Source organism: Vigna unguiculata, chromosome 8, assembly GCF_037176805.1.
Source record: "Vigna unguiculata cultivar grain cowpea cultivar isolate G323 ecotype 2 chromosome 8, ASM3717680v1, whole genome shotgun sequence".
Lineage (NCBI taxonomy): Eukaryota > Viridiplantae > Streptophyta > Magnoliopsida > Fabales > Fabaceae > Vigna > Vigna unguiculata.
In genome coordinates, this window is record NC_140799.1 from 3,439,661 (window position 1) to 3,500,608 (window position 60,948).

At 32.3% G+C, this 60,948-nt stretch overlaps 5 protein-coding genes across 8 annotated transcripts; 2 read left to right on the forward strand and 3 right to left on the reverse strand.

Annotated features, from left to right (window-relative positions):
- Nucleotides 1–3,244: 3,244 nt before the first annotated feature.
- On the reverse strand, nt 3,245–9,033 carry LOC114194443 (endo-1,4-beta-xylanase 1-like). Of its 3 annotated transcripts, XM_028084656.2 has the most exons (8): nt 8,834–9,033; nt 7,930–8,120; nt 6,950–7,317; nt 6,705–6,861; nt 6,125–6,477; nt 5,760–5,937; nt 5,059–5,595; nt 3,245–4,547 (listed from the first exon to the last, which is right to left on the reverse strand). In XM_028084656.2, the coding sequence occupies exons 2-8, from the start codon at nt 8,011–8,013 to the stop codon at nt 3,432–3,434; spliced, it is 2,793 nt and encodes a 930-aa protein (XP_027940457.1). In that variant the 5' UTR covers nt 8,014–8,120; nt 8,834–9,033; the 3' UTR covers nt 3,245–3,431. The 3 variants fall into 3 exon arrangements, with proteins under 3 accessions (XP_027940457.1, XP_027940459.1, XP_085521957.1); XM_028084658.2 differs by lacking the exon at nt 7,930–8,120 and having other exon boundaries at nt 8,834–9,015; XM_085665831.1 differs by lacking the exon at nt 8,834–9,033 and having other exon boundaries at nt 7,930–8,537.
- A 739-nt stretch (nt 9,034–9,772) lies between these two features.
- LOC114193486 (Pseudouridine synthase family protein) lies at nt 9,773–14,979 on the reverse strand. The gene is made up of 10 exons (XM_028083312.2): nt 14,694–14,979; nt 13,503–13,832; nt 12,104–12,175; nt 11,780–11,938; nt 11,610–11,657; nt 11,445–11,525; nt 11,018–11,134; nt 10,787–10,888; nt 10,518–10,676; nt 9,773–10,322 (listed from the first exon to the last, which is right to left on the reverse strand). The coding sequence occupies exons 1-10, from the start codon at nt 14,733–14,735 to the stop codon at nt 9,948–9,950; spliced, it is 1,485 nt and encodes a 494-aa protein (XP_027939113.1). The 5' UTR covers nt 14,736–14,979; the 3' UTR covers nt 9,773–9,947.
- A 3,147-nt stretch (nt 14,980–18,126) lies between these two features.
- On the forward strand, nt 18,127–21,107 carry LOC114193705 (transcription factor RAX1-like). The gene is made up of 3 exons (XM_028083601.2): nt 18,127–18,351; nt 18,977–19,106; nt 20,154–21,107. The coding sequence occupies exons 1-3, from the start codon at nt 18,216–18,218 to the stop codon at nt 20,794–20,796; spliced, it is 909 nt and encodes a 302-aa protein (XP_027939402.1). The 5' UTR covers nt 18,127–18,215; the 3' UTR covers nt 20,797–21,107.
- A 16,271-nt stretch (nt 21,108–37,378) lies between these two features.
- On the forward strand, nt 37,379–45,247 carry LOC114194379 (ENTH/VHS family protein). 2 transcript variants are annotated; one of them, XM_028084561.2, is made up of 11 exons: nt 37,379–37,628; nt 37,786–37,837; nt 38,181–38,260; nt 38,378–38,456; nt 38,588–38,671; nt 38,784–38,929; nt 39,047–39,289; nt 40,391–40,539; nt 43,456–43,604; nt 43,944–44,331; nt 44,655–45,247. In XM_028084561.2, exons 1-11 carry the CDS (start codon nt 37,588–37,590, stop codon nt 44,897–44,899), a joined length of 1,656 nt encoding a protein of 551 aa, XP_027940362.2. In that variant the 5' UTR covers nt 37,379–37,587; the 3' UTR covers nt 44,900–45,247. The 2 variants fall into 2 exon arrangements, with proteins under 2 accessions (XP_027940362.2, XP_027940361.2); XM_028084560.2 differs by having other exon boundaries at nt 37,381–37,628; nt 43,411–43,604.
- A 777-nt stretch (nt 45,248–46,024) lies between these two features.
- On the reverse strand, nt 46,025–52,862 carry LOC114195694 (3'-5' exonuclease domain-containing protein / K homology domain-containing protein / KH domain-containing protein). Its single transcript, XM_028086244.2, has 10 exons — nt 52,665–52,862; nt 52,239–52,408; nt 51,577–51,708; nt 51,343–51,393; nt 48,365–48,461; nt 48,174–48,220; nt 47,665–47,881; nt 47,077–47,206; nt 46,525–46,567; nt 46,025–46,320 (listed from the first exon to the last, which is right to left on the reverse strand). The coding sequence occupies exons 1-10, from the start codon at nt 52,756–52,758 to the stop codon at nt 46,246–46,248; spliced, it is 1,056 nt and encodes a 351-aa protein (XP_027942045.1). The 5' UTR covers nt 52,759–52,862; the 3' UTR covers nt 46,025–46,245.
- Between the last annotated feature and the right edge of the window lie 8,086 nt (nt 52,863–60,948).

A 60,948-nucleotide genomic window follows, 5' to 3' on the forward strand; every position in this document is an offset into this window, starting at 1 on the left:
CATGGTATATGTCCTTTTTGGATGGTCGTTCATGGGTGATGGATCCTAGTTGGGTCAGTTATATATATGTGTTGGTATATGTGTATACAAGGCTTGACCCTAGATGAGTGACTTTAACCGGATGGTTAGCATGATCCTTAAGTGATATAGGGATACTTAAGTAGTATTGCACCTTGAGTGGTGATAATATATTCAATTAAATTTTCATGAATTCTCAATATTTCTAATATATATATATATATATATATATATAATATAATATAATTTAAAAAAATTTAAAATAAAATACATAGTTTATTTTATTTTTAAATAAAATACATAACTAAAAAAATTTCATAAAAAATTAGGGGCCATGCCCCGCATACTCCTATTAAAATCTACCGTTGTTATTAAGTATAAGCACAATAAAAAAAATACTATGAATTTATTAGTATTCATATATGTAATCTTGATATGAGCACAATAAAAAAATATTATTGTTTGTGATGGATACTTATATATTAATATGCTTTATTTTATATTGATTCACCTTTACATTCTTGTATGTGTATTCCTCCAATGGTCATATTTAATACAGAAACAAAATTTATTATAAGTGAGAGTGAAAACACACATACTTCAAAATGATAATTCATTATTATTGTTCTTATGTTGTATATTCTTACAAGAACCTTTAAATGTAGAAGATGTTTATAATTCTGATAACTAATATAATAATTTTATTTCATAAAAGCGTTACACTAGTTTAAAAAAACATATATGAAAAAGGTTTGAAAAAAAATCCAACTACAAGATTATATATATATATATATATATATATATATATATATATATATATATATATATATATATATATATATATTATTGTAGGTGACATCAATTGTTTCATAGGAGAGACCAAATGGTCTAAGTCACAATTGAATCATGGTAATTGGACGGTTACGCTCATAAATAAAAAAAGTTATGTCCTGACTAATAGCTACAGTTTTTTGCTTAGTGTTAAACGTTCCATCAAACAATTGGTACTCTTAAAGTAAAAAGAGATGTTGCCTGACTAATAATTATAGTTTTTTGTCTGGTGATAAATGTTCAATCCAATCTATATTAATTACCGTGTTTCTTTTACCAAAGATTAGACGAACTCTAAACACTGATACCAATAAATAAGAGTAAGAATGATGAAAATGAAAAATTTATGTACCTAAATATTTTCTATACATAGTAATGTATATTTTTTTCTTAGAAAAAAAAAAAGAGAAGAGTTAATTTAAGTAAATTCTTATAGAAATAAGAAGAAAAATTAAAATGTTTTTTTTTATAAGCTAAGGGTGGTTGATATACAAATTAAAAACATAAATTTTGAAAGATTATATAAAAAACTAATTGAAATTCTTTTTTTTTTCTCTCTACCTTATTGAACACTTTGTTAAAACAATATTTTTAAAGTAGGAAGAAGAATACATAAATTCATAACAACAATAATGCTTTTTAGTGATTTTAGTCTCCAAAAATTTAATTACACATTTAATATTTTAGTTATCAAAAGGATAAATAGATCAAAATCTAAATTTTATTGTGGTTTATATTGTTAAAGGAAAAATTACTTAAGTGTTAATCCACTCTTCTAGTAATGTTCCTTTTATATAAGCCATTTCATGAAATTGGTTTAGGGATTCGGTCTACTTGTGTTATTAATAGAGGTGTTGGGGGTTGGAATAGTTGGTTAGATTGTTTGGGACATTACACCTTCTTAGCATTGATATTATTACGGACAAATATCATATAAATCTGAAATTTTTAAAAAATTATACTTTGCCACTAATATTTTCTCTTACTTCCTTTTATTAATAAAGTATTATATTTAACAAAATAAAGACAAATGTAAACAAATTTTCCCATTAAAATAATCATATTTGTCAAAGAGTAGAAATAAATGATAGTGTGTCAAACTATCATGCTCCTTTAATAATATCCAAACCTACCTAACTCAAGTTGCATATAACACAATAATGCTAATGTAAACTTGCTTTTAATAACAATATTTATTAGAGCATCAAAATAAATTTATGTTGATAGACGAGCTTGATAAACTAACCTAATTAATTCGATGAACAAGTTGAGTTGTTAAAGTGTGAATATTTTTATCAAAACTTATTTTGGTTACACTTAATTGGACGCAATTTTATTAGTTTGGAGGGGATTGGTCATGGAAGGTATATTTTATTATTTGTATTTTATATAATTGACAAATCATAAAAAATAAGTTTAATATATATACTGTTAATTTCAATTTTAAGGTTAATATTTTATGGATATTGGTTTCTTTATGAACTTAGCTATTGTTATAACTTATACAAATTATTTTATTTCTATAATTGACACACTTCGTTATATTTACTTTATAACTATCAAAAACATTTTATTAATATGTTATACTATACTAAATTATTTTGTCATTTTTTAATTTTTTAAATATTTAAAAATTGCAGACGACCACTCATAGCTCGATAAAGACGGGCTGGACTAGAAAATTTTGAATTTAGATTGTTTCTTTTTACACCCGCAATTTTCTTAGGATACCTCTCATATTTAAATTCAAGAGAGTCTTATTCAAAGTGTCTGGAGGTGTTAAAAAATCATGGGGTGTAGGAAGTTAGAATCTTGAATAGGTATCAAATTGGCTCGGCACAAAAAGTATTGGCCCATTATAGATTAAATTGAGGCAGCTTCGTTTTGCACCACCACACATTACAACGTGCATCCCATCCGGTAGTGAAATAACGTATTTATCCTCATCTTTTTCATTTCATCTTCATTTTGCTACTTCTGTCGCCCACCCTTCTCTCGTGCTCTTCTTCTTTTATGCTTTTTTGTTTCAGACCCATTGTAATGAATTGTATTTGTTTCCATTCTCACTATTCTGATTACAAATTTTGTATTCTAGATAAGGAATACATCCAGAATCCCAATTCGAAATATAAAATATATTTTAAATTATGCATTTTGGAATATAAAAATTGTACGATTAAGAATGTATTTTTATTTTGTATTTTGGAATGTACTATCCGAAATACAAAAATACAAACATGTGGATTATAAATTGAAATTTTCAAGTGTGTGGGGGTGTAGGTTAAAATTATGTAGGTGCAAGAAGAAGATGCCCTAACCCGAATTCACATGTAAAATGTTTGAAATGAAAAGCAACTAATAATAGAATGAGCCACAGGAATAGGATTGTATGCAGTTTATTAGTTCAAACCAGTATCATTTTCATTTATTTTTCACTTCTTTCTTACAAGTATATATATAAAATGGCGAAACAGTATTCTTTTTGTTGAGATTTTGTGAAGTTGTGAAATCCACAACAATAAACCAACAACATTCTTCATCCAACCCAAGGATATAAAAAAGACACCAACATCATAGTATGCTTATAAATCAACGGATACCACCAGTGGCGTGTCACCTTTGTCAAGAACAAATGTCTTAGAAATTTTCTTTGATGGGGTCACAACTTGCACATTGTACGTTCCATGAAAGCCTCTGAAGTTGTATTGGCCTTGTTCATCAACATGGCCACGGCTGTGAGAGAGCCACTCTTGTTTCAGAGCCAGGAACCTTTTCCCTGCCTCATTGATGTCACCTTCTGCATTTACCAAGTGTGCATTGTCCCTACTCATAAACAGCTCCCAAAAACCCCACAGCATTATGCCTTCTACTGCAGGATGAGCCATGGCTTCACGCAGCATAACTTCAAGATCATCTGCTCTCACATATTCATTGATGGAAGACACATCAAGCTCAGTGAACCATATAGGGAGACCAAGAATACCCAACTTGTCAAGGGAAGAACTCACAATAGGCCCTATTGGACTATCTATGTGACCTTGAATTCCAATTCCTCCAACTGGGGCACCTTGCTCTTGCAAATCAAGAATGTGATGGATGTACTTATCAGGACATGATCTTGTGTCACATCCATCCTCCACATGGTAATCATTCACAAAGAGTGTAGCAGAAGGGTCTAGTTGGTTTGCAGTTTTGAACATGTTAGCCCTTATATCCTTGCCTAGCCTATCTTGAAAGAATGAACCATGCAGCATTTCATTGTTGACATCATAGTGACTGAACTTGCCCTTGTAACGAGTTAGAAGCCCGTTTAGGCGGTTCTGGATCGCCGTCATCAAATCGTTTTGGTTCAGTGATTTGATCCACTGCTGAACCACTCCATCCACTTCCCAGAAGATACAATGGCCACGAGTTTGTATATTGTGCTTCTGACACAGGCTTAACAGATCATCAGCATCCTTGTAATTGAAGTTCCCTTGTTGTGGCTCTGTCCAATACCACTTTAACTCGTTTCCAAACACAGCCCAGTTAAAATGCTTCACCATGAAGTCAACAAAGTCCTCATTGTCAATGTTTGATCTACTGATGCATGTTCCAATTGGGAAATCATTCTGTGTTTGTCTAACTTGCACTGAGGTGTTAGCGTAGCTGCCAGAGTCCAGCCCAGAGAATTTCAGTACAACATCACGTTTGCGTATCTGCAGTGCACCAAGTCAGTATAAATTAAAATGCATACAAAAATAATGCAGAGCATCACTTGTCTTATCAATGAAGAAAGGATAATTGAGGTGATGATAAAGTATTACAGTCTGAAATACATATAACATTTATTTCTAGAATTGAAAATTTTGTTTTGTTTATAATGAAAAATATTAGATATGTTTTTAGTTCCTAAACTTGGATATGAAATTGAAATTTGTCGCTGCCTATAACTTACATACATTTTGGTCTCCAGACTTTAAAAATAAATGAATATAGTACTTTTAACCTAATAATGTTAATCTTTTTGGGCTTGTTAAACGGCGTTTCAGGCCGATATTGGAGCGAGAACATGTAAAACGATGTAAACAACTCAAATGTTAGCTTGAAACGCATTTAACACGTCAAAAAAATTTAACTAAATTGGGTTAAAAATACTATTCCATATGTTTATGAAGTTATTCTCTACGAGACAAATAATGTGAGATGTGGAAGGAAACTTGATCTCACCTTATCTGTTTGGATCTTTAAATATCTAAATCTTGCATGTCTATCCACAGGAAAAATTTGAAGTCCAGCCACCATCAAGTCCACACCAGCAGCAGGACCTTGGACATAAACCATAACCTTTGATGGCTGTTTTTCAATTCTAAAGGACCCTCCAATTTCATGCCACGTGTCATCAGAAACCTCAGTTTGTCCTCCATTGACCCACTGGTTGTCAACACCAAGAGCAACATTCACATTCTGTGGCCCTGATGATCCTGAGCCAATCCGGACCCAAGCAGACACTTGATAAGTCGAAAAGAGTTTCACTTTATCAGTGATGATCTGGGCAGGACCCATCCATGTTTGTGTTCGATTAGTTACTAGGATGTACCTCCCACTCAGGAGTTCATGAGGACCAAGAGAATCTCTTGCCATTGGTGGAATTATATGTGGTGAACCACTTTTAACACTTAAAGTGCAATTGCCAAGGGGAAACCATCCATTGGTGCCATCAGCTAGATTGCTGTTTTGAATTATATTAACCCCAAAAGTAACATTCTGCAAAGCAAAATCAACTTTTAGGTGCTTGGAACATAGAATTGAAAGCACAACCAAATTATATAAGTTGATATCAAAGCAATGCTTGTGCAGAATGTTCAGAAAACACTAGCATTAATGTTATCAAAGTAATTTACAAAATAAGAATGCTGCAAATGTACAACCTTTACATCTGGTGGGGTTGAAGGAGGTGTTTTAGCTGCATGCTTTAAGACCAAATTATTGAGAAGAATGTCAGTGCCTGGAGGGGGTCCCTCTAAATAAAGGACCACTTTTGATGGAGAACCATTTAGAAGGAATTTTCCCTGCAGAGTAACCCAATCTTTATCTGTTGCCTGCAAACTTCAGAACAAACCAAATTTCTTTAGAAAACTTCAGAACAAACCCAATGCTAATGTTATTATATCACTAAAACATACTATAGCAAGTTTCTTTCTGTTTTGTTTATAATTCAAGAATAATAAACAGCCATGTTATGCATCAGATTCTATGTGAAATACAGTGACAGAAAAATAAGACAGATACTAACTTTGCAATGCCTATATACTGTTCTTTAAGATCTGGTGCTTGGACCCACAAAGTTGCACGTACATCAGCAGTAGAGACATTGTTTCCAAAAATTCTTACTAAAGCAGTGACCTCATAGGCCAGCTTGCGCTGCACGCGTCCAGTGATATCTTGCTGAATTCCATTCCAGTTCTGTGTGCGTTCTGTTGCAGATGCAAAGAATTTCCCAGATTTTGGAACAATTTTCCCATCATTCATGGAATCATGCAACACAATCTTGCAGCCTCTTCCAGACCAGTTATTCAGACCATCATCAAATTGCGGGTTGATGATGATGTTGTCATCTCCCGCTGAAACACATGCTGTGGTTGTGATCTATTAAAATAAGAAGAAAAAGGTACACTTAGTAAGTTAAAAACACGCAGATTCCACAAGACTTATTACACTGACATATATTTAGTGCAATTTCAATCTGATCATAGAAGAAGTAATAACCAATGCACAAGCATGAGCTTGATATTTATCAGAGTATTAGACTATGTCAATATGCAGAATTGCACAGAGAAATAACATTTCCATGAATTCATAACTTCATAACCTACATTATTATTCGGAGTGGAACAGTTTATTTCTACTGATCGAATGAGCAGATCAACTCCAGGAGCAGGTCCTTCCAAGTAAAATACAACCCGATCAGGCATAGTTGATAATGAGAATTTCCCTTCCAACTTCTCCCAACTATCCTTATTAACAGAAGTTCTGCAGAAAATCATGGTAACGTAAGGGAGTTTTCCAGAATTTCTTTAATACAAGGAAGAACATACAATGAAATCACAAAAATTCATACCTTCCAATGAACAAGTAACTAGTAGCCGAATCATGATATTCGAGTTTCAAAGTAGCTAGAACATCACTAGGTCCCTGAGAAAGATTGGATACTCCCACACAAGCCAAAACTGTGTAAGTGTAACCAGTGGAAATTCTTTCTGTGATGTCTTGCTCAAGGCCTTGCCAGCATTCCTTTCTGTCAGTGATAACAGCATAATTAGCACCCAACTCCCTCGGAATTCCTCCTTGAGCACCCGATTCAGCTGAAATTACATAGCCAGTGCAGGAATTGAGATGCCAAGAGTTCAGCCCTCTGGAAAAGTCATGATTAAGTAAAATATTTGCACCCTTGCTCCCACTTGGATCAGACATGTTTCCTGCCATGATCTGTCAAAGAAAACAATATCAGAGAAAACAGCCAAGAAAGAACTCTGTGCATGATTTATACAGGTTTTATATGTTTAGCATATTGGAAAGAACTCTCCTAAGTCTCAAATGTGACCTTCCATAACTTTTGAACTGTGTGTATTGTTTTATCTGCTGGCTAATTATGTTTTGTTTTATTTTGCCATAACAAAACTTAAGAATGTTTCATATACTTCCACTTTCTTATACTAGGTTGTATTTAATTGGTTGCAACAATAGTCCTTGTAAGCCTGCAACTTACATGTATCTAACAATTATAGTTTGTATAGTTTTACACATTGATTGAATCCAACACGAGAAGAAGCTAAATTCGGCAATGAAGCTTGTAATGGACATCTGAGAGGCATGATCTCAGACTCCATCCCTTGTGAAGCTACCAAATTAGGCAATGTGGTTAATGCAGGATAACCTTCGTTAATAAAAGGAATAAGCTAACTAATCAATGGGTGCTGAAGCAGAAATACCACAGGCATAAACAATTCATAATTAAAGAAACAAGAATCATTAAGCAAAGACAATGTGAAAGATTTTAAGTTTTGACACAGAAAAAAACTACCCTCAGTTGTAGGATACCTGAGATTGAGATTGGTTATGCTTCCTGTGAGAGTGAAACTTAGAGATTCTGCTTGTGAAGCAGCAGGCAGAGAACCTCTTCATTATATACCCACTTGCTCAGCAAATTTGTGAGTGAAGGCTACGGATAACACTGGACCCAACCAGAAAACTTGATCCTTCATTTGGATATATTATTATCCAACCAAACCCTTTGGGATCAAATGAATTTAACAATCAATCAACATTAACAAACCCTTTCAAATAAATCAAATACCAAAAAGATTAAAAAAATTAAAAGTAGCTTTCTTGAATTTCCTTTTATTCTGCCTCTTCTCTTGCCTCACTAGTGCTTTTTGCTTTATCGTGCAGATTAGTGATGCTTGAATTGGAATGGAAGCCTAAGTAAGGATGAAGGGTAGGAAGTTAAGGATGAGTTCTTTGTTTCCTTAATGGAATATTAAAAATCCGATCCAATTGGATGAGTCTTAGATTACAAGATTTTGCATTGTTAGGTGGAAATGACTTTTCTATCCGTACTTATAGCACAATGGATCCAAATCCAATTTACTACGTATATATATGAACATACAAACTTGAATGGAATTGCAGATATCCAACAACACTACTGCTACTGTAATACAATCTCTATAGCACCTTGCAACATTCAAATTCCAACAAAACCAAAATCCTAAACCCTATGTTTATGTCCTCGTACTAAACCTTTAAGTCACGTTGCTCTTATTCTTACAAGTAAAACCATGTTTACAAGGCTTATTATTTGTATTATAAGTTTACAGTAACAGCTCGCAAGTTTGTGAATATTTGAAATCATGCAATTGAAATAAAATAATAAATGATGGAATATGAATTTTTTTAATAGGAAAATTATGGAATATGATATGACGCAGTGAGTGGGTGTTACCTAAATCAAAATGAAGTAGTTGTTGTTTGTGTCTCCGGTTCGGTCCAACAAGAAAAGGAGCGGTTCGTGCGATTAAGAGGTGGTGCTGCTGTGAGAAACGCTGCGTTTCATGGTTTCGGGAGATTCTGATTTTGGAGGACCAGACAGCCAGAGTGGACCGAAGACAAGTTAACTTACGTGAGAAGTATGTGCCGTCTAACAGTGTTTTTCAAATTTTAAACGAAGACATAATGTTTAAGATTTAAGATTCAAAGTCTTGATTCTTCAATAAGACCGTTAAGTATAAAAAAATCAATTAGCTACTTTTTCTTAAGCAGTTTAGAGACATTGTCATTATATATTTTAATAATGTTTTGTCGAGATATAAAAGTAAAAATGCATTTCTTCATTTGTCATAAATGCATTTTCATTGTTCAATTCCACAAAGTTTATAGGAATATAGAACGAAAGCTTTTAGACGATCTGGTGACCAATAATAAAAATACATTTTCATGAGATAACAGACATTTTTTGTAGTTATTTTGATTGATATTTTTTAAAATGTTGTGAATGTATTTTCGTTCCATATTTTGACATACACAGCATAAACGTATTATCAAAGAGTACTTTTGTCAAAAACAATTACAAAGTTGAGAGCTGATTAGAAATCAAGGGTGTAAGAATAGCAAGGCCAAGGATACTCAAACGCCCAAAACTTTTATAAAAGAACCTCACTATAGGTAATGATTACACGACAATGATTTGAATATTTCTTTCAATACTCTAAGTCTTCTTCATCTACCCCCTTTCATTCTGAAATGGATCGTCTCAAATCAGAAAAAGAAAAAAAAAAACTTTGAAAGAGTATATATGTATGTAACTCTTCTTATTTAATACGAAGTATATAACTCGGCATTCGTTATAAAAGTCTCCAGAATATGAACAAATTAAAAACATGAGTACACTGAAGCAGATATATTCAACTCATCAAAAAGAGAACATCGACAAATCAGAGAAGTTTCAGTATGTTACTTCAATGTACTTGGACTCCAACCTATGCCTAAACTATTAAATACTAGTGAACACTATTTATTTTCCCTTAAGTTAATTAACAAAATGCATCATGCAATTAAGTTCAGACTAAATACGAGGACATAAGATTCCAACTAATTCTCATATGGGATGGCATTGTTGCCACAAATCGAAGAACATCAGGCTGCTGGCTAAGTGAACCGTGTAGTTCTTCTGAACTATTGTTCAAAACTTGTAGAAACTTGGCGATGTTGGGGAGCACAAGTTCTCTGCAGTGAAGATGCAATAGAGGAACCTTCGATAAAACACTTCCCTTCTGAACATCAAGGCCTTCTGGCCTACGCAACTTGTATGGTTTTCCAGTTGTTGGCTCGATATCGATTCGCGGCATTTGTTTCCATCGGCTGTGCACAAACCAGCCATACTTGTAGTCACCCACTATTGGTGTGCCAAGTGCTTCAGCGCAATGGACACGCAACTGGAAAATGGGAACAGAAATCACATGAACTCTCTAGCTAAAACGTTACTTGGCAAGACAGAAATATATTAAAACAGGGAATTATTTCAAAAATTAACTGATACCTTAAACGTACCACATTTTTACAATACAGAATCCATCATGCAGTAAACACAGAGACAGAGAGAGAGAGAGTAGAAATTGATACCAATATACCTGATGCTTCCTGTAAGTAAGAGGACGTAGCTCCACCCACGAGCATCCATTTATCTTAGGACCAAGCACCCGATACTCAGTTACAGCCTCTTGGCGTGGTTCTACACTTGAATGGTGAGCTAGTATTATCCTCTCAGTCTTCCCATCATTTAGAAGCACCTGGAATAAGAAGGCATACAATCAACACATTAGAAGGTAGCAGCCACCTAAAACATGTTATCACTGAATGCATTATAGAGAAGAGAATAAAAATGAAAGAGATCATAAACCTTAGAAAGAGGAGCATGGATGACGCCTTCCTTCTCCTTGGGAGTCCCTATGACCAATGCCCAATACCTCTGATACGTAGCTTCACATGCATCATTCCAAGCCTAAAATAGCCAATTAATGTTAAAATTCAAATGAAAATATCAATCAGTTGTTCAAAGTGTTTTCAAAGATTCACCAACTAAACAAGACGTACAGAAAATAGGATTCATTATTTCTTGTATGTAAGGCACCTTACAAGAAGATTTGGCATTGTTGATGTTAGTGAACAACCATTGGAGATGAGATGCACTATCTTTAGTTCTACCCAGTAAAAGGATGCCACTGGTCTCTCTGTCAAGACGGTGAACCTGAAAAGGCCAACAAAATAATTATATTATCTTGTATTTTTAATATGAATCAACCATTTGTAATGAACAACTTCACAATCCAAAACAGATTAATAGAGTAGAAGAGCTGAAAATTGACTACACCATTTGACATATTATGAAGAAAACAATCAGGAATTCAGGTTAGTTAAGAAACATTAAGCAAAAATCTTCAAATTTTAAAAGCTTTACATTGGTGAATGAATAAATGAATAAATATCCATTTGTTAGATGATGAAGTATATGCCAAATCGTTCCACTGTAATGATGAACAAGAGTTAAAGTAGTTTACTAGTTTAGGGCCCTCATCATAATCATAGGACAGTGCAGCAGCTGCCAATGCGTCCATGCTATTATGAACTGGTAAACTCCCCTAACAAAGTATAAGCAGGAAATTAAAATCACATAATAAACTCAAAGTGAATTACTGTAAATGTGAAAGAATAGAAATTTGAACCTTAACCGGCAACTTTGGAGGTTTATTAAGCACAATAATAGCCGAGTCCTGAAAGTAAAACATTTGATTACGCAATAAATAAAATTTATTTTAATGGAATTGAATAATAAGAATAGCAACAAAAAACTGTAAGAAATAAAATAAATTTGATATTGAACGAAAGGGTATACCTTGTAAATCACAAGCCTTTGCAGATACTTAATTTCGTCAGCATTTGGATATAGTGTTCCACAAGGAATAGCATCATATCTTTTGGAAATCCTAGTCTCAGCAATTGAAACAGGAACGTGAACTCTGGCACCATGTTCCATCACTTCATTAGGTCTAATCTGCATTTAAGCTGTACAGTTGTAGTATTATTAAACCTAAAACAAATCTAAAGCAATTGACTAAAATCTGTTGTTGAAAAACTGATACAGAGACAAAGAGGAAATTACCCAGTGGTTTTTTCATAGAAAATAGTGAATTAACAGGATAGATATAGACATGAATACCTTTCGCATGGGTTTCATCAGAGTTTCTTTCTGAGTGTAAGAGTCAGCACCAACTACGCCCTCCATTTGCACCTAGAATATGAAATTAGCAACAAGGCCCGTAAGTACACTTATCTATTATTTTATATCTGACCATTAAACATAAACTAAATAATATTTAATACAGAAATGTAGATGCTAATATCTTGTTAGTTGTTTAAATTTGCAAAGTAAATAGAGTTTTGCAAGAATATCCCTTCAAGTGTAATAGTTGATGTCATCATAAATAGGAAGGAATTACTTTCAAACTATGGATGAAGATTAAAAGAGGGAGGCAAGAGTAAAAGTTCTACTAAGTTAGGAAACTTTTAAAGAAAATAGGCAATAGTTATCATGAAATAAAACCTTTGTTTGGGTATGAAGTTTGCAAGGAAACAAGATAAGACTTCTTAGTAACCTTGCATTTGGTTACATGTATAAGAGAAGGAGTATTTGGCCTCCTTCTCTTCCCTCGTGCCTCCTATGCAAGGAATTCCTTAGACTATTTTGTAAAGACTTGTACTTTGGAAAGAAAAGTCATTTATATGCAAAAGCCTTATGTGCTTGTGAGAAGTGGAGAACTTCTCTCTTTTAGATTCTTATCTTCAGAACTGTCTCAAGTAGACCAACTTGCTTATCTCACCGAGTTTGACTGGCACAAGATTTTTCTAATTTTTAGCTTGTAAGTCATAATCTTGGTTAGCTTATAGAGCACTGGTTATATTATTTATTCCTACTTTTTTGTTTCTTTTATTGAAGGTGAAAGCACCAAGTTCTGTTTGTGGAAGACGGGTGGGTAGGTATCTGCGTAAAGAATTGAACCTACAATGTTATCACATGCTAACCCTTACAGATTTGGCTCTTAATGGTAATTCTTACCGTATGATGTAACTTCAATGTTCCCTCAAGGATATGGAGACTCAACCTCTCACCAATTCTTCCAGAAAAAGGTCCCAACAAAGATTGTACAACCAATTTAAGGCAATGACGACAAGTATATAATAGATTAGGCATCTCATTAATGTTATCAATTTTGGGTTGCAGAAAATAGAGGAAGTCCAATAATAAGCTATATCATATAGCGGAAGTCACATGACAGTTGAAATATATGATATATCAATTCTGTGTGTATATAAAAATAAGCCGTCCGCAAATAAAAATTGGGATTGCATTAACTCAAAAGTTCAATTGGCAGAAGAATTATCAGACATGACAAGACGAAGCAAACCGCATGCTGCAACTATAACAATGATAATCAACGCAAAAGGAGTTGCAATTTGGAGTCAAGAAATTTCACTATGCGATAGCATTATAGCACCTATTTAACAACATTGCAGCAGCTAAAATAAAGTGTAAATACAATAAAGTAGTAGACACTTACAAGACCCTCTCTGAAATGGGATTCAATGACAGAACCCCATGTACCCTTGAAGTAATACTTAATCCAATTGACAGCAGTAACATAATCACGCTGTCCAGGACCACTATTTGAGCTCTTGGCAGGCAAAGGGTGGCCAGGAAAAGGAGGCAATGATAACAACTGTCTGGGTTTTGGACCTTCTTTAGGAGCATCCAGGCGAGCAATATTGTTAGATACCCTGATTACCGGTTCAACAGAAACAGGCCTTGGGGGTTGAATTCTAGAGTAGTGCCTCACTACGAACAACAGCCATGTGCAGCTATTGTTATTATTACTCACATGATTCAACATCTGTAGCCAACAAAGCAAAACACCAGTTCAAGAGTAATCACATTCACAGGTACAAACAGTAAAAAGGTAAAAGTTTAACTAGAAAAATTGCAAAAAAGGCAGGACAAATGTTGTTTAAGGATCGTGTTCCCACTCTCTTTTCATTTATTAGTAGTTACTAAAAATTGGGTTTTCATCGTGCATGTCATGTGACTTTTTTGTCAAGGTACTAAAGATAACTACTAAACAGATTATCCAAACAATCAAAGTTGTGAAGCGTTAGATTGCCTTAACATACTAAAATTTACACGATGCCTGGATAAACCTTCATCCAACACCAACATGAAACCTTAGCTTTGAAAAAAAAAACATGCTTGGTAGTTGGTTAAACTCAGAGGAAATCACTAAATTTGTCCTTCACAGTGTGAGGCATTGATAAGTTAATCTTGAGAGAAAAAATAATTGTAAAGAGATTTCTGAAAACGCATTCTTCGGACAAATTCATTCTTCCATTAGCTTGTTTTGAAGAAAAAAAAATTGTACAAGTCATCTCTATCCTCTGCCTCCTCCTCCTCGTCCCTTCTCTTCTTTAAGTTTGTCCAACTGCCATCATTCGCCAAAAGAAGAGTAATCTGCTTCATCAGAAAACTCACTTATCTCATGTTACTCAGCCTCGATAAACAGCTTATGGCCAAACTGATTCAGATACAGCTGGCCATGAAGAATCCAACCCCTTCTTCCAAACAAAACCACCCCTCCCTCCCAATCACTAGCTCAACTTCAATGGCCCCAAATCCACATTCCAAATCAACTTCAATTTGAGACATTATGTGGTTTGTACAACAATGAAGAAGCATTATTTAGTGGTTAGGAATGGGTTACCTGAATTGAAAGCTTCAGAGCGGCCTTACAATAGTGTTTCATTGGGAGCTTTGTCTGAGCCTTTGTTGGGGACGACAATAGGGCTTCGTCGGCCACAATAGGGTTTCGCCGGCGCCAGGAGATTGGTTTCAATGACAGCGACAAGGGTATCGCCGCCGGCGACGAGAGCTCTGCCGGAAAAAGGGAATTCACGACGGTGTGAGAGAAGGGAACTCGCAGTGTTTTGAGTGAGAGATGAGAGTGTGAGAAGGGAACTCCCTGGCTTCTTTTTTCTGACCGATTTTGAAAGGAAAATAAAGACCTGTTATTCAAATCTTAAAATTTTTTATTTGGTAAAATATGTATTCTTCTACAGTATGTTTAATATGGGATACATTTTTTTATTTCTAGTAATTTGAAGTTGAGAAAATTCTTTAATTTTTTATTAATTTTCTGAAAATGTTGTTTATCGGAAATATTTTTTAATTATATTTCTTACATTTTTTTAGAGTGTGTTGGAAAGGTGTGTAACACTTATTAAATCTTTAATATAGTATACTAAATATTAAAGTCTGTAGAAAAATTCTATTAAAATTAAATTTAAAATTTGATCATGGTCATAGTACATATATATAAAAAATCATGGTTATCACAACTTGAAAAATGAAAACTATTATACATTTATATAAAAAAATTTGCAAATTTTCAAATGAAAATTATATTAAAACATATTTTCCAATGTTGGTTGTCACTATTATACATGTATTTGGTTACTAAAGAAGTTGTAATGACTCTTTAAAGTTCGGCGATTTACTTATAAGATATTTTTATTTATGGAGTGATTATTCATCATTACATTTTAGATACCTCACACCATAATCCTACTGTGTAAGCTCTTTTGAAAGAGTTCGACTAAGAAATATAACTCAGCTAAACTTTTCTCATCATTTCTCTTACACTAAAAAAAATCCCTAACTTTCATACTTATTTACGCATTAAAGAGTTTTTTGCAGGTAAATATTCCCCATTTCAGACTAATCTGCCTCATAAATATACTCCTAAGATCTTATCATGTGTCTTACAGATACCTAGTCTCCAACCTGACAATAACATTTGACTTCCACCATGGGATCCTGGTAAAGTTATCCTCAGCCTCAATCATTCATGCCTACAACTAAATTGAAAAATCTCAGACAACACAAAAGAATGGATCCCAACCCTATGAACACCATCCAAAACCAAATTCAAATGCTACTACCAAAACGAGCAACTTAGGAGGAAACACCAGACATACCTACAAGCTATGTGAGAATAGACTGAGGCTCTGCTAAAAACTCAGACTAAAACTCAAACTCAATAGTTGCGTCAACAACATCATGTTGATCTTCAAGCATTGCACTCCAAATTGGACAATTTGGAAAGGGAAAATTTGTTACGACCAATCCATTCCCGTGAACAAACACCCATAGTTGAGATGTACCACTCCTCGACAAGTGAAAGCAACCCGCTAAGGACAATTAGAGATCAACAGCCAACCCCAAGAAGCAGAAGTCAGCCATCAAGACGACCTAGTAAACATCAAAGTGAATTCGTGGTTTTACTTGTAACATGTCTTTATATGATATAGTTGTTGAGGTCTATCATTTATGGGATTATTATTCGTCATTACACCTCAAAAACATCACACAATGTCTCTATTATGCAAGCCCTTTATAAAGAGCTCAATCAAGAAGTACAACTCACTTAAGCTTTTCTCATACTTTCTTTACATTCAAAAAAAATCCTTATCTCTCATACCTACTTAAGCATCAGAGAGTCTTTTGTAGTTGTATCTTCCTCTATCCAAACCGACCTGTCTCACAATGATACTCCTAGGATCTTACTAAGTGTTTTACAGATACATAGTATCCAACCCAGTAAGAACAATTATTAATTTGAATTTTTGTTTTCATGCATATGTCAACTTAGGATATGGGATTTCTAATTCATCTCATTATGCTGAAACTAGATATTTAATATTAGTACAATAGCAAGTGGTATAATATGTCCAACACACTTTGCTAGAATATTACATTTGGATAAGTGAATTTAAGTTTGAGTCATCCTCTTAAATGTTTGCACAAACCTGACTCGTAAAATAAACATTACTTTAACTTATATACTATTTAGTTATAGGCTTAATTAGTAATTTAGTTAGATTAAGGGTTTATGATTCACTTTGGTTTCTATATTTTTTTTACTCAATTGAGTCATAATATTTTTAAAATAGAGTTAATATGATATTTTTCATTAAATTAATAGTAACTCTTTTTGAAAAGTGGCACGTGCCAAAATATGAAATGTGTTGGAAATTTTTTATTATAATTTAAAAAATAAATAATTAAAATAAAAAAACTTACTGTTACCCATGTTTTTATAGACCTTTAATTTACGGGTTAATGGTTTTTATAGCTAACGGTTATATTTTTATTACTATTTACTCCTTTGTCTCCTTTTGCTACCTATAAATACCACCTAGGTGCATGGGGAAGAATACAACAACAGAGTTCTCTAAAAAGTTTTCTTCTTTTCTTTTTTATATTATCTTTAAGACAGTGGTGTTCATAAGGTTTGGAGATCTTTCACTGCATTGGATCAATCTGACGGCTTGTTGTATCTTGGGAGAGAAACATATATGATTTGAAACACATATGATTGTGTATTTGTTTAGCCCAGGAGAGGCGTGCCTCAACCTAAGATATTTCTACTCCGTACCTTTTATTTTTTATTTGTTATTATTATTATAATTGTTGATTTCTGATTAATATTCATTATTTATATATATGTTTCAATATTATTATCGCTCTAATTATTATTATTATATTATTTTCATATTTTTATTATTAATAGTATTATTTGAGTAATCATTTTCTAACAAAATGTCTCACATGTCAAATAAGAGAAATCCCAAAATAAAGAAAGTTCAAATTTTGATAATAACATCTTTCAAATGACGTTAAAATCAATTATAACAAATATTTTATTTAAAAAACTATATATATATATATATATATAAATCAAAAACCTAAATATAAAAACTAAATTACTAATTAAACTTTAATTTCATATACGATGAGACAGTGAACATTTTGCTCTCTTTGTTTATATTTTTGAATTATAAATTATATAACAAAATACAAATTTTAAAAACATCTTAACAGTTATATATTGCTAAGAGAGTAACAGTTAGAACAAGAAAAAGAAAAAAACGTATAAAGAAGAATAGTGGAGAAACACCCATTTTTGAAGCAACACCAAACAGGCCTAGAATTTGAACCCAGATTGGGTTTGTACAAACTTGTAACAGTCTCAAAATATGGTCTCATCTTATCGTATTAATTATTACAACTTAATACAATGTTTTGTCTAGTAGCTGGCTGGGTCCCCCCTGCCTCAGATGACACCAACTTTATAACACCTTCACCAGAAAACAAAGACTCTCAAAGTCTCACAGTTTTGTTCTTTCTGTGATCATTGGAGTTTCTGTGAGACAGTGTTGTGGCCATGGGAAGAGCCCCTTGCTGTGACAAAGCCAATGTCAAAAGAGGACCATGGTCCCCTGAAGAAGATGCAACACTCAAAGCCTATGTGGAGTCTCATGGAACTGGTGGAAATTGGATTGCATTGCCCAAAAAAGCTGGTTTTTCTCTCTTCTCTCCCAACACCATTTTCACATTTTTTTCAAACACTTTCTTGTTCATCCTTTTTGCTCCTTGCTTTTTCTCTCCAATTCAAGAACAAATCAAACTTTTCTCGAGATCTTTTCTGATTATCCATTCACTTTGTTTTGTTTCGACATGGAGTTTTGTGTTATGATGCATTTTTTTAACTTGAATTCCAGTTTCGTTTTGTTTATCAAAAGTTTGTTTTTTTCTTAAGCATCGAATTCGCAAACTGCATGTTTAAAGAACCATAATTGTATAGAAACTCATCTCACTATATGAATTTTGAGTTACAAATACATTGACAAATGCAACTGTTTTCTCAGTTTTCTCAGTGTTTGTTCAATTTCCAAGTCCACTAGTAGACACAGTTTTTCCCCATATAACATTATTTCTTTTGAATCCTTTTGGTCAAAATCATAAATAGCTTCTGCAGTTTACAAGGCATGAAACAAGGAATGGGAGTTTCTACTGTTATATTATACTCTTAATAATTAATCTCTCCATTTGTAACTTTTTTTTTAATTATTTTAATTCATTTTCATTATATTTATAAACTTTATTTTTTCTTTATTATTATAATTATTATTATTTAATATGCAGGCCTTAGACGGTGTGGGAAGAGTTGCCGTCTACGGTGGCTGAATTATCTGAGACCAGACATCAAACATGGAGGCTTCACTGAAGAAGAAGACAACATCATTTGCAATCTCTATGGCCAGATGGGAAGCAGGCAAGTTTTATTATTTTCAAATTATTTCAATTTCACACTATAATATTCACCATCCATTAAAAAAATAATCAACAACAGATATATAATTAAATACATCCATAAGAGATTATTCTAATTGTAATTTAGCCAATGCTTATATGATTATGTTTCTATTCACTATTATTAACTTACAATTATAATAAAATTTTCATTTTACAAAAATATATTAGCTTGGACCACATCATGTGGTACGGACCAATTTTTATATAACATGACATTTTTTTTTATTAATTAATGATGAAAAGTTTCAAGACAGTGTTGTAGATTTAAGCTTTATATTATAACCAAACAAAATTATAAACCGTGAGTTTATTATAATTATGTGTTGGAAAAATTCATGTCACGCGGTTTCGTTTAATTTACATATAACACATACATACACGTTATAGTTTTTTTTTTTTAATAGTTTGAATAATATTTTATATTTAAATTTTAATGACGATAATTAGTATGATATAATTACGAATAAGAAAAATCTTTTTCAGCACAAATTATTGTATAATTTGCGATCCCATCACACGGTTTCGACCAAATTCCATATAATTGTTTCATTTTTATTTAGTGATAAAAAGTTTTGAAACAACATTTTAAATTTAAATTTCATAACTTTTTAGTATCGGAGAAACCCATTTTAGAATAATTTTTTCTATAGACAGGGACCACACAGTTTCGATCAATTTTTATACAATATGTTTGCTTTGTAAAGATGAAATATTAAAAAAAAAAAAGATTTAAATTCAAATGTTATTAGTCATTGTATACATTCATAATTTTTCTAATGAAATCTTTAACAAATCAAAACAATATATTTTAAAGTCAATAGTGGCCTAATTAATTGTTAGACCTATATGAAAAGGAAACACATGTTTACACCACACATAATATATATATATATATATATATATATATATATATATATATATATATATATATATATATATATATATATATATATATATATATATATATATATATATACTGATAAAACTTGTATTCTTGCTTGTTCAGATGGTCTGCCATAGCCTCTAAGCTTCCTGGCAGAACCGACAATGATGTGAAAAACTACTGGAACACGAAACTGAAGAAGAAGATAATGGTGGCAGGAAAAGTTAGTCTCAAAACATTGACTGAAAATGACACTCTTCTTTCAACTTCAACCCCATTACCAACCAACCAAAAAAATTCACCTTTCAATGCTTCACTAAATCAGCTACCCTTGGTGCTACCGATCTTAGAAACAAATGATAGCAATGCATTCACCATTAATCAAAAAAACATCATTAGTTTTGACCAAACAAAGCATCATGGGTTGATGCATGGTATCTCACAAATTGGTGCAAGTTCAAGGTTCAAAAACAACACCAATGAAAGTAACAGTAACAGTCACATGGTTTCACTGTCTCAAGAAGGTTCAAGCAGCATTTCGGATTCATCTTCAATTGCAGTGAATTACAACAAGTGTGTTGTGTCACAGCCTCAACAACAAGAACAACATCAACAACAACATGTTATTGATGAATCTATGGAAATGTTGATGGATTTTGGCTTTGGATTTCCCTATGATTTTTCTAACTGCCATTATGAGAGAGTTGGTGAAACTTTTGCTCCAGAGTGGGTTGATTTTAGCTATGCTGACATTAAGCCACATTGACCAAATCAAAGTGTGTGTTAGCTAACTAGTTATTTTATTCATACAATGTATAACCAATGGGATATTTGTGTAAGAAAAAAAAAATGCAACAACTTATGTGAAGTGTGAAGTGAAGACTTAATTAGGTGACATTTAGTTTTCTAGTTTGTTGATGATAAAGTTTAGTATATTAATGTGTAGTTCATAGATAAGAACTATACATAGTTTAATTAGGTCAAAGTTTGAATTAAGCAAATAAAAATGCTAAAGATTATTGACTAGATGCTCTTTGTGTTATATTTGTTATTAAATTATGAGGTTCATGCATTGCATTGGGTGTGGGGCCAATGAATATGGTTATTTATTTGCTTTTTGTTTGATATAAGGATTTCTTTTTTTATGTACATGTGTGTTGATGACACAAGCATGTTGGTCACGAAAGTTGCATGGAGGGGTGACTAGTTCAAACCCTAGAATTGAATAATTTGTCTTTCTTCTTGCATTGTTCATCAACCATAAAAGATTCTCTGTCTTTTTCTCTCTCTCTCTGCTCGCACCTCTCGTGATGCACTTTCATCAACAGTCATATTGTAAATAAATGATCATTCTGAACCCTGAAATATTAATTGGAAAAAGTTAAACCTACTTGTCAATTTTGAGATGCATGAGATGGGATAAAAGATGTGAGAGAGAAAAATTAATAGATGTGATAAATGATGCAATAAATATTTCATTATGAAAAAATGAAATGAAAATTGAATAAAGAACAGTAAATGGAAATGGATGTAAAAAATATAAAAATTATATTAGTATATGGCAGAAATTTTCAAATGCTTACTTATTATAAATTTTATTTTAGTTTAGTTACTAACTTGTTAGGTTCTTGATTTTCTTTGTCTTTATATGTGTTTTTTTTACTCAATATTGTAATTTTAATATTTTGAAAAAGACTCAATTGAGTTCTCGATTTTTGAAAAAATATTTAATGTGATCTCTTTTATTAAATTGATAGTAATGCAGTTTGAAAGTATTACCCGTCAAAAGTTTGGATTATCTTTTATTTTTAAGATGTCATGTGTCAAAATAAATAAAAAAAGAAAACAAGATTTCTAAGAAAAAAAAATGTGTTAGATTTTGACACATAACAAACATAAATTTTAACACTTTTAAATGATTTTAAATGATGTTAATAGAATAAGTCATATTGATATTTTAGAAAATAGAAACTTGATTGAGTAAAAAACAAATATAACGATTAAAACGAATCAAAGACCTAAATATAAAAACTTAGTTATACTAATTAAAATTTTAATTTTATTTCAATAAATTGAAATTTAATGTTTATAATATAAGTATATTATTTATTTTATTTTAAATGAATTTATTTATTTTATTTATAACAATAATTTACATAAATATTATATGAATATCTTTCCTTTATATTATTAATTATATAATAAGTAAAGTGTGAGCGTATATATCTTAAGTTGTTTTTTTTTAAAGATGTGTTATAAAATAAAGGTAATAAGAGAGACAAAGGAGAGGAAGAATAGAGAATTAGAGAGTAGGGAGCAACTTCTGTTTTTATGTGTGTATCATTACTGATAGGACGAGTCCTATTTATAGGTACAATATGGTAACCCAGAAAGGATATAAAATCAAATAGTAAATACAAAATATTACATCATAAAGAGTAATGAATAATATGATTATCAATCATATGAGTAATTGTATAAATCAATGGACGACCATTAATTCATAACACTCCCCCTTGGGTGTCCATTGATAAAAGAATGTGCCTCGTTAAAACCTTACTAGGAAAAACCCTTTGGGATAAAAACCTAGTGAAGGAAAAAGAGTACATCATTCTATATAATATTGTTCTTTGCATCTTCTAATTTCTCCCCCTCATGTAAACTTACATCATTAAGATGGCGGAGTCCAATCCTATGAACCAATTGCTCAAAAGTTCTCCTTGGCAAAGACTTTGTAAATAAATCTGCTAGATTTTCACATGAGCGAATCTTTTGGATCTCTACATCACCATTTCTTTGAAGATCATGAGTGAAAAAGAATTTTGGAAGAATATGTTTTGTTCTGTCTCCTTTAATATATCCTTCTTTCAATTGAGCAATGCATGCACTATTGTCTTCATATATCGTTGTTGGTTTCATTTTTCCCAAGGATAAACCACAAGTTTGTCGCACATGTTGAATTATAGACCTTAACCAAACACATTCACGACTTGCCTCATGTAATGCTAAAATTTCTGCATGATTTGACGATGTTGCTGTTATTGTTTGTTTCACAGATCGCCATGAAATCGCTGTGCCACCACATGTGAACAAATATCCTGTTTGTGATCGACCATTATGAGGATCTGATAAATAACCTGCATCTGCATAACCCATTAGATCTAATTTTGAATCATTTGGGTAAAACAAGCCCATATTCATAGTGCCTTTAAGGTAACGGAGTATTTGTTTTACTCCATTCCAATGTCTTCTTGTAGGTGAAGAACTATATCTTGCTAACAAATTTACAGCAAATGCTATATCGGGTCGAGTATAATTAGCAAGATACATTAGTGCTCCTATAGCACTAAGATATGGTACTTCAGGACCAAGTAGTTCTTCATCTTTTTCTTGAGGTCTAAAAGGGTCTTTATCAACATCTAATGACCTCACCACCATTGGAGTGCATAGTGAATGTGATTTGTCCATATAGAACTTTTTAAGCACTTTCGTTATATAAGCTTCTTGATGTACAAGAACACCTTTGTTTAAATACTCAATTTGTAATCCCAAACAAAACTTTGTCCTTCCAAGATCCTTCATCTCAAATTCTTTCTTTAAACAATCAATTGCCTTTGTGAGCTCATTAGGAGTTCCAACTATGTTTATGTCATCTACATAAACAGCAATTATGGCAAATTCATTCTCGGATCTTTTCATATAAATACAAGGACAAATAGGGTCATTTTTATACCCTTCCTTTAATAAGTACTCACTTAGACGGTTATACCACATACGTCCTGATTGTTTCAATCCATAAAGGGACTTATTCAATTTTATTGAATAATCCTTTTTAGAATTTGCTTTGTTGGGCACATTAAATCCTTCAGGGAGTTTCATATAAATATCATTTTCCAAAGAGCCATACAAATAGGCTGTAACAACATCCATGAGGTGCAAATTCAAACCTTCTTGTGCAACAAGGCTAATTAAATATCTAAATGTTGTTGCATCCAATACTGGAGAATATGTCTCCTCAAAATCAATACCAGGTCTTTGTGAAAAACCTTGAGCAACTAACCGTGCTTTGTATCTAACAATTTCACCATTCTCATTTCGTTTTTGTACAAAAACCCATCTGTACCCAATAGGTTTTACACCCTCAGGTGTGCGAACTACAGGTCCAAAAACCTTTCGTTTAGCAAGCGAATCTAATTCTGCTTGGATTGCATCTTTCCATTTTGGCCAATCATTTCTTTGCCGACAATCTTCAATTGTCATTGGTTCTTGATCATCATTGTCACTTATGACATCCTTTGCTACATTATATGCAAAAACCTCGTCAATATTGACTTTATTTCGATTCCATATTTTATGATTCATGACATAATTTATTGAGATCTCATCATTTTCAACAATTTCAGGTACCTGAGGTTCTTCTGGAACCGAATCATTGATTATGTCAAAAGAATCTTTTGGGACTTTTACCCCCTCGATTAGGCCATCTTGCCTTTTTTCCCTTTTTCTCACACGAGGATTTTTATCTTTGGAACCCAAAGGCCTACCACGCTTTAGGCGTGTTTGAGATTCATTTGCTATATTAGATTGTCCAACAGGAATATCAATTCTGATTGGAGTATTAGCAGCGGGTATATGCGACTTAGTTACCCTTTTTGTGTCAGTAAAAGCATCTGGTAATTGGTTGGCCAATTTTTGTAAATGAATTATCTGTTGAACTTCTAGTTCACACTCTTTTGTACGAGGATCAAGATGAGATAATGATAATTCATTCCAACCAATATCTTTTTCCAGTTTCTTTCTTTCTCCCCCTAACGTTGGAAAAATTGATTCATCAAAATGACTATCAGCAAATCGAGCTGTAAATAAGTCACCTGTTGATGGTTCAAGATATTTTATTATCGATGGAGAATCATATCCAACATATATTCCCAAACGTCTTTGAGGACCCATCATAGTCCTTTTTGGTGGGGAAATTGGGACATATACAGCACACCCAAAAATTCTTAAATGAGAAATATTTGGTTGTTGACCAAAAACCAACTGTAAAGGAGAGTATTTGTGATAACTTGTTGGTCTGATGCGAATCAATACTGCAGCATGCAGAATTGCATATCCCCAAGTAGTCATTGGAAGATTAGCTTTCATAAGTAAAGGTCGTGCAATCAATTTTAGACGTTTTATCAATGATTCTGCAAGTCCATTTTGAGTATGAACATGTGCTACTGGATGTTCAACTTCAATTCCAATTGACATACAATACTCATTAAAAGCATGAGATGTAAATTCACCAGCATTATCAAGACGAATTTTCTTAATTGGATAATCTGGGAAGTGGGCTCTTAACTTGATCAATTGTGCTAATAACTTAGCAAATGCTTGATTTCGAGTTGATAGTAAACAAATATGTGACCATCTAGTGGACGCATCAATTAATACCATGAAATATCTAAATGATCCACATGGTGGGTGTATTGGACCACAAATATCACCTTGTATTCGTTCTAAAAATGAGATTGACTCATTTCTAATTTTTTCTGGTGATGGTCTTATTATCAATTTTCCCTGCGAACATGCAGTACATGAGAAATCATTGGACTGAAGAAGCTTTTGACTTTTAAGTGGATGTCCACATGAGTTTTCAGCTATTTTTCGCATCATGATATATCCAGGATGACCCAACCGATCATGCCAAACAAGAAATTCATTCTTATTTGTAAGCTTCTGGCTTACAATAACATGCGTCTCAATCGCATTAATATATGTGTAGTACAAGCCATAAGAGAAGGCTGATAATTTCTCCAATACACATTTTTTATTTGACTCAATTTGAGTGATATAAAGATATTCAACATCTCCTTCATTATTTGTCTCAATATGATATCCATTTAGACGAATATCCTTGAAACTTAATAAGTTTCTATTGGACTTAGGAGAATAAAATGCATTTTTAATATGCAATCTTGTACCTCTTGGCAGAAGTACTGTAGCTCTTCCAGAGCCTTCAATTATATTTGTAGTACCAGAAATAGTACTAACATTGACTTCTCGCATTACCAAAGTAGAGAAAAATTTATTACTCTTGAGAATTGTATGAGTTGTTGCACTATCAGCAAGGCACAGATCCTCATCATTGGTGTTAATGCCAATATTCATTCTTCATATAAACATAAATATCAATATTAGAGATTACTTTGTAAGAGGAGAGAAAGAAAAAAAAAATAAAATAGAGGATTTTATTCATAAAAACATAAAAACTTGTACATATAAAAGCAACATGAATTAAATATAAAACATTGTCTTAAAAATTAATCATAAAATAAAACTATTTTCTAACACTCCCATCACCAATAAGGTGATCAATGCTTCCATCGGGTTTAGAAAAGAAATCACCAATATCAAGATGAGTAGTATCCATATGACCATAATCAGAATCACCATCTTCATAAGCAAAGTGTGTTTCTACATTCTTCTTTTTAAGTGATTCTTGGTAGAGTTCAACAAGATGCTTTGGTGTATAACAGGCACGGGTCCAATGACCTTTACTACCACAACGGTAACATATATTTTCAGCCTTTTTGCCATTATTTTCACCCCTTTCTTTTTCCTTTTTCGCATTCTTGTTCCACTTCTGTTGATGAAGTTTCTCTTTGAAAATTTCCTTTATAACCATGTCCACGACCATGATTAATAGCATGACCACGACCACGACCATGGCTACGACCACGGCCAAAATTACGACCACGATTATTATTATGGTCTTGACCTCGTCCATGATTATATGGATCAGATGTTGCTGCATTCACTTCTGGGAATGGAGCAGAACCAGTTGGTCGGGCCTCATGATTTTTCATCAAGAGCTCATTATTTTGTTCAGCCACAAGAAGGCATGAAATCAATTCATAATATTGATTGCTCCATTCACTTCTGGGAATGGAGCAGATTAGGCGGATCTCATGATTTTTCATCAAAAGCTTTATTGCTTTGTCCAGCCAGCCATGCATAGGCATGAAATAAATTCACAATATTTGTGAAGTCTCTTTTCACAATATTTTTGTTATGAGCAAATTAGTTGCTTTATTTCTTTATTTAATGGTATCCCAATATCCATTGCATCTAAATATATTTCAACATTTAAAATCCAATATAAGGAATTCTTCCTTACAATATCAAGGGTCACAAATCCAAATTTTGCAACGTTTCGCGTGTTTAAAACTAACACATAAAATAATAATATTAATAATAATCATCATCATCAAAATAATAATATTAATAATAATCATCGTCATAATAAAAATATTATGACAGAGAATTTTGCAACGTTTCGCGTGTTTAAAACTAGCACATAAAATATTAATATAATCAAATTTCATGTATGAAATTATTAAAATCAAATAATAATAATAATAATAATATGACAGAGAAAAATAAATCAAACAATTATCATTACACAAAAAAAAAGAAAATGAGATAAAGTTTGTGAATGAGAAAAAGATTAGAAAGAACCTCGGTTAAGGAATATAGAGCGTTGTTCTTAGGGAGAAAAAAAAAAATATGCCTTCACGCTCAGTTGGATAACCCTCGTGCTGATAACGTGTTATAAAATAAAGGTAATAAGAGAGACAAAGGAGAGGAAGAATAGAGAATTAGAGAGTAGGGAGCAACTTCTGTTTTTATGTGTGTATCATTACTGATAGGACGAGTCCTATTTATAGGTACAATATGGTAACCCAGAAAGGATATAAAATCAAATAGTAAATACAAAATATTACATCATAAAGAGTAATGAATAATATGATTATCAATCATATGAGTAATTGTATAAATCAATGGACGACCATTAATTCATAACAAGATGATATTTTTTTTTTGTTTTTCAATTATTGTTACCTTTATCATTATTTTCTATATTTATATACAAAGGAATTTTCTCCTTTTTCTTTTTTTAATGTTCATATTTATTTTTCAATTTTATCTTTTTATTAAAAGTTTTTAAAATAAAAATAGTTATTTTATTAATTTTACTCTTTAAGTAACTATATTATTTTTATATTATTTTTAAAATTTAACTGTTTTTTTTATTTGACTTTTTTTTTTAAATTTAACCATTCTTTTTAATTATAAAACTACCTACAAAATAAATAAAAATTATTTACAATAAAATTATAAAATTATTTATATTTAATTTTATAATTATAATAATAACAATTTTTTTATTTTTTTATTATCATAAAAAAATAAAGTACATTTCCCATTTATTTTGATAGTAAGTTTTGTAAATTATTAAAACAAAATAGGAAAATGAACTGTATTATATAATTATAAACAATAATGTGATTGTAACCTGATGCATGATTTTCTTACACTATACAGGTTTAATAGAGAATGTCAAATAAAAATATTATACTATAATATTAAATATTTAAAATGTGATTTTTTTAACTAATTATATTCAATTAGATAATATTATCAAGAAATTATAAACCCATATTAAATTTGGGGCAAATTTCATGTTTGTAAGGACTAAAAAAATTATGAAACATGTTAATTAATTTTTTTAAATTTTATGAGAATTTACTGGCTTGATTATCTAACTATAATTAGTCATATTCCAATAGGACTTTAAAATTTTTCGAAGACATAAAAAGTTATATATGTCTCAATCTCTTTCCCTTAAAATAATTTCCATAGCTAATGATTATAATTCATGTAGATTGCAAACAACATTTGAATAATTAGGTCAATGTCTGCAATATTGCCTCACACTGGAGTTGTTACTTGTTTTCTGAGTCAAAACCAGAGTTTTTGTGACTTTGATTACTACTTTAAAAACTACAAAGTTCAGGAATCTTATCCTTAAAAATAGAATAAGACTACTAATGTCATTGTTCATGTGCCAACCATAAAGCTTACGAGACTATTATGTTTGCTCATTGCTTTTAATATTTTTTGCAGAACATCAATGCACTCTATTTAAATAAGTTGTTTATTTTAAAAATTTAAGTTCTATAATAATGATTATAGATTTACAATTTTGAAAGGGAAATTAATATTTTGAAATAAATTTTAGAAGACTGTTAATTTTCTTAACCAATAATATGAAATTCATATTTCCAAATTTCAATTTTTTTTATGCCACTTTTAAATTAAAATTTCAACACGTAAAGAAAATTGATAACACATTCCAAAACTAAAATTTTGAGATTAAAATAAAGAGTGGCACCTTTTGGAAAAAACATGCAAAAAGTAATTCCCATACAAATTTGGAATGCCTTGAAAAAGCTGGCCAAAACAACTTGTTTATTCTCATGTTTGCATATATATCAGTTTTAACACATGTTTGTATGATGTTCTACATCTGCTTCTTCATGGCATTACATATAAGGATGAATATTCCTTGACAAATAGCTTTAGTATAAAAAAAAGACAAACACTAGGATAAACACTAAACACCAAAACTTTATATTCTTTTTTTCTAAACATGATTTAACTTTTCCATTTGGAGTAGAATGAAACATGCTTGTATTTTCATATAAAAAAAGGATACACCACCTTTGAAATTGTTCTTCATTTGTACCCTTTCATCGTTCACAAGTCTCACAATGTTAGATTTCAGCTTTAACATATGTTGAGTTAGAGATGTTTAGTGGTTTATTGAGGTAATTTTTTCTGTTAAAGTGGTCATATAACACTTCAAATTTGTTTAAGAAAAATTGTAATTGTATTTAATCTTGTTATATATAATAATGACTTAAATATGTATAGGTGGTCCCTTAACTTTTTAGTGAAAATTAGAATTAGTCGCTCTTGAAAACTTTTGATCAATGTAGTCCTTTTAACTAAATTTTGTTGAGTTTATTTAATGTTTCAAACACGTTTCATGATAATATTTGAGTTTGTTTACAACATTTGACACATTTCCGCTTCAACATTAGGTGAGAAACGTGTTTAAAACGTGAAATAAACTTAAAAAAATTTGGTTTAAATGACTAAATCCACATATTTATAAAGATAAGAGACTAGATTGATTTAAGGTTTTCAAGAGGGACTAATTCCAATTTTCATAAGTTTAAGGACCAAAAACATATTTAACCCTATAATAATTACGAGTGTTACATATGATTCCACATCAACTAGAGATAAAACTAGGGATAAGGTCAATTTAGAGTACATATGATTTTATGAAATTAAATTAGGCTTAAAGTTCATTTCTTAACATAGTATCATAACCATTATTAAAGCTTATCTTAGTGATGTTTGAACATATTCTTCTATCTGCTATCCGGACCTCCTATCAAACAATCCATTAATGTCAAGTCTCTCGTTCGATATGTATATAGGTGTGAACGGATGTGTTAAAAGTCTCACATCAATCACAGATAAAACTCATTTAGAACATCACCTTGCAACTCAGTTTTCTACTATTTCACTTCTTATGTCTTCCATTAAAATAAAATTAATGACAAGTTACTTAATATAATGATATGAAACAATAGAGATCGTAAATTATTTGTTTTAATATGTAAAGCAACTCATATTGTGAGTTATTGTGAGTTTTATTTGTACGTTCTTAGCTGATTTCTTTTTTAATTAATCAATTAAATAAATTTCTTACTGTTAGAGTTGTATTAAAAATTATGAAAAAATATAATACTTTTACATTTTCTAATAAAAAATAATTTTCTTAAATTTTCAATACTCTCGTTAGCATATTACGAAAATGGAATCGAATAGTAGCTTAAATCGAAAAACTAATTAGTTCACCCATTTAAATAAATCACGATTCGAACAGAGAAAAACTAAAATCTTTTAGGATGATAAAATTTTTAGTTACTTTTCTCTAAAACAATGAAAATCAACCAATACATGTTTTTCATTATTTTAAAAATATAAAATTATTAGTATTATTATTATTATTATTATTGAACATATATTGATATATATTATTAAATTTTAACTTAAGTATTATAATATATTTTATTTTAAAAATATTTATTTAAATGCTAAGATTATATTTCGAAAACATCGATCTTTGATATATTAGTATTTTTATGATTAAAAAATTATCTTATTATACTTTTCAGTCTCGATGATCTATTAATAATAAAGAAAAAAAAAATTATTTGTACAGATAAAGATGTTTTAAGAAATTACAAATATCTATTAAAATTAAGATAATCATTAAAAAATAAATTAAACTACACATGTAGTCCTTTATTTTTTAAATATTCAATTTAGTTTTGCATGTTTTTTTATAGCAATTTTGAACAAATGTTACTAATGATAAATAATTTAAATATAATGATCGTTATAAATCATTTAAAAACAATACCTTTTGATATACACTTGTTTATTTACATCTATATAACTTTTAATCATCGCTCTGTTATTTAAGGATTAAGAAATTTCATAAGCCACTTTTCTCTTAAATTACATTGTTATATATAAAAAAAGTAAAGCAAAATTATAAGGATGAAAAACAAAGAAGGTTGATCAGTTTCCAAGCAAAATCGATCAAGGAGTCTATATACGATGGTATCGTTTGACTTAGATAAAATATATGCTACGCTAGAACGATACGTGATCAATGATGTTATATGATTTTAGTGATAATTTATTTGGTTATACGGGGATGATAGTACTTTAATGTCACTATCAAAATTACTGACAAAAAAAAAAACACAATTTTCAGAATAATTTATGCTAAGCAAATGTTAATGTTTTATTACGAGAAACTCATATATTTACTAGATTTTAGTAATATAAAAGAAAAAAAGAAAAAAAGTAATTATTAAATAAATAAATACTTGATTTTGTATTATGTAAGGTCTAATACATCTTGATCAAGGTAACTTAGTGAATATGGGATGTAGGATCTGGATTTGATATATCTCGACCAAACCAATTTGGTGATAGGGTCTGATAGATCTAGGTCATATCAATTTGATAAATGTAAAATAAAGTTGGATACATCATAACTACCTCAGACATGTGAGGACCTGCTAGTTTCGACAAGACAATTAGTTGTCCCCTTTAACATTACAACAACTACAATAAAGTATTTATTAACATTTATGAAGGGTCTTAAATGTCCCTAAAAGTAATTAATGTGGATTAGGTATATAAAGGTGTCTCAGTTATCATATATTTCTCACTAGTGACTTAAGTGTCAAAGTACTTGCAAATATTCGCTCTCCCGTGGTTCATTGTATCAGACTTGGCAATGACATCCAAATCTTGAAGACGAAGTATATCCCGTCAAGCAACAGAATAATAATACCATACCTTGCAGGACAAATTGGTTCCATACAAGAACATTGGCACCCACCGTGAGACTGAGATATATTATGTGAAGAAAAAACAATATGGTGTCTACAAGGAGTAAGAGGATAAGTACAAGAATAAGTTGGAAATCCATTTATTGAAATGGTCACGCTAACGGCAGTGCAAAAGGACTTTGTTGCCATCTCAACCTTAAAGTTCTCATCTTTGTCATCTCAGCCTTGAGTTATCATCCTGGGCATCTCGGTCTCGAAGTTCTCATTATTCGCATCTCGGTCTCAAAGTTTTCATCCTTGGCATCTCAACCTTGAAGTTTTAATCATGTCATCTCGATCTTGAGTTATCATCCTGGCAATCTCGGCCTTGAGTTCTCATTCCTGGCATCTCGACCTTGAAGTTCCCATCCTTGCCATCTCGGCATTGAAGTTCTCATTATTGTCATCTCGACCTTGAGTTATCATATTGACGATCTCGGCCTTGAGTTCTCATTCTTGACATCTCAACCTTGAAGTTCTTATCATTGCCATCTCTGGCATTAAAGTTCTCATTCTTGCTATCTCGACCTTTAGTTATCATACGTGCTATTTCGACCTTGAGTTCTCATTCTTGGCATCTCAACCTTGAAGTTCCCATCCTTGCCATCTCGACATTGAAGTTATCATTTTTGCCATCTCAGCTTTGAGTTATCATCCTTGTCGTCTCGACCTTGAGTTCTCATTCTTGTCATCTCAGTCAATGTTGGCATGATACATCTCAACCTATTTTGGCCAAGTACATCTCAGCCTATGTTGGCTCGACACACATCTCAATCTATGTCAGTTTGGTGCATCTCAGGCTATGTTGGCCTGACACACATCTCAGCCTATGATGGAAGGGTACATCTCGCTAATGCATGTACTGATAAGCATTGTCATTAATGATACATCATTATAATAAAAGTCAATTTTATCCATATTTTTTAATATCATTGTATTTATATTCACTGGACATATGTTCGAGATGATCCCTCCCAACCTACAAATCTTTTAATTTATCTTTAGGTAAGGAAACTTCATTGTCTGAGATGATCCCTCCCACTTATATTTATGATGATTGGGTAAGGAATCTTCATCATCCAAAATGATCTCTCCCACTTACTTTTGATGATTGGGTAAAGAAGTTTCATCGACCGAGATGATCCCTCCCATAAGTTCATTTCTTATCTAGGTTTGGATAAGGAAGCTTCATCGATTAAGATAATCCCTCTTATAACTTAATTTCTTATCTATGTTTGGGTAAGGAAACTTCATCGACTAAGATGGTCCCTCCCATAACTTCATTTGTTATCTAAGTTTAGGTAAGGAAGCTTCATCAATCGAGATGATCTCTGTCATAACTTCATTTCTTATTTAAGTTTGGGTAAGGAAGTTTCATCGACCGAGATGATCCCTCCCATAATTTCATGTATTATATAAGTTTGGGTAAAGACGATTCATCGACCGAGATGATCCCTCTCATAACTTCATTTCTTATTCAAGTTTGAGTAAGGAAGCTTAATCGATCGAAATTAAGGATGTCAACGGGGCGGGTAGGGTACGAGTAGTAGCTTTCCCGTACCCTACCCGCTGGATAAATATTCACCTCGTACCCGTATCCATATTCATCGGGTATCCGTTATGCGGATACCCGTCTATTTTTTTTCATATTCGTGGGTATCAACGGGTACCCGTTGCCACGGATATCCGTGGGTATTTACAAAATTATTTAAAAAATAAATATTTAATTATAAATTCAAATAAAATAAAATAAAATACATCATTATTATAAATTTTAAATAAATTTCAAACAAACTCAAGTCCATACAAGTCCAAATAATTATAAAAATAAATATAAAATAATGTTCATTTAACAACAAGCATACCATAAATGTCACTGTCTATATAAGATTTGATGTGTATGCCCAATTTCAAAGAAGGAAAAGAGAAGAATGTCAAGAGATGTACTTGGAAGAAGACAACGTACCAATAGTTGAAGTTGGAAGAATGAAGACAAAAGAAGATAAGATATGCAACATCAAAATGTTTTTTACTAATATATATATATATATATATATATATATATATATATATATATATATATATATATATATATACACACACACACACAAACATATATATAAGGGTACTTTTGTGAATTAAAGTTTAGCGGTTACGGGTATCCACGGGTACGGATACTATGATATTTGTACCCGCCCCATTAACATGCGGGTATCAAAAATACCCGTACCCGCGGGTAGCGGGTATCCATTTTTAATATCCATTTCCTACCCATTATGGGTTTTATTTGCGGATACCCACGGTACATATATTTTTGACATCCCTAATCGAGATGATCTCTCTCATAACTTCATTTCTTATTTAAGTTTGGAAGCTTCATCATTCGAGATTATCCATCCCACTTATGTCGCTCTCTTGGGCAAGGAAGCTTCATCATCCAACATGATCCCCTCATTAAGTCTGGGATGGTCCCTCTTATAACTTTATATTAATTGGGTTGGAAAGTTTTATAGTTCAAGATGATCCCTCCCATAACTTTATATATACATACAAAATCTTCGAGATTTCAAAAAATTGTTCTCATAAAAGTTGGGATCTTTCTTTATTCATAGCATTAAGTTGATTCATAACATCTTTTATTCTCATTATTGCAGCGCTAAGAGCTTTCTCCATACTTTTTGTTCTTATAGGACTAAGTTGTACTCCACAAGTCTGCTGAATTGTTCTAGTGCTTGATTGTTGGCTGGATGTCTTCCTACTCCGATGAAGCTCCGATGACGGCGCATGGGTGCCTACAAAAGACACTCTGATGCTTAAGTTAGCACTGAAGATGTCAGGGATTCAAAGTATATTTTAATGCGTCCTCAATGCATAGAACAATGTGATATTTATACATTTTTTACCTGTGGGTCCTACCTGGAGTGGGCTTTTGGGCCCAAAATACTTCTTTTAATTGTTTATGAATCCAATGACAATGGGTGAAATTACAAGAAGAGCCCTCGATAGTTGTTGGTAGGCAGCTTGAGTCAATATGGACAAATACTGCATATTTTATGAGGGATCCTAAGTATACAGTATCCAATAAGCGGATATGTGGGATCTGAGTGTTGGATACTCTTGGGTCGCCTAGTTAGTTGAGTGGATAGGGTTATTACCTCTTACTCGAGCAACTTCATAGTGTATTGCTCATGGAGGTTTCCTTATTGCCTGTCAGTTGGATGCTTGAGGCCGCCTACTGCGTACTGGTGTATTCCTCAATGTAGGGTGAATAATATAGGTGTTGATGGTTGCTTACTATGTACTAAGAAATTCTTAATATAGAGTAAGCGACCTTGGAGGTTACTGATGGCTGCTGGTGGCTGCTTATTGTGTACTAAGGGGTTCCTTAGTATAGAGTAAGCCTTGGAGACTACTGGTGACTACTTGTTGTGTACTAAGGGATTTCTTAGTATAGAGTAAGCAGCCTTGGAGGCTGTTGGTGGCTGCTTGCGGCTGCTTGCTGTGTACTAAGGAATTCCTTAGTACAGAGTAAGCGACCTTGAAGGTTGTTGATGGCTGCTTACTGTGTACTAAGGGATTCCTTAGTACAGAGTAAGTGACCTTGAAGGTTACTGATGGCTACTTCCTGTGTACTAAGGGATTCCTTAGTACAGAGTAAGCAGCCATGGAAGTTACTGATGGCTGCTTACTATGTATTGATTCCTTAGTACAATAAGCGACCTTAGAGGTTACTGATAGTTGCTTACTGTGTATTGATTCCTTAGTACAAAGTAAATGGCCTTGGAGGTTATTGATGGTTGTAGGTGGCTGCTTATTGTGTACTAAGGGGTTCCTTAGTACAGAGTAAGCGACCTTGAAGGTTGCTTGTGGTTGTTTACTGTGTACTACAGAGTAAGCAGCCTTGAAGGTTGTTGGTGGCTGCTTACTGTGTACTAAGGGGTTTCTTAGTATACTTGTACATTGTTCACGAAATAGTTGGGACATCAGCCTCCCAATCTTGAGGATCGTAGTAACTTATAGATTCATTGTGAGTTTAGGCTGCTATGTTTGTGTTTTTGCAATTTTCATTTATGGCCTTTGACCGTGTACCATATAGGTATACTTTTCACGTTGATAGTCAACTTGCTTGTATCTAGCATGTCTCTTAACACATTTTCCAATTGATAACCCATCACCATGGCAGGTAATCAAAATCCATTAAAGACAAACCATTTAATCTTGAATACAAACACACATCATCTTGACATAAAACACATGTTGCATTATGTGCAATAGCCAATATGGGAGGCTAGTGCACTTGTTTAGAACCAATATCATCTCGGTCAACACTAATGACAAGTGTATAGTTTTAGTAAAATTGTATATCATTTAGATAATTATCTTACATAAATTCAATGTAAAAATCACTAAAACAACCTTTTTTGCATTAAAATACATAGTGAGGAGTGAAGAAATTATAAAAAATGGAATTTAATGTATTTATATTGTACATTTTGTCGTTATTAATTTAAACGATGTCAACAAAAATAATAAAATTAAACATAATTTAGTAAAAAAAGGAATAAAATTGAATGTTAAGAAGAAGTATCAAATTGAACAAACTGTACAAAAACAATATTTAAATCTTATTTTTTTATTGGCTAAAATGTTATTTATTTTAATTGTTCTTTATTCTTATAGTTAAAAAACTTGTCTTTGTAGTTATCATTTTTCACCTTTTTCTGTTGAATAATTCCGTTTTTTTTTTTTCTGTTGAATAATTCCGTTTTTTTTTTTCTGTTGAATAATTCTATTTATTTGAATTTGACGTTTCGATTTATCATGGCTTTAAACAATTTTAGACAAGAAAGATAAGCAAAATTATCTGTATTGGTTATAAAATCAAAATCTTTTTTGACACCAATAAAATCAAACTTCTTAAACTATATAGTAGATATTACAACAAACTGCAGTAACTATGAGAACAAAATGATAATTAAGCAAAAAATTAAAAACTAAAATAAAACTTATTATATTTACGTGAATAAAAAACGTATTTATTCTGAAGAGTGAAAAGAAGCAGCATGGTTATGGAGGAATTTCGGAAAACAAATTAACAAAAATTCTCTCTGAATGTATTAGATCTGAAATCGTTGCTACTGGAAACCAATCGAAATTGCTGCAATTAATTTAACCATTTTCCACTATTTCTCCAGATAAGATCAGATCAGATCCACAGCGTCTCGTTTCGCGGATCCACCGCCATGGATTTCATGAAGGTCTTCGATCAAACCGTTCGAGAAATGTGAGCGAGCTTCTCGATCCTTCCTTCATCTTTTTGCATTGCGATTTTCATATTTTTTCTTTTTTTAATAAAAACTTGAAACCTATTTCAATCTTCTAATCGAGAATGATAGTTCGCCCTGCTCTTACGATTACGATGTTTGTTTATGCGAAAACAGAAAGAGAGAGGTGAATCTGAAGGTGCTTAAGGTTCCGGAAATCGAACAGAAGGTAAAACTGTGATTGTTGTGTTTTTTGTTTTATTTGTGCGGAGTTCATTGAAAAAATGTTACAACTCCTGCTATTTCGATTTGAAACACCGTTGTTAGAGTACGGGAAGTACAATATTTTGGATTTCTGTGTTTCTCTAAAATTGATAATGGAATGCGTGTTTGGAATTGAATTAGGCATAGCACTTCTTTTTCTATTATCTATTATCAAGTGATTTTTGGATACTTTGTTGATGCAATGGTGTTGGATGACTGCCAGATTTTATATATTTGCAAACTATAAAGCCACTAGATTGGCCAGTGGTATTATATTATTGACTGTTATACCATTTTTCACATATTAGGTGCTCGATGCAACTGATAATGAACCTTGGGGTCCTCATGGTACTGCACTGGCAGAGATTGCACAGGCTACCAAAAAATTGTAAAAAACTATCTATCTTTTCTTTTTCCGGTTATGTTGCTTTGTTTTTTTTTGTTTTCATATTTTGAGAAATATTCTGATACTTGTTCTACTAAATCATTACTTCTTCTATACTAGTACTGAATGTCAAATGGTCATGAATGTCCTTTGGACAAGACTGGGCGAAACTGGAAAAGACTGGAGATATGTATACAAGGTAATGCTTTACAAATAATCATGTCATTTCCTAAGATTTTAAGATACAAAGAGAAGGCTTTTTGGATGTATTTTCTGTGTTGATACATACAATTTGCTTTTCTTTCAATAACTTGAATTACGTTTTGTCAGGCGTTGGCGGTTATTGAGTATTTGGTAGGAAATGGATCTGAACGTGCAGTTGATGACATTATAGAACATACTTTTCAGATTTCAGTAAGGAATTTTCTTGTATTTAGCTAATTTATGGTTGCAATTAACAACTGTGCTGACAAGTACATTAAGAGTATTTTCTGTCGTAATTTTAATTTCCTTTGGATTGGTAAAGGCACTTGCTAGTTTTGAATATGTTGAGCCAAGTGGGAAGGACGTGGGACTCAATGTAAGGAAGAAGGCTGAAACCATTGTGTCCCTTTTGAATGATAGGGATAAGATACATGATGTCAGAAATAAAGCTTCTGCAAACCGTGACAAGTAGGTCCAATTTGTCAATCTTTTCATTCCAGAATTATCAGGTCAACAAAACTACTACTGTAGAATGTGTTGTCAGAAAAAAACATTTCTTATTTGTCTTTTGGGTGGTCAATGTAGGTATATTGGAGTTTCTTCTAGTGGTATTACATACAAGTCTGGTGGGTCAGCCTCTTATAGTAGTGGTGGCTTCTCTCAGAGCAGTGGTAAGTATGGAGGCTTTGGATCTAGAGATGGTGACAGGTTTAGTGATAGCAATAGAGACAAGGGGGGATCTTATGATGACCATGGAAAATCAAACCATACTGTTGCAAGTGACAATCAAGACAACTCCTTCAAGAAGGGTTCATCACGATCTGTCAGGTAGGACAAATCTAACTGCTGTTATGGTTGGCAAATAACTGTAAATGTATTTTTATGACCGTTCCATTCTATTAGCGGAGAATATTGTCATAGCCTTGGGTGTGTTTTTTGACAGCAACTGATGATTATTTTGCTACTTAGTGCATAAATTTAGTTATTTCTTCGAATTTAATTATTGATGGATGGCATTGTGGCTTATTCTGGAAAGCAATGTGACGGTAATAGAATGAAATGGCATTTGTACATATGTTAAAAGGGATAAAAAGGGTGAGTCCTGGCTTATTAGTAAGGTTTTGTCTTGATACTGATTGGTCAAGTGTTTGAATCCCAAAATAGCATTTTTGCATACGCAAGGGTAAGGTTGTGAACAATGACCCTCCCTAATACCTTATAGTGAGGAGCCTTTTGGCCTCAGAAGAACCTTTTGGCGTCAGAACAGAGTATGTTAGTTTTATTTGTTGTATATACAAAAGGTATGAGGAAATTTTTGGAGGTCAATTAATTCATTATAAGCATACCATCGTGCAAATGTATATCTGCACATTTAAGTTAAACTCGGTTACATCCAATATTAAATAATATATATTAATGTGCTAAAAAAATATTTTAATTTATATCTTCCTTTACCTTGAGACAGCCTTGGTGCAAAATGAAACCTCCAATTTTGATACTATTGCTCATAGGAACAACATATTAGATGAAAAGTGAATAATAATTAGAAAAGCACCACTTTAGATATTGATGCCATAAGATTAGGATTAGCACAAACTGTAATTTGCTCGTTTACTTTCCAAAAGGTTTTATTAATTTGTCATCTTTAGCATAAATTTTATCTTGTGGATCAATTAAAGTGATAGAGAGGTGTGCATAAACAGAAGATTATGGAAGCAGAAAGGAAGTTAAATATTGTCAGGGTTGGAGACATGTTACCTGTGAATGATACATGTTAGTTTTAAATGGGGAATTTGTTGAGTTGATTAGAAGCTTATCTCAATTTTAAACTTTAACTTGGCTATGGTTATTATTTAGGCAAATTTTTTCCCTCTTCATACTGCAATGATTTTATTGCCCTATCCTTATTCCAGAATGTCTGTCTTGCAGCAAAAGTCCAGAGAACAAGTCATCTAGAGTATCAAAGTCATCAACTAATGCAAATAATTATGGTTCAGTTCCTTCTCAGAGTTCAAGTGTACCTGGAAATAGTACTGAGGATGACATGGATGATTTTGATCCAAGAGGAACTTCTACCAGTAAGTATTTTCAAAAAAAAAAAAACATCTCCAATAATGTAATTGCTCATTCTATTGATACATTCATTTTAGAGGAATTGTTTTACCCATATAAGCTCACAAGTGAGTGATGTCATTGTCCTATACCGAGTTTCAATTGTTGATCGTGCAACAACATTTTGTTTCTTTTCTTCCAAGAGATAATATTTCTTGCAAAGAAAAAAAAAATCTTCTAGTAGAGCGTCTCTCCATGGGAGAACCACCCCAATCAAAATCACAACATCTAGGGACATGGGTATTTCCTTTATCTTCATTAAATAATCCTTGTCCTAGAGCCTTTTTTATACATCTTAAAATATGGATGACAACATTCTAATGATCAATACAAGGATTTTGCACAAACTAATTCACAACTCCCACTACAAAAGACAAATTTGGTTTAGTAATGGTAAGATAAATAAGTTTTCTAACCAGTCTTCTAAATCTTTTTGTATTAGACAAAACTTCTCCTTGTTCAGCCATTAATTTTTTATTTGGATCTATAGGACAATCGACTGGTTTACTGTCAATCATACTCGTCTCTTTCAGTATGTCAAGAGCATAAAACCCAAAGGATGTGACTTGACTTGGACCCCAAATGTTAAAATGAATTACAGAAAAGATAGAGTTGCATTTTGTTTCAGTTATTTTTGGGAAAGATTGAACATGTTTTCCTAATTTACATAACTCAAAATCTAAGGCTAGAAGTTTGCTAAGTTAGAAAATCATCCTTTTTAATTTTGATAGATTTGGATGACCTAAGCGATTATGCAAAAGCTTAGGAGATGGGGATTTTAAAGAAGACATTGACAGTCTAGTACCAAGATAGTAGATTTCTCTAAAATTCATGTCCTTCACCAATCAATTGACATGTACCACAAAAAAAGAAAATTGACATCAAAGGTTATGGTGCACTTTAAACTCCCTGAGACGTAACTTTGGGTCTATTGGCTAAAGTAATAATATGAAGAATTTTAGGATGAGAAATAGAAGAAAATAATGAAGCATTATCAAAAATGGGATCAAAAGCACCTGAATTGATTATCCATTAACTTTAACACAAGGGTTTGAGAAATTTGAGTTTTTGAAAAAATAGAATGAGTGAAAGACAGTGCTTGACTGCCAAACTTTATCCTGAGATATTCCTGATACCATTTGATTAGAGAACTTTGGTTTAGAAACTTTAGATTTGGAAATATGGGCTATCTTATCAGGCAAGCCATGTAAAAGGTAATAACTCTTTTGGGTGTGACCCATTCTTTTACGCTATGTGCATTGAGGATGCCCTTTACCACGAGGGCTCGCTCCTCACAACTTCCCTTTCCAAGAGTAGAACTTATGTCAGAGGAGATTGTCTTTCAATACATGTTGAACAAGGTTGAGGCAGGGAGACTATCCAATAATGGATTAGAGAATATAGAAGGCAACCTAGGTTTTCAAGTGAGAGAAACCGTGATCAACATTAGAAGACTTTACCAAATGGTTTCGGAACGAAGAACAAAGGGTAGAAATGGGCTCAGAGTGCTTCGACAAGTTAGTCTGTGGTGGTTTGGAAAGATTTCGACAATTGGAAGACGACGCGTGAGACACTTGTGATAAAACATTATGACGATGACAATGTGTAGGCCGGAATTATGATGTGCAACCAAGGCTTGGATCTTGGTAATCAAGGCTCATAGGACCCCAACGTGGAAAGACGAAACTTGGGCGGCAAATAGTGGCATACGACACAAACAATGACCAATTGACAATTCTTTTGTTAGACAAAGGCCGATAAGGGTAGGATCGACCTTCTGTGATATCAGCTTGAGAAAATATAAAAGAATAGATAATGACTCTTTGAGAGAGCTTGATCACTCCTCTCATGTTCTCACATTTATTTTGAAAGAATTCTGATACAGTGTATAGAGAAGAGCAAAGATCAAACTAGAGTCCTAAGTACAAAGATAGGTATAGCTCACATAGCAATTTTGCAATACAACGACTTCCTACCTATATTTAATACCTATTCTAATACCTTCCAAGTCCAGCATACTGGTGGTAGAATCAATAATCGTTCTCACTATAAAGCTGACTACAAACTCTAGGAAATCCCCTTTCTCGCAATTCTTTGACTGTGCTGTGACTTGTGACTTGATTTTTTCTGTTCAATAAAAAGAAATATTAATCTATTCATCGAAGTTGAGTATAAAGTACTACTGTTAAATGTGTGATTCTCATGCAGCTTGTACATGTCTTCAAAATTCAACCTTAAAGGCTAGTTGTCTGGGTAAACAAGTTACTTCATTAAGCATCCTACACTACTCAATGTCAAATATCCATAATACCCAAGTCCCTATCATAGACACTTAAACACTAGTTGAACCCTCCCTTAGAAGTTGTTAGTTCTCAAAGAGCCAGGCCACTTTTAAGTGAGTACTCCATTGAGCATTCCATAGTACTTGATGTTCATCTTTGGCATCCCTTTTCTTTTCTTTCTTTGTTTTGGCCTGCTTTCTTTATTCTTATAATGAAAGACTAAGGCCATTTGCTTCTGAAACAACCAATGAACAATGTTTCTGTAAGTTTTACACCCTCTATCAAACTAGCCACTGGCCCAAAAAGAAGAAAAACCAAATTAAGTATGTGGTGATAAATAACATTTTGCTATTGTCTCAAGTAGTAAAAGATGAGTAGGGTATTGTTTTCTCAGGAATTGTTTCTCAATAACAAAAGTCAATGTGAAAATTATTTGAACTTGATTGAGGTGAGAATTTCATTTGATTTCTCTAATTTACCTTTTAAAATGTATTTTTCAGTTGCGGGATTATTTTACCTTTTAAATGATATGGAAAAATTTCATTCTTTCATCAGAAACTTCGCCAGGAAACTCTAACCAAGTTGATCTCTTTGGACAAGATTTAATTGGTGACTTCATGGATGCTCCCACATCTGTTCCTGTAGAGAAGCCAGCAACTGGTAATTTGCCAGAGGTTGATCTTTTTGCAGATGCATCATTTGTATCTGCAACACCTCAAATGGACAAAGGAGCCAGTTCTCAACCACAGGTTAGATTTAGATTTACCATTTGACTTGACCGTACACCATTGAAGTAAATATATTGGCCTATTTTTTATGTTGAAATAATTTTATTTCATTTCTAAAATAATGTTTGATAATATTATGTGGTCTTGGAGGGGAATCAAGACCAGAAGGCACGTAGTGTTAATGTTGTGCAATATTTTCACATGGTTCCAAGTGTATTAATTGCATGTGACAAAATTGTTTCTTAATTTTAAATTGTGATTGTGAATCTAACAAACTTACAGGCTTACCTTCTTTCTCAACATTTTATCTGTCACAGTGCTAAAATATTCCATTTGTGTCTGCTGATCATGTGTGTATAGGCTGAGGTGGATCTATTTGCTTCACAACCCGCAATTTCTACAGTTACACCAACAGCTGACTTGTTTTCCATTGCTGAACCAGTAGTGCAGCCAGACAGCAAGCCAGAGAAATCTGGTCCTGTGGATAACAGCTCGTTTGATCCGTTTGCTGCTGTTCCACTTAATAATTTTGATGGATCTGATATTTTTGGTGATTTTACTTCTCAATCTGATTCTGTGTCTTCCCAGCCCTCCAATAATGTTGTCAGGGATGACAAACATGATAACATCACTGGTAAAACTTTAGCAGACACTAAAGTTCCTTCTAAAAAGGATACTTTCCAGGTGAAGTCTGGTGTCTGGGCTGATTCACTAAGCCGCGGACTGATCGATCTCAATATAACTGCCCGTAAGTTAATTATCATGACTATTAGTTTTACATTATCTGTTGTTTTCCTCCTAGAGTATATTCAAGCACCTATGGGACATAACACGGTGCCTCTAACAATTAATGCGTTGCATTCTTTTATATGATATATGCAATAGTCTTGCTAAAAGATAAGTACATTATTAATTGGGTTGGATGATCTTAATAACCTAGTGTGTTCATCCACTACCCCTTTGCTTGAGCAATATGATTGAATGTTTTCATGTAGTAAATTCAGTAGTGCAACTTGTTCTGTTTCTTTGTTTATTATTATTAATAGTAGGTTCTGGTATTTGTTTTTGCAGCTAAAAAAGTATCCCTTGCGGATGTTGGGATTGTGGGTGACTTGAGCGATGGATCGGAGGGAAAGGAGAAAGGGCCTCCACCTTCATTTTATATGGGGAGAGCTATGGGTTCAGGTTTAGGTTCAGGTTCAGGAAGTATTGGACTTGGTAGGTCTGGATTCACTCCTTCACAACCAGCACCTGCAGACGACATATTCTCAAGCCTTGGCTCCCAACAATATCAATTCGGTGCGTTCCAGAAGTAAAAATCTCAATCACATTTTCACTCATTCTTTGTGTGTCGGCATTACAAAGCTTGTTAAGCTTTTTGGCATGGTTTTGTTGGTATATATTTCTCAATATTTTGTGATTATATTATTTTAAACCTTAAGCTACTGTTGCGTCTAAAATGCTGCTCATGTCTGATCGATTGCCATCCAGCGGACTAAAGTGCCGAAACATATGGTGGCACTACTTTGAGTTGTAAAATATCCGTGTCAGCTATAAGAGTGTTGATGTTGTTACAGATCAACATGCCTTGTATTTCCCTTGTGTCTTGAGACATCTTCAAAGTGACGAATTAATAAGACACCAGAGGATATTTGTTTTCTAAATTGACCTGTTTTTACATCAAAACAAAAGTTATATTTTTGTTATAACCTTAAAATGAATCAAACGGAAATGAGAGTTTATCGTGAGTGATGAGCCAACATGTCTACAGTGGTGTGTTCTTTTTTCATTAACTCGATCCATTGGAGGAGCAATCTTAATCTCTGCTCATCCGAACGTTTGAAATGGGTTTTCTGCTTGTTAGTCGATGAATGCAATCGTAGATTTTCGTGTTCATTTTATCATAAAATTTGATTGTGTAATAGTTCTATCATCTGCTTATCCTCAAAATAAATCAAAGCTTTAATGAAACTGCCTTAATTTCTTTTGTTTATTTTTATCTTACTTTGAATGAGGTTGTATTAGTAAGAATTTCAAATTTTCAAAAATTAAAACCACTAATCTGGAATCGTCATATTCATGTTTTTAAACATCTTGTTTCAATTTTTTTCATATTCTCAAATTTAAGTTGATTTAACTTTTTTACAACCATTTTAAAAAATATAAGAGGATAAAGAAAAGACACGGAGAATGAAGAAATCGGTAACATTAAAAAGTTAAAAACAAGCTCCGAGTTAAGCAATCGTCCATTAAAACGCACTACTTTATTGGTAAATTAATTACAAACTTAAAAATCATCCATTGTTGAGTTGGCATGTCATTACGTTGAGTGGTTCCGTATTTATGACTAGTGGCAGAGGATTTTAACTCGACCTTAAATTTATCATCATCAACAACTATAATAATAATAATAAAAATATTAATATTGGACGCGCCTAAACTAAAGAAGAGTTGGAATACTTCATTCATTTTCAACTTTTGTTAAATTTTTTTTTTCACTTTTCCACTAGATACAGGATGGGAAAAGGAAGCTCAAGTATTAGAAATGTCACATCTCTGCCCCCACAACTCAAGTCCAACTATCAGAGGCAATAAGGATAAGAAAAAAGATTTATTGCAAAAGTTTAGTTGAAAGAGAAGTAAGGCACAGGGCATTTCCTTACTACATGTCCAAGATTCTACCCCGAAACATGGCCTCGGCTTTCCTCACTTCCCTCACGGGTCCGATGATAAAGACCTACATAAAGGAAAAGAGGATCGTGGCGTTAATGAACTTCGGAATAACCAACTTATAAAGGTATAATAATTTATCAATAGTTTATTTCTATTTATCGGAAAACATAGAAATAGAAAAGGTATAATAATTTATCAATGCCAGACCATCAAGCATCTAAAGAAGATGAAGCTTATGAATCATAGAACATGATGCTGATATACCAACCTTGTCAGGTGGGCCCTTGGGACCTCCGGTGTGAATTTCCGCACTGAACCAATGAACACATATGAAACATTAATACAAACAATCCACAATTGATCAATGCATAATCGTCAGTTTGGTATCTATGACTATCACGATTTCAAGTGAGTCTCCGAAAGTTAATTAACTAAAACACAAGTCCCTAAAAAGTATTTCTTTTACGCCCGTCCTTTATATGTCCTGTATTTAGTTATTAAAAAGCAATTTATCGTTCTGAATTAAATTATATTTTAATGATATAATACAAGGTCAGGTTTACATTTTGATAATAACATACAGAGACTTGTCTGAAACAAAAGACAAATGTGATGACATATAGAGACTTATCCGAAACAAAAGACAAATGTGAAAGACGAAAACTGTTTTCAGGAATTTCTTAATTTATTTGAATTCAATAACTAATTTAAATTGACAAACACTTTTGAAGACCAAGTTGGCCATTAGCATTCACTAATAAACCAAAAAAGGCATGTATTTACTAAACCAAGAGAATAGTAAGGAGAGGCAAACTATTACTTGCAAGAAGCCTTAATTGACAAAATTGTCGCCCCTCTTTTCCCAATAACACGTCCCATCTTTCCTGGGGGAACATCAAGAACTGAAAGAATTTCCTCCTCGGGACCATTACCATCAGCATTCAAGCTATCTACAAAGTAAGTAGAAGCACATTCTTTAAACAATCAAATACGCATTCCTGGCACAAACATAACATAAACCTACAAATGAAATACTTGTCAATTATAAAATAATCTAACAAACAAAGTGGACCAAAGTTTCAAATAATTCATTTTTGCACGATCCTGTGCGAGGAGTAACATTAAACCAGGGAAGAACCCCGACTTTCACCTAAAAGTTATTGTTCATGTTAAAAAATGAGCCTTCCTAGAAGCTGCACAAGTTCAGTATTTTAGGCTAAATTTTAACCACCAAATTATGCCATAACCTTTAAGTTAAACATACGAATGGCAACATGAATCTTTCGGTTCTAATTTTACATCAAACTCTAATGGAAGAAAGCATAGATAGGAAAACTCAGGCAACTGGCAATATAATGAATAAGGAAATATGTTTTGCACAAGATTCTTGTCAGGAATTTATATAGACCTGGTATCGAAGGTAGAGATGGCCAATCAGCAAAGTCGTTACTGTTCACACAGAAACAACGGCAATACAAGGCACCACGAACTGCAAGATACCATAAAGACCGCTCATTTAATTTCTCCATCATTTGGTGATAAATGTAGAGAAGAAAACGAACATCATCAGCAGCAGCACGGACCATTAGTTCAGATAATGGTCGGTGTGTCCAGAACTGAGGGTCCTGACAAAACATTTACAAATAACATTACTCTTCTCGCTGACCTTGACCTCAACTAGAAAATCAATATAAACAGGTGGACATATAAATTTATGCAAAAAAGAAAATGATATGACACAGATTAATGGTACTTTATTGTTTCGCTCATATAGAAACTTTTTCAATCATCAATCGGATGCTTTGTATTGTTTGGTATCAATCAAACCTTAAACATAACATCACTAGTAGACAGCAAATGATATGCCTATTCTGAAAAGTAGATTATTCTATCAAACAAGACTATTCTGAAACCAACCTGTCGAAGGAGGTCACGAACTTCTTCCTTCTCAACATATGATATGCCTACATGTAAACCCCTCAAAGTGAATCAAATGACTCGGGAACTTATTCAGGATTCTTATCATTACGTCTAATTGAGGTCATTATAAAGAATCACGACTACCAAAACCATTTCAATGGATACAATGACAAATAGTACCACACTACCACAATAACGTGGATCAGCAAGGAGGCCAACAAATGAAATGTAGTCATCTCGCAATCTCGTTCGTCCTTCTTGATCCTCTATTAGTGAGTAAGCAATCTGAACCAAATAAGAAACATGATTAAGCAATATACAAGGAGACGAGGATAAGACATATGAACATACAACAAACAAGTGTAAGAATTTTATGGAGTTGCTAGTATTTTGTAACACTAATAGAAGTGCAAAATTTGCTAAAGAAACTTATTTGTATTATAATTTCCACCTATTTCCAAACTTTGACATTTCCTAATTTCACATGATCAATTATACGAGAGAGAGACAAGCAAAGAAGTCCAACTTCAAGAATGACACCTTTGAAGAGGGAAAAATACACATCACCTATTAAAGTTTAAGTCGTATGCATAAAAGTCCTCGATGCTTAAAAAATCATACCTTAATGTCTAATATAAACGGTGCAAAAAAAAACATCTATATTATTTCCAAAGAAAAAATGACAAACAATATGCTTTGCATTCAGGTCAAATAGCCGAAATCCCTAACCAAGCATTGAAACAATCTCTGACCTTCCTCGTTCAACATGCTCATTTCATGTAGGAGTGTGTATTGGAATAGTTACAACAGTTAGACCAAAAGCATTTCAAAACCTTAACATCCAATAAAAAGCTAGCACCTTCTATATTATATTCTTTCTATTTTCTATGATCCAGATAATATGAACGAACAAACTTTTCCATTGCATTTGTCCAACCAAACGTTCTACCCAAAAGCAACAAAAAAAAGAAATCTATCCGAACAAAATCACTAATGCGAATTTTTCTGAGCTTTATTTTCACAAGGGGCATTTTTTTTGACAATAGCACAGGAATTGCTTTTAAAACCTAAACATTTCCTAGTTAAGAGTACAAATCAAGTTTCACTTAGCAAGAACTCCTTGGTGGCATCATACACCTTTTTCACTACACCCTCTTTGCTTCTGTCTCTTCTTTTCCCATATAAGAAGTTATGTAATAATTAAACTATATAAAATATAAATGCAGAGACTCTAATTCCATTTCACAAAGTCCAACTTAAAACATTTCTAGGCATTTTCATTTGTGGGGGTTAGTGTTTCTCCAACTTTGGGATACAGCACAGAAGGATGGAGGGTCCATTTCTCCAGCAGCAACATCCTATATCTGAATCTCTCCTCAGGAATCTTGATACACTAAATATCTACAAATTGAGGTTTCTCAGCTGACTTTGTTTGAATCAAAGTGTCCACCAAGTCACAAGGGCATTTATTGTCAGCAGCTTTATCATATGATACAGCTATCAAAAGAAACAACCACGCTTGAAAAAAAACAAAATTCTTCGGCCACCAATAATATTTTTTTCTTACAGCATAAAATTAATAATAAAATATTTTAAACAAGACATCAATCCATGTTTAATTCGAATCTATATTGAAATTTGATTTCAATTTTTTAATTTTATTTCTTAAAATAGTAGTTCTAGCAGTTGACCCAAAAAATGTATCATATACATAAGTTCCTTCAATAGTCTGCTCAATAAATCATTCAGCAACTAAATTTGAAGAATCGTAATCGTATAACTATATGTAGAAAGGTTCTTAGTTTGCCTTAAGTTTTCCTTAAGGCTTAGGAACAGGCATATGATTTGACACTGATATAGTTGAACTTGGATTGCTAGTAGTAGGTCAAGCAGATCAAGCACCAACAGAACTCAGTGTCTCACGTTGCTAAGGGGAGGGAAAGGTTCTGAGAGCTAGAGTTGAATGGCCTATAGGAGTAGCAAGTGAAGAGAACGGCTGGAGAGAAACTCATACACAGGGAAAGCTGAACATTGGAAAATTCTGGCTGGGCATAGGCTATACAGGAGGAGAGCAGGACAATCTAGACTGATGGCTAGCAAATGTGGTGTTTGAAATGCTGGTGTGATGCTAGAAGGATAGATGGGTCACATGGAGTTTCATGGCTATGCGTGTGGGTCTTCACATATGAGCATTCCTCAAACACCAGTTGTGGGGTCGATTTGGCAATAAAGACTAGGAAATCACATCAGGATGAATAAATACACATGTCAGCTGGAAAGGTGCATTCTAGCAGACAAAGATAGAAAGAAAAATGTATAGTTAAGGAGATCATAATAGGTGCTTAAGCACACTCACAGGTCAGAAACACTATGGGTTAGCAGTCCCAATTTTTCTAGGGAAGTAACAGAACAATAATTACATGATTAGGTCGCAAAGATGGTAGCAAGTTGTAAGCGCTGATAACAAGTTGAAAAAAAGTCTGAGAAACAGAACACATATATGCTAGAACAAAGCGCACCAATCTCTTAGTATGGACACAATCAATTAAGGAGATAAGCAATACAGATCAAGGATACAAGCTAATTTGCAGCAATCAAATAAATACAGTTGACTAAATACTAATATTCTATGCATAATTGCTGATATTATTATAAAAGAAAATGCACATTAGATGCTACACAAAAGGATAGGGATGTAATCATGTAACAAATAAATGAGTAGTCTGTAACAAAATTAGTAAGTAAACTAATGCAAGGTCGAGCACGTCCAGTATATTGAAGATGGACTGATAAAGCACAAATCTCATAAATTTTGGCAAGACAATAATCATATTACTGTTAAAAGAATCAAATATCAATCAAGTCTAAGTATCTGAATTTAGATTTAAGAGCAGAATGAACTGAATAAAAAAATTATAAAAGAAAAACATCTTGGCAGCAAAAATAACAGAAACCAAGAACATTAATCCATACTTTTACTACATAAGCTGATATACCATGTTGCATTCCAACGTCAACAACCATTGCTCATGGGAAAATTGTATCGGGTTAAGAAATATGTGATCTTTTTTAGAAGCGAATCAAGTTCATTCTGCCACCTTAACGAGACACATAAAATAGGAAAGAAGAACGGGAAAAGATGTGGTTCAGTAACAAGAAAGCTCACCTGAGTATCCACCACATTGTTCAACTTGATGCCAAACTGAAAGAAGAGTGCCTGGAAAAAAAAGAGAGTCTGTAAGTGCTTTATATGGCCAGACAAGAAAGCTAAATGCTAAGACCACAAGTCCGGCCTCTTAAACATTTTTTTCCATTGATTAAGCACACTGCGCAAATTTCAACATATACAAAAGAGGGGTAAGAGAAAGGGCAAGGAAGCAAGCAATCAAATAAATCAGACCTCACTGTCCCGTTTGCAATCATGAATCACTTTTGTGATGTAATTAGATTCAAGTGCATGCTTACACGCTTTGATAAGCTCTTCTCCCCCTTCAATCGCATCGACTAAGTACACAGCGTCAGGAAACGCAAGCTGCAGAAACAAGAACCTAAGATGAAATTTCATGCCAACAATGTAAAATACAAGTATATCATCACACGCTCATCTCACAAAATAACTAAAAATAATAATAAGTCCTAAAAGAACACAACCACCAGCAAAAAATCACAACACAACTAAAATCACAACACAACATAGGGAAAATGGAGGTTTACTTACCTATCTATCTACTTATATCTTAGCTCCTATTTATTTATTTACTTAGATACTTGTTATACCAAAGAGTTTCTCACATTATCATCTAACATTCCAACTTCAGCATATAACATATATTCACCTAAATATCTTAGCTCCTATTTATTTATTTACTTAGATACTTGTTATACCAAAGAGTTTCTCACATTATCATCTAACATTCCAACTTCAGCATATAACATATATTGACCTAAATTATCATTAACATATATTACTCGTGCCATAAGAGTTTCTACAATGTACATTATACAAATTCATCATTACAGTTGCCAAAACCAAAATCTAAAACCACAAACGAGAGCATCGACCTGCATTATGCATAGAGTGCCTTTGCGACACAAGTCAACACCCTCGCAGTCAAAGCCAATGACGAGCTTCGATTGAGGCGAGGGTTCCAGGAACTCGACGGGAAGTTGCGACGCCGCCGTCACGATGTGAATCGGAACGCGCGATTCATCCTCCTCCACACGCTTCTCACCTAATTAATCGTGAATCGAATTCGTTATTAAAATCCTTTCCACCGTAACCGATAACACACGCATGCGAACATGAACAGAAACTCAAACGATAACGATATTCTTGCACAAAAACAAAACGATCCAAGTGTTGAACAGTTGGAAATTAAAATTTAGAGAGTAATCGAAATTTGTTTTTCTTGGCATGTTCGTGTTCCACAGAGAGAGAGTGAGACGAATAAAACGAAGCCCTAAAAACGTATGAAAATGAATATTGACCTTGGTCAGATGAAGAAGGAGGATGAAGAGGAAGGTGTGTGAGAAAAGAGGGAGAAGAAGGAGGAGAAGAAGGAGGAGGAGAAGAAGAAGCCATGTGATTGGGAGTGAATGTTCAACCACATCACACACTTCGCTCTTCTAAGCTTGCTCTGCACTCTTCTCCGCTCCCTCTCTTTTTATTACCCAAGAAATGGTTAGTTATTGTTTTTCCATCCAATATTCAACACTTTTAGTCTTTTCACTATTAAGATCACAGTAAACAAAATTACCAATTTAAGAAAAATAAAATGGAAAAGAATGTTATTCCGATTAAAGAAAAATAACATCAATTTTATAAATAATTTTATTAATAGAATAGAATAAAAATAATTGAAGCGAAATTTTATAGAATATTAAAATATTTATCACTTGTGTTGCGTTAAAGTGTCCTTTTATTAAAGGTACTAACATTCTGATTAGGAGGGATAAAGGTAAAAAAAAAATGTGTTGAGTGAAAAAAAAAAAGCAACACTCAAATTTCAGTTGTTCTTCCACACCTATGGACAAGGGGTGAAAAAATGAACGAAAGCAAGAAAATAAAGTGAAAACTAGGATTATGATGTAATTTTAAGTGATGGTTGTATTCTCATAATGACTTATAATATTTCAAATTATAATATTTCAAATATGAAAGTAAATAAATTTTGTTTTAATGAGCTCTCAAATACCATGGTGAATTTTATATTTAAGCCATATTTTTTCTGAAATATTGTGATTGTTTTGAAACAAAAGACAATATTATTAGTGTAGGGGCTGATATTCATAGAGAGTGGAATATGTTTATCCTCAAATTTTAAAAAATTTATATTTATATACAAGGAGTACTCCATTTTAGTGACTATATTTTTATTTTTAATATTATCTTTTAATAAATAACTATCTTTTAAATTAAAATAATTATTTACCTTTTAAGTGTTTCATTATTTAATTTTTTCTAAGTATCTTTAATAAAAAAGAATAACTACAAAATAAATAAAAACTATTTATAATAAAATTTATAAAATTAATTATATTTATTTTCAAAATTAAAAAAACAGTGAACTGCGTATGTGTTTCACAAGTATGTATGATGAGAATCAGTAAGAATTAAATTAGATAGGTTTTTAATCTTGGTCATTTAATTTTATAAAATATGTCATTTAATGGTAAATAATAGTAAAATATAGAATTAAATATATTAAAAAGTAAAAAAAAAATATTAGATATCTTTTTATTTTCTCTCTTTTGTCTAAACACAAATTTTTTTTTCAATTTTTTTACATGATATTTTGTACAATAATATATTATAAACATAAAAGAAACAAAATTAATTATTATGTGTTTTTTTATAATAAATTTAACTGTAATTTGATTATTATAATTTTTTTTAATAATTATGTCTCTCGATATTTAATTATATTTTGAAAGTTTATTTTTTAATTTTGAATTTTTGAAAAATAATAAAAGAGAAGCTATGTATGAATATATATAAACAACACAAATTCAAATTTTTCCATTTATAGAAAAGCATGATATAAATATTATACCTATAATGTGTGAGTAAATATTTATACATAATAGAATATATGATATATGTAACAAACTTTGTTTAATTGAGCTTTTCAATAAAATCATGAATTTTAAACTTAAGTCATGCCTTACTAACAACTTGTGATTGCTCTAAAACTAAATATAGTGGTTTTAATGTATTGTTGCACTGGTTGATTATTTGGACAAAAGTATGTCTTCTTAGTTGATTTAACAACAGATAATAGAAAATCTTATATAGAGAACAAACTTTGTTTTAATAAGCTATTTAATACCATCACGAATTTTAATCTTAAGTCATATCTTGTTAACTTGTGATTTGTTTTGAAACTAAATACAATATTGCTAATGTATCCTTGCACAAGTTGATTATTTGGACAAAACCATGTTGATTACAAAATTCATGGATTACATGTAATTGTTTAATGAATTGAGTAGATTGTTATGTAAATAGATGATAAAATTCTCAAAATACTTTTGGAAGTGTGTGAGTTGACTTGTTTCAACTCCATTGGTGTCTTCACAGGGATCTTTAGGTCTTTCACATACACACACTCTTTGACAGTGTTATTTTTAATATTCTAGAAACCATGTTCTTCTCACTGAATTGTTGTAGACTCTTGAAACTTAAGTGGTCATATATCTTAAGTGTCATAACTAGATATATTGTTGGGTTTTTAATAAACTTAAATATATTAGTCATTATGGATAATTAGCCGTTATAAGAAACTAGTTGTTATGAGTAGTTAATGCACTAGTCGTTGGAGTCTAAACAGTTAATAAGTTAGCTGTTGAGAGTACAGTCAAAAAATATAGATTTATAAATTATATTATGTATTGTATGAATGAATAACAACACAAGAGATTAATAAAGTTTTTTCACGGGATTATAAAGTTTTTGTCTACAATCATTACTCTTTATAGTAGACAAGCGTTGTACATCAACAACTCTTATGTTAACTTGGAATGTTTTATTCTTTCAGAGGTTACTCCTCAAGATCAGATTGTTGTTGACATCAAACAACTCAATTCTGTCATAATTTTCGATGATTGTTGTAAATCCTTTCTGTATCAATTGACCTATTTTCGATGATTGTTGTAAATCCTTTCTGTATCAATTGACCTATGCTCAAAAGGTTGCATTTCATTTTCGGAACCAAAAACACATCGGGGATCACTGCCTTCAAACCATTACTGTTTAAGATAACTACATCTCCAACCCATTCAACTTTCAATCTACTATTGAAATTTATATTTTTTAATTGAGTTTCTTTCTTTTTATTTTTGTGTGATTTTGTTTTCAGCAGTTAATAGATGTGATGTCACTAATATAAAATGATGTTATAATTTACAGATGTGATTTTTTAATTGATGTCACCAAACGTTTGCAAATTGATATCAAATGCAATTTAAATACTTTTTCCTTTTGAGGTTTTACAAAATTTACAATTTCAATTAAATCTTTTACAAATATTTCGTTTTATCAAAATATTGTTTTCAACATTTTATTTTAAATTAATTTCATCGATTAAAAGTAATTTTTATTTTAATTAATCACTCACATTTAATTTTTAATACATTTTAACCAACTACATCTTAATTTTAATTCCAAAAATAAAATTATAACCTTATAATTTTATCAATTAAAATATTTGATATTTATTATATTTATCAAATTCCTTACAAACTTTTAAAAACTTTTTATTCTTGTCCACTTTCTTTTTCTTTAATCCAATCAACCCATGTTTCACTAATTTTTTCCCTCATTTCCATTTTTTTAACTAAAATCCATTCTATAACAAATATTCGTTATCCACGAGACTCTTAGTGAAAATTTTATAACAACACGTCGGTTCTTAGAATTTAGTTAAGCCTATTTATAATAATAAAATATTTTATATCATTTGGAAAAATACTGATACAAAATAAGAAAATTGTGGTGATTTTCTCAAACAATTAATATCCAAACATGCAGTAACTCTGCAATTGCATGGTGATGCAATGACACTGACAACAACGAAGAAGGATCGCGTCGAATCTTGCTTTATTTAGTGCTCTTTCCACACCTCGCAACGATGAAGCTTTCAATAAGAATGAAAAACCACGTCACGCAACAATCACTGTTCCAAAACGCGATTGGATAAGCAAATGCATTATTCTATCCTTTTCTAAGCTTCTGTATATTCATCAAATTAGCATATTTTATTATTATTATTATTATTTTATGTTGTTGTCAAACTCAATTAAATTAAAGGACAACTTATCCGTCTGAAAACTTTTTTTTTTATGAGTGGCCCTTTGATTAATCGATGACCGATTATGATTGATGACGACTTCATCCTTGAGAGTGAGAAACCATAATCCTAAATTTTGCGTTACATAGTTGATGAGAATAAAAGCGATTTTTAAACTAACTATAGTCATCAAGAAACATATACATTAAGCATGTTTCCCCTTTTTTTAAAATGTAAATAATTAATTTAGTTATAAAATATAATTAAATTTAATAAGCAATCATTAGAAGAATAAAATGATAAAATAATTATTTTAATTTAAAAATAAGTTAAATTTAAATTAATGGTTATTTAAAGAATACAAGTACAGAAATAATTATTTTACTTTAAAAAACAGTTATTTAAACAGTAAAATAAAAAATATTAAGTAGTGAAAATGTATGTATCACGGAAATGTGTTTATTTTTTTATGATAATAACAAATAATAAAATTATTATTATTATTATTAGAAACATTAGTGTCATCACATTTGTATGTTTGTATTTTGCAAGTTTAAAAATAAAAAGAATTAAAAATAACAATAAAAAATAGTTAAATATTAACGTAGAAACTACAAATATGATGAAGAAACAAAACAGATGAAAAAATGTGAAATTCATGTTTAAAAAGCAATCAATTAATAATATCATAAAGGATAAAATTAAAATTATGATATATGTACACAGGAAATCTCTTTATATATATATATATATATAGGTATAGACTATTATTAATAGGGTAAATATAGGTGTTATTGTACCTGTGTCTGTCATTTTTTAAGATTAAAAACAAAAAAAAATATTGAAAATAATGGTAAGAAGTACTTGAATATTTGTATAGAAACTACAAATATGACAAAGAGAAAAAAAAAACCTCATGACAGTTTAAAAAAAAATCATAAATCTAATGAGATGTGTATACAATAGAAGAAATTTATTTCTATATATAGGTATAAATAATTATTAAATTAAATATAAATAATTATTATAATTTTGTAATAAATAATTTTTATTTATTTTGTAGATAATTTTATAATGAAAAGATAATTAAATATATAAAATAGTCAAGTTTCAGTTTTTTTGTTTGCATAAGTTAATTTTCAACCCTTTTTCTTTATCCTTTTGTGTTGCATGTGAGTCTTCTTTTAGTTGTATGCAACTTTTTTGTTATCAACACGAGTCTCTACTGATCAATAATCATAACAGTAGGTCATGATCGTTCTTATGATGCTTCTATGTGTAGATAAAGTTAGTTGTTTATAGTGTGCGTCAGTTTAATAAATTTGATGTTTTTCATGTTGATGAAATCTTAACTGTTTAATGAACTTGAATTTATGTGTATGATTTGATATAAATTGGTGTGATACTTTATACTTGTTTTAGTCTGGTGGGATTTTATGTTGATGTGGAAACTTAGAATATGATCAATTAAGCGAATTAGTACTCATTTTCATGTGCTAAAAGTGTTTTAAAACCAAGTACCGAGGGAGGAATACCAAATTCAGTAATTAATAAAGTGTAAGTTCACTCAAATGCATAAAATTCATCCGGTGTGAACTGATATGTCACTGAGCGGCAACCTCCACTGCTGGCACGATGAGTGCATGTTTAGGAGTATTTTAGCTCCATGGCGCTAAGCAGCATTTTAGCTCCATGTTTAAAGAGTTTTAAGGAAACTTATTTGTGATGGTATTGTTAATGTATGCCTTGATATAAGAGATGTCAGAAATGAGGTATCTTGAACTCTAGTAATCATTCACATTCAAATACAAATAGAGTATAATGAGTTATGTGGTGTAGGAGATGTTAAAAATAGATCTGTCTAATACTCTTAACCACAAAGGGATCCGAATTGATTAATGAGTTTTTCACTTACTTAATGTGAATCTTGAAGGAGTCTTTAAGGTTTAAAACTCAATTAATCAATTTCGCAGTTCTGGGTTAATGGACTGTTTAAATCAATCAAGAAAGATTAAGAGAGAGAAGAAAGAATCAAGACACACAATTTATACTGGTTCGATCCAATGCGAATCTACATCCAGTTTTCTCCTAAGTAACACACTTAGAAGGATTCCACTAAACAGAAAGGTTCCAAGAATTACAAGCACACCTATGTAATTCTAACCCCCAAAACCCAAGAACTTGATTCAACAATCAAGAACTCCCCCTATGAGCAATGCATCCACACAATTGCACCTAGGTCCACACTTCAAACACTGAAGCAACTGTAATCAGAAATACAGAAAACAAAACAAGAAACGAAAACACCTAAGTTGTGCAGATTTGACTTGATGCTCCTTGAATCAAGCAAGATCCATCATGGTAGAATCAACCATCAACTCTTCTTGGATCTGTACTTGAGTTATTGCAGAATCTTCTGAAGCTTTTATGTCTCTCAGATGGCTCTATCTCAGATGAAGACTGCGTGATCTTTCTAAAATTCTCCAAGCCAAAACAGATTCCAAAACAACTTTTATACAAAGGTTTTTGCTGTCACTAATTCGATTAGCAATTTACCTAATCGATTATCGTGAGTATATTTTCACTTACTTTGTACCATACTCACAGCTAATCCATTAGTTAAAAAACTAATCATATGCAGAATTACACAGCAGGCCTGAAATACATTTGATAAAGAGAAGCTATTTGCCTAATGCATGTCCTAACTGGACCAAGCTATGTTTTATCCTAGATCAGTAGACATCATCAAAATTGTTCTTCATTTATGGATGAAAGGCTCCCCCTTTCAACAATCTCCCCCTTTTTTATGATGTCCAAAACATGGACTATGATAAGCCTGCCTGCAGCACATTAAGCAAACACAACAACAGTACAAGCACACAAGGCAAACAACAACATAGGCATATAACAGATATCACTTTCATTTTATGCTCCCCCTATCAATATAGCTTATCAATGCAGTGGCAAAATAATTCTCCCCCTTTTTGGACAGTAGCAAAAAGACATATTCAAGATGGGACAGAAAAAAAACAACTAAATAGCGCAACAAAGTAAAAGATGCAGCAGTAGATAATGCATAACAACCAGGATAACAACCAGAATGCATAACAATTTCGCATAATGGATTAGCGGGCTCCTTTTGAGAAATTAAGTAGCAACTATGTGATGCAGAACTTAACACAGACTAAGCTTTAGACAGAACACGATAATGGATTAAGGCCAAGGTTAGGCAAGCAGCTACACAGTTTGAACACAGTAGGCATACAATGTATGACAATACTAACAATGCAGCAGGTGAAATCAGTAGCGCAGGTTAACATCAGAGTGCAGACAGCCATAAATCAAATCAGCAATTAAGTATTGCAATATCAGTTTAAATCAGTTGCAATATCACAATAGAAGAGGAACTTTTCACCTTGGCAATGCCTAAAATTTGACCTTTGTTATTAACACCTCTTGTAACATGACCAATAATTGGCTTTGTAAGATATCCTGCAGAACTTCTTCACATCTCCTTTCATGTGTCTTGAGCATCCATTATATAAAAGCTACATTGTTTTCCTTGCATCAAGACACACCTGAAACAAAGATTAAAGAGAAGATGCAGGTACCCAATTGAACTTGGGTCCTTTCATGTTAGTGGTTTGAGGTGTTCCTTTAGGTACCCATTTGTACTCTCCTTTAGGAACCCCACAATTTTTAAAGTAGCAGGAATTTGAAAAATGGCCAGGTTCAGAACAGTAAGTGCAGATAATAGAGGATGGTTTGCTGATGTTGAGGAAATTTCTACACGATAATCGATTAGAGTTGCCACTGTAACCAATTCCCTCTTTATTCAGCACACTCCTTTGAGATCCTAGTACAGCATCTAGGTTGGATCTTCCTAGGGTAAATTTTGAGAGAGTTTTCATCAAATACTCTATCTTTTCTAGCTGTCCTGGGCAGTGCTCACATCTGGACCTAGGATGCTTTTCAGATTTTTCTAATTTCTCCAAGCAAGTTATTAGATTCTCATTTTCCTCTTCTAACTGTTTTATCCTACCCTCAAGCCATTTAATCTCTCCTTTACGCTTGCTATTTGACTTTTGCAGTTTTGTAGCTTCCTTATGCAGTTCATTAAATGCATCAAGCAGTTCATAGTAATTATTTTCCTCATGTTCAGATGTGAAACTACTCACACTGCTTTTGGATGATTCTGCTTTAGCCATCAGACACAGATTATTTTCCTCTTCAGTGCTGTCATCAAATTCACTGGATGTGCTGGAATCATTTTCTTCCCAAGCAATGTAGGCTTTCTTTTTCTTCAGGTGCTTCTCTGCCTCATTTTTCTCTTCTAGTTTCTGCTTCATCTTCAGCACAGGGCAATCTGCCTTGATGTGTCCTGTCTTGCCACACTCATAGCAGGTTTGAGTTCCAGATTTGGACTGCTTCTTGTTTCCTGCATGACTGTTCTTAGTTTTATTCTTATACTTCAGAAATTTTGA

What these genes read in the sequence shown, in the direction of transcription:
- LOC114194443 (XM_028084656.2), bottom strand. Translation starts at nt 8,013, where the DNA reads ATGAAGAGGTTCTCTGCCTGCTGCTTCACAAGCAGAATCTCTAAGTTT. An exon ending in ATAACCAATCTCAATCTCAG is followed by an intron (nt 7,318 to 7,929) that starts GTATCCTACAAC and finishes TTTCTTTGACAG; the next exon opens with ATCATGGCAGGAAACATGTC. An exon ending in AGTTACTTGTTCATTGGAAG is followed by an intron (nt 6,862 to 6,949) that starts GTATGAATTTTT and finishes GATTTTCTGCAG; the next exon opens with AACTTCTGTTAATAAGGATA.
- LOC114193486 (XM_028083312.2), bottom strand. Translation starts at nt 14,735, where the DNA reads ATGAAACACTATTGTAAGGCCGCTCTGAAGCTTTCAATTCAG. An exon ending in CTCCAAAGTTGCCGGTTAAG is followed by an intron (nt 11,526 to 11,609) that starts GTTCAAATTTCT and finishes ATACTTTGTTAG; the next exon opens with GGGAGTTTACCAGTTCATAA. An exon ending in ATGATGAGGGCCCTAAACTA is followed by an intron (nt 11,135 to 11,444) that starts GTAAACTACTTT and finishes TGGCCTTTTCAG; the next exon opens with GTTCACCGTCTTGACAGAGA.
- LOC114193705 (XM_028083601.2), top strand. Translation starts at nt 18,216, where the DNA reads ATGGGAAGAGCCCCTTGCTGTGACAAAGCCAATGTCAAAAGAGGACCA. An exon ending in TGCATTGCCCAAAAAAGCTG is followed by an intron (nt 18,352 to 18,976) that starts GTTTTTCTCTCT and finishes TTTAATATGCAG; the next exon opens with GCCTTAGACGGTGTGGGAAG. An exon ending in TATGGCCAGATGGGAAGCAG is followed by an intron (nt 19,107 to 20,153) that starts GCAAGTTTTATT and finishes TTGCTTGTTCAG; the next exon opens with ATGGTCTGCCATAGCCTCTA.
- LOC114194379 (XM_028084560.2), top strand. Translation starts at nt 37,588, where the DNA reads ATGGATTTCATGAAGGTCTTCGATCAAACCGTTCGAGAAAT. An exon ending in GCACAGGCTACCAAAAAATT is followed by an intron (nt 38,261 to 38,377) that starts GTAAAAAACTAT and finishes CTTCTATACTAG; the next exon opens with TACTGAATGTCAAATGGTCA. An exon ending in GCTTCTGCAAACCGTGACAA is followed by an intron (nt 38,930 to 39,046) that starts GTAGGTCCAATT and finishes TGGTCAATGTAG; the next exon opens with GTATATTGGAGTTTCTTCTA.
- LOC114195694 (XM_028086244.2), bottom strand. Translation starts at nt 52,758, where the DNA reads ATGGCTTCTTCTTCTCCTCCTCCTTCTTCTCCTCCTTCTTCTCCCTCT. An exon ending in ATTGCAAACGGGACAGTGAG is followed by an intron (nt 51,394 to 51,576) that starts GTCTGATTTATT and finishes TTTTTTTTCCAG; the next exon opens with GCACTCTTCTTTCAGTTTGG. An exon ending in TCAATTAAGGCTTCTTGCAA is followed by an intron (nt 46,568 to 47,076) that starts GTAATAGTTTGC and finishes TCATTGGTTCAG; the next exon opens with TGCGGAAATTCACACCGGAG.